The sequence below is a fragment of the Diceros bicornis genome, chromosome 38 (assembly GCF_020826845.1).
Source record: "Diceros bicornis minor isolate mBicDic1 chromosome 38, mDicBic1.mat.cur, whole genome shotgun sequence".
Classification (NCBI taxonomy): domain Eukaryota; kingdom Metazoa; phylum Chordata; class Mammalia; order Perissodactyla; family Rhinocerotidae; genus Diceros; species Diceros bicornis.
The window spans coordinates 31,147,762-31,215,989 of NC_080777.1; the positions used below are offsets into that span (position 1 = coordinate 31,147,762).

A 68,228-nucleotide genomic window follows, 5' to 3' on the forward strand; every position below is an offset into this window, starting at 1 on the left:
GGGTCCGCAGGGAGGGCTTCCCTCCTTGGGCAGGCCCCTTCCTGACTCGGGGTGTTTGGTCCAGTTGGGGGAACTCTAGGAAGGAGGAAGTGCAGGGCTGCCCCTCAGTGCTCCACTCAGCCTTCCCTCTCCCCGACATACCCCTGCCCACAGTGGAGAGTGCAGGTGTGAGCCCCCACCCCAATAAACCCAGGACAGGGACTTTGGGAGGATGGAAGGGGGGAGGGTCAGGCCCTGGGGGTCTTTAGACTTCATTGTGCCCCCAGAGCCACATGCCAAATAGGAGATTTTCCCTGTGTACCCTTAGAGGCATCCAGACCTGGTACACGTGGGATTTGGTGCTGACTTTAGCATGACTGGCTGCACAGAGCAGATTCTGCAATTTCGCGCTCCTTGCCCCTTCCACCGCCACCTGTCCCCCGCCCGGTGCTGCCACTTGTCTTGCGGATGAAACATCTGCTAGACACTCCTGAAGGCAGCTCAGGAAGCCCTCTGTGAGGAGACCAAAGCTCAGCTCTTTGAGGAGGGGGGAAGCAAGCAGGGTTCCGTGTCTGTGGAGCACGAGTGGATACTCGTGTGGGGAGGATCATCTAGTCAGGGGTCCTGGACATGCTGCTGAAGCCAAAGAGTTTTTGGCTCAGTGTAAATTCAGGATACCTTGGTCCCAGCCGTCTGCCTGCTCCTTCCCATGCTGTCCTCTTGCCCCCACAGACCTCTGACCCTCCTCTACTTCCCCCTCCACACACTGACCCTCCTCTTGGCCCTGGAATCTGCCCTAGACCAGGCAGCCAGGGCCTAGAAGGTTTTTAGGTGGAAAGGCCTGGCTCCCGTGGTCTCCGTCTTGGCTATCTTTCCCACCTCGGAATGGACTTAGTGTTGTCAGTGCAGGACAGGACAATAGATGTTGACTACGTCGACTGATGGGTAAACTGAGGCCAGGGGAGAAAAAGTGAATTGCCTGGGGCGACACAGCTAGTGAGTGGTAGAGCAGGGCCTGGAAGCCAGCTTCCAGCTCTTCTGACTTTCAATCAAGCGCTCTTTCTACCGCAGGAAACGGCCTTGCTGCCCAGGAGCGCTGTGTTCACCTCTGACACTCCCCCTCCCGCCCAGAAAACCGAGGAGACGTTCTTCCCAGAGCAGCTCTGGGCCAGCTCTGCTCTCAAAGGTCGGTGTAACCCCGAGGCCTGGGCCTGGCGCTGGGACCGCAGGGTGGAGGGGGGAGGGGAGGGAAGGAGAGGAGAGGGTGAGGAGGAGAGAAGGAAAGAGTGGTTTATTCTACCCAGAACTCAGAAACAAAAAAATTACCTTCAGGTTTTATGCAAATGTGTCCACTACACATCAACAACCCACGTAGAAGAATTGGGGGTGGGATCATGGGGAGGGGGCGCTCAGGTGCCCTCCATGGCTGGAGAGGCTACTGAAGGTTAGACAGGGTGACCCAGTCACCCACCCCCTGCCCCAGTCTGGGCCTGCTGGGTCTTTGCAGGTCTTTCTGCCAACTAGGTGAGCAAAAATTAGAAAGCTGAGTGAAAATCAAGAGAAATCCTTGATCCCAAAAGGACTTGAGCCAAGGAAGGGCTGAGTGGCTGGGAGATGGAGGGGACACTTGCCTGTCCCTGGCCTGGGGAGGAGCCTGGGTGTGCTGAGAAGCTGCAGGGGAGGGAAGGCGAAGGAGGGCAAGGCCTCCTGGTCCTCCAGAGGCTCTGGGGAAGGATGGCCCCGATTCCACGCCCCCTGAAGGCAGAAGCGGCAGTTGCCTTTCCCAGTGGGCTTCCTCACCCCCAGGAAGATTCAGCCCCCTCACCCCCTCCTCCTGGCTCCTCAGGTTCCAGCCCCACCCGATCCTTACGGTGATTCGGTGCAGATCCCCAGCAGAAGCCATGTGCTCACCCTCCTCTGGGCGGAACTCCTGTCTTGGCATCCTGAGATCCAACAAGCGGGCAGAGCCTCAGGGCTGGGGTGTGGCCAGGTGGCATTGGGGTCCCCCAGCCCAACTCTCTTTGCTCTCTCAGGGCTCTTTCCCAATATCTATGAGCAAGGATTTCTCAGGTCGGGATCTCTGCAAGGCACCTGTTCCGGGCGAGGGTCTGCCCCTGGGGGGTCTTTATTGGGTACAAGTGGGCCACCTAATCTGAACTGCAGCAGGAGGCAGCCCAGAGAGGGATTGGGATGGGGCACAGGGGGGACAGCACTGTGCAGGGAGTCAGGAGCCTGGTTTCTTACTCTGGTCCATTAGGATTTGCTGTGTGACCTTGCAGAAGGCCCTTCTTCCCCTGAGTCTGCTCTTCACCTATACGCTGAGGGGAATGGGCTGGAGACCTTGTGGCTTAGGTCCTGTGCTATGAAGAGGGAGAAGGAGGACAGAGAAGAAGGAGAGAGGGGGACACTGGTGGGGACCGTCTTGGGAAGTAGGTCACATCTGCCAGCCTCAGGGCCCTCATCTGTAAGATGGAAATTGCTAATAGACTAAAAGGCACTTCTGGAAGGTAGAGGAGAAAGGAACATCATGACTCAGGACCGAACCTGCAGAGCAACGCCTGGAAGGACTTAGCTCCTGAGAACACGCAGGGGCTGGTTTCACGGGACAGCAGTGTCTCAGGACTGAGGGTGGGGACTGTGCCAGGGCGTCCGATCTCTCCGGGGGAAGCGTGTGTGTGTGTGTGTGTGTGTGTGTGTGTGTGTGTGTGAGAGAGAGATCGTGTGTGTGTGTGTGTGTGTGTGTGTGTGTGTGATCCCGGAGCCCAGCAGGCGGGCCAGATGCCGAGGCGGGTGGAGGGTCTCCCGAGGCACCCCGCATTGAGAAGGGAGGGAGTGAGAACAGAGAGGCCGGATTCACACACGGGTCCCAGCTTTTCTCACCCAGAATCACTTCCTCTGTTTGGAGGAGGGGTGGAGAGGAGGCGGAGGGCGAGGAGGGAGGGACCCGCGGTGCCGCCGCCGCCGCCCCCGCCCCTCGGGTGCGCGGAGCCGATAGTCACCAGCTCCCGCGCCGGGGGCGACCGAGGCGCCGTTGCCGAGTCAGTCCCCGCCAGCCACATCACCCCCAGACCTGACGGGCTGGCCCCGGGCTCTCCAGGCATCCCCGGAGCCAGCGGCCGCTGGCGGCGTCGAGCTGGGAGGGCGCTTGGACAGCATCGTGCAGGCGCTGGGAGCTCTGCCAGCTCTGGTGACCTTGGGTAGGTCTGTGCCTCAGTGCCCGGGGCTCCCCAGCAGGTATGCAGGAGAGGGTTGACAAAGGCCACGAGAATGCCTTTGGGGCAAGGGTGGGCGAGGGTCCCTGGCAGAGCCGAGCAGACCGGGCACTACTGGGAGGCAGGCGCAGCAGGGGCTCCGGTGGGTGTGGGGGTGGGGCGCTCGCTAGGGGAGGGCTCAGTCCCCCAGACCCACGTCTGCGGCCCAGCCCCAGGTGCAGAACAGGCGCTACCTCTTTAAAAGCGTCCGGGGCTGAGCCTCCACCGCACCATGTGATTGCTGGAAAGGCCGGGCTGGGAGCCTGCGGCGGGAGGCCGGAGCTCCACCAGCGGCCGTGGCGGAGCCCAGCCCTGCCCGGCGTGGCCGCGGAGCTCTGGGCGGCACCAGGTGCCCACAACTTTGGACGCTGCCTTGGGGACCCCCTGGCGGCCAGCAGGCAGGATGGTGAGCTCCCTGCGCCCTGCTCTGTGGGCATGGGTGGGCAGAGCCCGGCCTGGGGGACTCCTGTGGGGTGTGTGTACTGGGAGCTGCCTCACACCTGATAAAAAAGCCAGTGGAGGAGTGAGCGCTGCTATTTTAAGTTGCTGAATGGAACCTCTGGGGATGATAAGGGGAGGGGACAAAGATTAGGCAGTGAAAGGGCCAGGTACCCCGCCAGCCTGGGCAGGCACCACGTGTGCCAAGTGGGGCATGTCCCCACAGGGCGCGGGGGCTGCAGAGCTGCCTGGGCTCCCCACCCCACCCCAGGCTTCCGTGACCACAGGTGCCTGCCTTGTGCCCCTCGCTGCCTGTCTGCTGATGTGCCTGGCCTGTGCCCGCCATGCCGCCCTCCATCTCAGCCTTCCAGGCCGCCTACATTGGCATCGAGGTGCTCATCGCCCTGGTCTCCGTGCCTGGGAACGTGCTGGTGATCTGGGCAGTGAAGGTGAACCAGGCGCTCCGGGACGCCACCTTCTCCTTCATTGTGTCACTGGCGGTGGCTGATGTGGCAGTGGGCGCTCTGGTCATCCCACTCGCCATCCTCATCAACGTTGGGCCACAGACCTACTTCCACACCTGCCTCATGGTGGCCTGCCCCGTCCTCATCCTCACCCAGAGCTCCATTCTGGCCTTGCTGGCGATTGCCGTGGACCGCTACCTCCGCGTCAAGATCCCACTCCGGTGAGTCCAGAGCAGCTGAAGGGACCCGCTGTGCCCCACACTGGGGGGCTTGATGGCCATCTAGCAAGGATAACAGGTAGAGTGTGAGACCCCACGTCAGCCAGATGCTCTCTGGGCCACTGCGCCCCAGCCCGCACTCTGCCTGCCTGTCCTCTGCTCTGAGCGCCAGGCTGAGCTGCAGCTGAGGCAGGAGGGGCTGGTGGCTGGAGGAAGGGGAACCTGGCAGAGCCCAGGGCCCTGGAGCTGAAGCTGCTGCTGTTCTCCTGACATGGCCAGGGAACCTGAGGCTGCCTGTCCAGCCTGGAGTCGGGGTTTGGAGCGTTGGCCACCCTTGAGGTTTGCCACCAAGACAGTCACAGTGAGCCCTGGGGGGGAAGGAGCTGTGCTCCCGCAGCCCAGGGACGTGGAAGGGCAGAGCAGACTGCAGGGTGCAGTGAGGCTGTGCCGAGGGTGGCACAGCGGGGCCAGGAGTGCTGTCTCTCCAGCGAGGCCTGGCCAGGCTTCCTGAAGACACTCATCGTCTTGTTTTCTGGATATCTCTGTGCCAGCCAGCTCCAGCCTCCAGGGCTGTCCTGGTGACCCCAAGCTGTCTGATTATCTCTGCCCAACTTCCACTTATGGGATCTCTGCTGCAGAGGGAGGGAGAAATGTGGGCGCCTGCTCTCTGCCTCCTGTTCTGTGCAAACCGTGTGTCAGCACCACGTGGGTGCTCGTGCACGTCCAGGCAGCACCAGGGTGGGCGGCCTGATGGCGGCAGTCCTCATGCAGTGTCCAGTCCATGTTGGGGCTCCTTGCCCGGGCCCTCCAGGCTGTAATCTCATCGCCAGGCAGTGCTGGGGCCACCAAGTGCCAGCGAATGCCTGGGCGCACGGCCAGGGCCGGCCCTGCCGGGAGACTTCTGTGCAACGTTCTTGCCCCTCCTTAAGTCTTGTCAGCAGTAGATTCCCTTTCTCCCAGCGGTTGTGGCCATCTCTGGCACCTGCCGTCCCAGAGTAGCTTCCACACCTGGGACATGGGGCCTCTGGCCTCACTTGGCATCTTGCCTGGGCAGGCCTAGACACCCATGTTTCTCCCATTTGCATTACATTTGTGCATGTTTAACTTTTCAAAGCTTTCTCATGCAGCATTTTTCCCAATTCCCACCATGATCCTGTAAGGGAGGTGGGGTGGGAGGTGGTAAAGTGGCAGTTAAGACCCAGAGGGTCTCCTGAAGCTGGTTGGAAGCAGACCTTGATCCCACTCCCCACCTTCCTTTCTGACTCCCCCATGGTCCAGCACCTCGATGACAGGCTCCCTGCTGTCTACCTCCCTTACAACTTTCAGTTTCCAGGGGAGGTGGGCTGAAGACTGCTGCTCAGGGGAGAAGGAGGCATGGAAGGCAGCACAGAAGCCCCATGAGCTCAGCGGCTGAGGGGCCTTCCTGCTGCTGTTACTCCCAGGTGGTGGCTGGGCTGTGCAGATGGGTTTCAACCCATTAGAGTGGGCGGGGCCTCGGCCATATCACAAAATGTTGCCACATTAGGAAACTCACCAGATATGCAGATGAAGGAAGGCTGCTCAAGAAATTCAGTCTGCTGAGTGGCTGCCAAGGTGAGCCACGGCCTGGGCCTCACGTGACAGAGGTCATGGGCTGCAGAATGTGCCCTTCCTGCCCTGTGGGGATGGGCTGGCTGTGCTGGCAGGAACAGGAGGCCCATTCCTCCAGGAGGCGGCTTCTGTTGCTCCCTGCTCCAGCCTTGAGGAGCTGGGGGCTCTTGAGGAGCTGTGCTCTGAGGGCTGAGGGGCCCTGGAGGGGCGCGTACATAGAGGCTAAGAATACAGACTTGGGTTCATGTCCTTGCTGTGACCTTGGGAAAGTCAACCTCTTTAAGTTTCAATTTCCTCATCTATAAAAGGGGACATTAATAATAGTACCTTCTTCCTAGGATGATTGGAAAAATATGATGAACTCCTCCATATAAAGCACTTAGTGCCGTCTGGCTTGTTTTGTGCATGCTGTACATGGTGGGTTCATCATTGTTAACACATGGCTCACGGTGGGGCTGGGTAGGCAAGCCCTGCCCCCTGACTCATGTTCTTAAACAGCAACACACATGCTCCCATGCACACGCACTCCCCCCATGCACACACACGCACACACATGCGCATGCACACATGTCCTCACGTTTCCAGGGAGGTGTCCAATCACTGTGAAGTTCTCTCCGTAGGTGCTCTTTCCCCCCGGGGGACTGTCCGTGCCTCCAGGGCAGTGACCGGGGCAGCATTTTGTCTGTTTCTGCAAGTTCTCCAGAAAGCCCGACACGGGGTCTGGGACACGGCAGACACTCAGGAAATGTGGTGAATTGGGTGAGTTTTCGGGGCTCACGCAGCCGAGCCTCAGGCGGCTCTTCAGGTGTCAGTCCACTGCAGGGCCCTGACCACACTGCCCCACGGCTCCAGCCGGCTCCTTAGAGCCACACGCCAGCAGTGCTGGAGGTGCCCTGCCCCCCGGAGAGGAGCCTTTCTCCTGGGTTAGAGAAAGGCTGCTGGGATTCTGGAGACGGGGCTGAGGAGATGGGCCCTTCCAGGCCTTGCCTGTCACTGCCCAGGTCCCCCTGCAGGAGGGAGGGCATGCGCTGCTCCCCTCTGGGCAGCTGGAGTCAGCCGGCTGCTGGACTGGGAGAATGCCTCTCAGCCAGAGGTCCCCAGGCGCCAGGCTCCCTGCCCTGATGAGCAGTCAGATGTGGATGTGGCCCTGGGCACCAGGGCGTGGTACTGACATGACACCTTGCTGGAGAGGCAGGTATAGGGCATCTGGGTGACAGGAGTCAGCCAGGCCTCCTGTCAGGGGAGGCATGGTTTGGTCAGTCAACTGCAGATTTTAGTTCCTTCCACTTGGCAGAAAGCCAAGAGAGAGAAACGGTTCATATCATGTCACGTGACCCAGTTACCAAAAACCAGCTCAAATTGTTGCTTCATCAATAACCTGAGGTCATTTACGAGTATTTTGTGTGTGTTTGCATAGCACCACCACGTGCTTGGTAGTTGATATCCTCTTCCCTCAGCTCCTACTGCTGGGGGATCTCCAGCATTCACCCCTCCACTCCCTCACCCCAGTTTCTGGGTGGTGATCTGTGCTTACACCAGGGGGCCGGTTACGGGGCGGAGTGCCCACAGGGGATCCCTGACCAAAGCCCTGTCTGTGGAAGGAGGCCTGAGCACGGCCGTCTGTGGCCAGATGCGGTGCGTTGGGATGGAGGGGTGGGGGTTGTGTAGGAGTCAGAAAGACCGGAGTTGGAACCTTGCTCTGTTACTAACTAGTTGTGCAACCTTGGATAAGTTAGTCAGCTTCTCTGAGCCTTTTCCTCTCATCTGTTAAACCATTCGAGGTCTCCGGGCTCCTTTCAGCTCTCTCCACGGCCCGTCCTTGTCATGATTCCTGCCAATGCCGTACTGAGATCTTGGGAAGGTTGTGTTGTGCTGTGTTTTTCAGCTCCTAGTGATTATGAGCTGGGCACAATGCTGTGTTTTTTTCTTTTATGTTTCTCTCATTAATGCTCCTAGCCTCTCACTAATGGAGGTTATTGCTGTAGACCCTTCTATAGATAAACTGAGGTCTGAGGCTCAGGGAGGTTCACTAATTTGCTCAAGCGTATTGTCAGGAGCAGAGACAGGGCTTGAATCCAGATCTTACAGATGCCTCTAACCAGTGAGCCCCTGCGTGTCTTGAGTCAGCCCCAAGAAGCTGTAGGAGTCGTGGGGGAGTTTCCTCAAGGCTGTCAGTGGGGTGATTTTCCTCCTCCTATCTTTGCCAATGGCCTCTGCGATCTGCTCAGCCCATGCCCGGTGCCGCTCCTCCCCCCTCACCTTCACTCCAGTGGCCCTGAGCCCCTGGCAGCCCTGCCTCTGCCCACAGCTGGAGGCCTGCCCAGCTGGGCTGCTGACCGGGAAGCGCAGCAGGGAGTGGGGGATGCTGGCTGCAGGACCAGCGCTGGGCAGGGAGAGAAATCTGGTAGATGAGAGCATGGGTTGCTTTTGCATCGATTTAGCCCTCCCCACCCTGGCCAGCCTGGGCTTTCCTGACAGCTCAAGTGCCTCCTGTGCTTGTGCCCCACCACCGTCTGTGGCCTCAGGGTTCCAGAACAGTTGCTCTCCAGTGGTGCCATCTGCTTGGATGGATGGATGAGTTGTGGGCCCAGAGTGTTGGAGACAGAGAGCAGAGCAGCCAGCCCTGAGGCCCGACTCTGTCCTCGAAGAAGAGGAAACAGAGGCCAGGGGTCCAATGTGCTCAAGGTCACTCAGCCAGGAGCTCTTTCCTCCTCCCAATCCTGGCCCTTGACCCCGGCCTCTGATCCTCTGACGTACAAGGCTGGGGCAGGAGGAGCTGTTAACTCTCACCCCTCCTCAAGGAACAGAGCAGAGGAATGCGGCCTCCACAGGATGTCAGCAAATTACTGGTGGGCCTAGAGGGGAAGTGATGGGAGGATGTCACTTTGTGATTGAAGAGGTCATTTCTTTGCTGGAATTAGGAGCAGCCTTCAGGTGGGTTATGCTGAAGATGCGCTGAGCAAGGGGCCAGACCTCTAGTAGAGAGCGGTCGGGATTAGTTTCAGGGTGGATGCTTCCCCGGCTGGCCCTGGAATGGCTTCCAGGGAGCCTCCTGCCCAGGTGTGAGCGCTGCTGGGGTCAGGGGGGTGGCCAAGGTGCCTTCCAGAGACCCCTCTACCCTGGGGGTTGTGGGTGGGGCCCTGGAGCCGCACCCTGACGTTTGGTATTTACTTCTGAGCATAAAAACAATCCATGTTTATTGTTAAAAATTTGGGAAAAGTAGGAAAGAATAATGATGATATAATTACCAGTAATTCTACCACCTACAGATAACTACTGTTAACATTTTGGTGTCCAGAGAATGTTTCCATGCGTATCTATCTATCTATCTATCTATCTATCTGTGGATTTATTATTTTTACATTGTTGAGAGCATCTGTGGTTTTATATCCCATTTTATTCACTTAATGTTATATTATAAGCATTTCCCCATGTCAATAAAATTAATTTGTAAGGACATTTATGATGGTATAACGTTGGATTGTCTTTTAATCATCTTCTAGGTCTCAGTTAAAACCGCCTCTCCGAGGGAGGCCTTCTCGGACCGCTCCCCACCCGGACCAGCTAATTTCCTCTGTTAGGTATTCAGGTTGCTTCTACTTCTGCTTCCCCACCCCTCAGGGTCTGGGTAGTTTTCCGGGCTTGGCAAGCACTGTAAGGGCCAGGACTGCATCTGTATACAGACCCGTGGATCCCCCATGCCTGGCACACAGTAGGCAGGCTGTGAACAGTTCTTTAGTAAATGATTATCATATTTTATTTACTCATATTTTTGGCTATTTGGATTATTACTACAAATAACACTGCACTGATATCCACAATTCACATTGTTTGTAGGGTCAGGGCCCAGCCTGGAGCCCTGGGTGGTGCCTCGTGGTGTATGTACAGCTTCTATCTGCAGGAATTTTCTCATGAGGTTAAATATCTCCCAGCTCTCTCCCCTCCTCCTGCCCAATTTCAACAAAGCTGCAGGTCCCTGGAGGTGCCTTCCGGGCCAGGTAGGGCAGGGCTGTCTGCGCTGGGTCTGGTCCAGGTTGCTTGTCTCTCTTCCCTGAGGCCTGGGCGTCCTGTTTTTTGCCTTTTGGTGAGGAAGGCAGTCCCTAGGTCAAGAGCTTGGCCCCATCTGGCAGAGTGGGTGCAGAGGAGAGAGGATTGAGGACACACCGCTCGTTGGGCTGCATGGATCCCCACTTCAGCTGCTTAAACTCAAACCCAGAGGAGGCTGCACCTGCTGCAGAACAGAGAAAGGTGGTGGGATGGGCGAGGAAGGGTGCAGGCGGGCGGGCCTTCGCGTTCATGTCCCCTTGGAAGCACTGGCTTGGGGCGGGGGGCAGGGAGATGGGGCAGCCAGCAGGGGGCCTTCCTGACCCAAAAGGACCGGAGATCAGGCCCCTTTTCCTGCACTGCTCCTCACCCTGGAGATTTTTTCCCCAGCAGGATTAGAGGTATGGGGTTAGGGAGCTGGACATGCATTTATCTATGTCGTAAACGCACTTTGAGCACCTGTGGTGTACCAGGCACTTTGCTGGGCCTGCGGGTACAGAGATGGGCAGGTTGCTCTGTCTCCACCTCTGTCTGGGGCTCGTAGCCGCTGCTGGGACTGTGGATTCCTACAGACCAAGGTGGCCCACCTGCCTGTAGTAGGCGTGGTGCTGGCATCTGCCACCTTGCCTTGCTTGGGCAGCTGGACCCGACTCCACACCCTCACTTTGTGGCCCAGGGCACATGGACAGGCCCTTTGGGACTGTCTCCCCACCGCCTGCCTCCAGAACTTCTCTGCCCTGTGGGAGAGAAGGGCAACTGGTCACTAGTCCCAGTACAGATAAATCTGTCCATTCCTTCATTCAGCAATACTTGCCGAGTCCCTCACACATGTTGGGCGTTATTCCCGGTACTTGGGACACATTTCATTAACAAACGAAGAAGGTGACTCTGCGTTCTAATGGGTGGAGGACAGACGCCAAAGAATAAACACAACACCTGGTCTGTAGTGTGTTAGAAGGTAAAGTGTGCTATTGAGGAAAGAAAAAAGAGCAGGAGGATGGGACTGGGAATGACCGGAGGGGTGGCGAGAAAGGGCTGCACCTTTAAATGAGGTGGTCAACGAGGCTCCATGGAGAAGGTGTCATTTCAGCAAAATCTTGGAGGTGAGGAACTACGCCCGCAGATGTTGGAGAACATTCCACATAGAGGAAGCAAACAGAGCGAAGGTCCTAGGGAAGGAATGTACCTGCTGTGTTTGGGGACTAGCAAGAAGGTCTGTGCTGCCAGGATGGAGAGACGAGGGGGAGCAGGGCTGGAAAGATAAGGAGCTGCCGCTTGGAGGCCACTGGAAGGACATTGGCTTTTACTCTGAGGGAAATGGGGAGCCATTGCAGGGTGTAGAGCAAAGAAGTGACATGGTCTGATGGGGGTTTTCAGGGCTCAATCTGGCTGCTGCATCGAGAATGCACTGTGGGGACAACGGTAGAGCAGGGGACTGGTTGGGAGCTATGCAGGAATTCAGGTGAGAGGAGAGGGAGGTGGTGAGAACTGATTAATTCTGGATGTGCATTTTCAAATTTTAACTTTTCATTTTCTTTTTATTGAGGTAAAATGTTCATACAGTAAAGTGCATATCTTAAATGTATAGCTCAATAAATTTTTACATATGGATATACCTATGTAACCACCACCCAGATCAAGAGTTCACACATTCCCAGGTGGCCCCCTGTGTCCCTCCTGGTCAGTACCCTCTGAAAGGAACCACTGTGCTTACTGATTAGATTCCGCCTGTTCTTGAACTTTTATAAAGGGAATCAAGTAGTATATACTCTTTGTATCTGGCTTCTGAAGTTTAAAATTATGTCTGAGATTCATCAGTGTTATTGAGTGAAGCAGTAGGTTTTGTTTGTTTTTGTTTCTTCCTCATGGCTGTTAGAATTCCATTGTACCATGATTTGTTTAAATTCTGGATGCATTTTGAAGAAGGAGCCAAAGAATTTGCTTACAGATTGGAAGTGGGATGTGAGAGAAAGAAGAGTTAAGTATGACCAAACTTTTAGTCTTAAGCAAATGGGGGGATGGAGCTGGCGTTATCGGAGGTGGGCAAGGCTGCAGGGGGTGCAGGTTTGGGGAGCAATGAAAGGAGCTCAGATCTAGACGCGTTGGGTTTGGGCTGTTGAGCAGGCAGTTGGACGGACATACGAGGATGGAGTTCAGGAGAGAGGTCTGGGCTGCGGGCATACATGTGAAAGCCATCAGATGTAGATCCACGTGGCTGGATGAGATGCCCCAAAAGGAAAGTGCTGGTAAAGAAGAGGAGAGGACAAGGACTGAGCATTGAGAGGTTGGGGAGGAGATGAGCCACCAGCAGAAGAGACTGGAGGAGAACCACAGATGTAGGAAGAAGACCCAGAGCCCCAAGGGTGGTGTCCTGGAGGCCAAGTGTAGAGAGTATATCAAGGAGAAGCAAGAGATTGGCTATTTCAAGTGCTGTCGATGGGTCAAGTGAGATGAGGACTGAGAATTACCGTTGGATGTAGTGAGAGTGATGTGGACGGAGTGGTGGGAGCAGAAAGCCTGAGCCTGGGTTAAGAGAGAAGAGGAATGGAATGGAAGGTGGCTGGTGTAGATTACTCTCTTGAGGCATTTTGTTGCAGAGCAAAGTAATGGGCGGTAGCTGTCAGAAGTGGGAACAAGGCATTTGTTTTGTGTCTTTTTCTAAGACGAGGGACATTACTGTGCTTGTGTCCTGACTGAAATGATCCAGTGGTGGGTGCAAAACTGATGATGGGGTGAAGGAGAGAATTTCTCGAGTGGCATTCTTGTTTAGGTAAGCAGAATTGGGACCTAGGAGGGACACTGAGGGATTGGCGTTAGGGAGCGTGGAGGTCGTCTGACAGGCAGGAAGGCAGAGTGTGTGGGAGAGGAGCTGGCGGGGAAGTTCTCGTCCCAGTGCTTCAGTCTTCTCAGTGCAGTGGGAAGCAAGGCCATGAGCTGAGAGGGAGGCTGTGGGAGGAGGACCTGGGGAGAGTAGCGAGTGTGAGGTAATTCTCTAGAAAGTGCAGAGTGACTGGGCTCAGGAAGTCTCCTGTAACTGGGGGCAGCATGAAGGGCTCGCCTCCAGTTCACAGTGGGGAGCTGAAGTGAGACTGGGCAGCGTGGTGGTATGTTTATCGCCAGCCGTGTCCACTGTGGAGGCAGAGAGCTCGTTCCTTCATTAATTCAGAAGTGCCCGATTCGATGGCAGGCGTCAGGTATCAAGGTCAAGAAGTTGCCCTGGTCCCTGCCCTTGTGGGACTGGGAGACTAGCAGGGAGAGAGCCAGTACACAGATCAACAGGCAGATAATGACAGCTTGAGAAGGATTCAGGGAGGAAGCCAGATCCTGATGTTCTCTGAGGCTGGCTCTCTTGGGCTTCTCCAAACACCACGTCAGGGTCCACAGAGACCCGCCGAGGACTAAGGAGGGCCTGGCAGGACTTGTTCACGGTCAGGAGTTTGGATTTTATTCCAAGTGCACTGTGGAGCCTCTGAGTGCTGTAAGCAGGGAATGACATAATCCAAATTACATTTTTTAAAGGTCAAACATCTTTAACAAAATATTAGCAAATCAAATCCAGGGATATATAAAAATGATAATATATCACAACCAAATAGAGTTTATTCCATGTGTGCAAGGGTGGTTTAACTTTTGAAAAAATCAGTGTATTCATCACATTAACATCAGGTCGCCCTGCCTGCTGTGGAGGGTGGATTGGAGTGGGTGGGAAGACCGCAGGAGCGCATGGCGGTGGTGGGGTGGGGGCAGGTGGGAGCAGAGGAGGCGGTGGAGGTGGACAGAACTGGAAAGATTTCAGGTGTGTTAGAGTCAGAACCAACGGTAATGGTTGGCTGTGAAAATGGGAGAAGGAATCAGGTGTGACTCCCCAGGTGTGCGGCTGAAGCCACAGGGTGGGTGGTGGCGCCATTTCTGGAGACAGGGAAGGGGAAGAAGGAAGGAAGGATTCAGGTCCTAAGAGATGCTCAAGTGGAGTGATGTGCTGGCAGGGCCTCGGTGGTCCCTCTGTTGCTCCTTCCCTGGCTTCCCTCCCTTCATGTGGTCGGGCTGATGAGACCTTCATGTCTCACACAGCCGCACAGAAGGGGTCCCTCGAGTACCCAGCAGGCTTTCTGGGCGCTTCCAGCTGCTCCATCTGCTGTCTTCTCACCTCGCTTCTCAGGAGGCTGTTGACTTTCTTAGGCTGGGACCACAGCAATAAGGATATGTGGTTTGGGCTCCCTAAAGCTTCCAGAAGGATACAGCAGAGTTGGAGGCTCTTTCTTCCTGCCAGGCTCCATTCAGAATGAGACACAGTGGCTTCTGGGATAGCTAAGGCCCCCAGGTCTCTGTCTATCCTCAGTCACCCTCGGGCGGGTCTTGTCCTGGGACACGCCATATGCCTCCACAGCCTCATCTCTCACCCCATCACAGGAGCCCACTGGTGGCCTGGCACTGTAGGTTGTTAATCCCCCGCACAGAGGCTGTTCCTCCCTGTTCCACAGCAGGGTCTTCTCATAGCCAGCATCGGGCATGGAGTGGCCCAGTGTCAGCTAATGCATCAGAGAGGATGGTTGATCAATGAGCAGGCAGTTATGGGGTACTGGCTCTGGCCCAGCCCTGATGGGCAGAGCAGGCAGGATGGGGGAGCCCTGGGGCTGGCATGGGGGCACGCTGGGTCTCTGTTGCCCTGGCCTGCTTGGAGAAGCACCGTCAGCTCTTCCAGGCAGAAACAATCTCCTTGTGCCTCCTGTAGTCGAAGACGCTTTGCAGTGTGGTCGGCAGGCTGGCATGGGCTCTCACGTACAGCCTGCTCTCCGAGGCTGCAGTCTCCACTTCTCAGCTCCCCACCTGGGAGAGGGTGCTGAGGCTACTGCTCGGGTTCTCAGCTCTTTCTTCCATCCCAGCAGAACCGAGGGTGCTCGTGCACATGCACCCAGCTGGAGTGGTAACTCACAGGCGGCGATTCTCTTGGGAACGTGGTGGGGAAGGTCTGTCTGGAAAATCCCCTCTTCCTTAGATAATTGTAACGACCCCCTTTTCAGAGAGCCATCTCTCTCCCCCTGATTTACCACGATCTGCAGTGGGACGGAGCGTGAGAACCGTCTCCCCAGGCAGGCAGTTCAGACATATAGAGCTGTGTCAGCTTGGAGAGGTTACTTAACCTTTCTGAGCTTCTGTCTCTTCTGCAAAACAGGCTTCTGAATACTTCCTTCCAAGGTTGTCGAGGCTTAGAGATGAGAGATGTGGTAGGCATCAGTGAACCAGGCTGCTACAGCGTCGCCTCATCAGAGCTGGTTTTCATTTACTGCTTGATGTTATGTGGCCGCTGTCATCCCACCGGGTTTAGGCCTGAGTCAGAAGGAGTTGCAAGCACTGTGAGGTGGGGTGTATCTGTCCTGCTTGTTGTATTCCAGTCCCCAGCACGAGCCTGGCTGGCCTTTAGTAGGTGGCTGAATGTCTGTGGGGGAAGGAACGAGACGATGCTCCTGCAGAGGAAGGAGACCTTCGTGGGGGAGACTTGGGAAGAAGTCAATTGGGTCCTTCATATTCACCCACAAGGGCAAAGGCAGGCACTGAGAAACGAAGGGTTATTTCATTAAAACATTCCCGACAGATGAGGGGTGCACAGAGGGGTGGAGGGTCTCACCCAAGCTTACGTGGCAAGTTAGGGGGAGTATCCTGGTCTCCTGATCGTCAGCTCGGCTCCCTCTGGTCCCCACGCTCCTGCTTCTATGAGGGAATGGTGTGGACAGCCCCTCCCGATCCCCCTTGTTCTCCCCAGGGCCTCATCCTGTGAAGCTCCTGGGGGCCTGGTGTCCGAGGGAGTGAAGCATGGGCTCCCCTGAGGGCTGGTGGCTCCGTGACCATCTCTGGGGAGGAAACGCTCAGTGTATTTGGGGACTCGCTGTGCTCAGCAGACACACCTGCTGTGGTGGCCGTCCTCTACATGGTAAACAGAACTCCCACCCCCACATTCTGGGCTCCTGGGGCTGCCCTGATGACAGCGGCCCAGGAGGGCTGGGAGAGACACAGACACCACTCAGAGCGGCTGTCAGGCCCCGGGGCAGATGTTCTGGGCACGAGCCAGCAAGCCAGCTTGACAGGAGGCCATGGTGGCTCAGGCCCTCAGTGTGGTGAGTATATTCACACATGCACACCTGTGTGTGTGTGTGTGTGTGTGTGTGTGTGTGTGTGTGTGTGTGTGTAGGGGTTACGGCTTTTTATTTTTATGTTTACAAGTCAAAGAATAACATCCTGGGCTTTCATTCAACTCTGCCTGCTCACGCTGACCCCTCCTGCCCCGTCCCTGCTCTGTGAGTCCCAGACCAGAGTCCCCACCAAGCTAATGTCTTTCCTGTTTGTGCCCCACCCCCACCCTGAATCCTCCTTGACGCAGGAACACAGTTTACATGTTCCAGTCAGTAGTGTTTCTGATGACACAGTCCTGGCCTCAAGGGCACAGACCCACAGTCTGGCGGGCGAGACAGACAGTTTCCCCGCTGCACTGCGGCGGGAGGCCGGAGCAGGCTCACTGTGTCCAGGCACACAAGGCCGGGGTCACTCCCCTCCCGTACTTAGCCCCACAGGTCCTTCTACCTGTGCTCAGAACTCACTTTCCCTGCCTCCTGGCCAGTCACTTCTTAACCTGTGCAGGCCTTGGGGTTGAAGAGAAGAATAAAAGAAGGGGATTTGATATCTAAGGCCATGTCTTTATTTATTTATTTATTTATCTATTTTTCCCCACAAAGCCCCAGTAGATAGTTGTATGTCATAGCCGCACATCCTTCCAGTTGCTGCATGTGGGCCGCAGCCACAGCATGGCCGGAGAAGTGGTGCGTCCGTGTGCACCCGGGATCCGAACCTGGGCCGCCAACAGCAGAGCGCACGCACTTAACCGCTAAGCCACGGGGCCGGCCCTAGGCCATGTCTTAAACACATGCGCACACCTACAGCACACACACACACAGCCCCAGAAAGCTGCTCCCTTCTTTTGTGTGTCCAATTCTCACTCATTCTTTAATACTCAGCTCAGAGGACACCTCCTCTGGGAAGCCTTTCTTGTTTTGCCTTCACGTTCCCACAGTTCCCCATGCCCCTCTTTAACACAGCCCTTGTCAGATTGCACTGAGGTGACTCCTTCACTGGCCGGTAGAAACCTGAGGGTGGGGTCCAAGCATATCCATTTCTATCTCCAAGTGCCCAGCATAGTTTCTGCCCGTTTTTGGTATCCAGTGACTGACCCAGTGAACCACTGAATGGACGGTAATAATAGCAGTGACTCTTGAGGCCCTGCGCTAAAGACTTTATCTGGATTCTCTTATTTAAATCCTCGCACAATTCTGTGAAGAGGCACTAATAGTATTGTGAATTACTAGTATAGTATATTCCCATCTTCCCTGTCTTCTGAGGAAGCTGAGGTGCAGAGAAGTTAAACCACTTGCTGACAGTCACACAGCTGCTAAGTGTAGCTGGAATTGTTGAACGATTGATTGAATGGATGAAGGAAAGGCCTGTATTTGAGCCTTGACTCCAACACTTACTGCTCGGTGATGTTGGGTAAATCACTTATATAGAATTTTCACGTCTATAATGTGGGCATAACTCCAGTCCCTTGCTGCCAAAGGCTGTCTGTAAGGCAGTGCTCTCGGCACGGGAGGGGATAATGGGGTGAGTGGCTCTGGGTTTGTATGTGGGGGAGGGGTACCCTGACCCCCTATCTGGTCTGTGGCCTGCGTTTCAGAGCACTGCCCAAGGGCTGGCCTGACTGCCGGCGTTGAGGCAGCAGAAGGAGCTGAGGCTGGCCGCAGGGCTGGGGTGCGTGAGTGGAGCAGAGACCCAAGAGACTGATGGGGCTGCTGCACGGGGAGGTGAGGAGGCTCAGAGGCTGGTTCTGCCACCTGCCTGGGGAGGGGCCGAGTTTGCTTCTGGAGGTGGTGTTTGAGCGCAAGCCTCTGGCCTCTGCGTGTCCCGCCGCGCAGTCTACCACCTGCTGGAGCTGTGGACGGCTCCTGGCTGCTGGGGGTGAGCTGTGTGGCTCCAGCGTGACCAGCGGGCAGTGGTGCCAGCAGAATGGAGGCTCCAGCCGACAAGAGCTCCCTGACCACAGGCGGTGGGGAGGCGGCCTGGGGGTTGGCGGGAGGGAACGAACTGATCCACAGTATGCGGCTGGCCCTGAGCTTTTAACTCCTCAATGACGGGGCAGCTCTGGGCCTCCAGGGCTGTCTCCTCCCACTGCTGGGGTCCCCACAGGCAGGGAGGGGACTTTCTCCAGGCCCCATTGCCTGTCAGAACGGGGCCGAGTCTGAACTCAGTCTGCAGTCAAGACTTGAGGAAAAAGTGTTCCAGGAAAACGCTTGTGCAGAGAATCAAGGACAGGAAGGCTGGGGGACAGGTGGTTCCCCATCTGCCCAGCTCACAGGGAGACTTGGGGCTGGGAACCAGATGGCGGAATTTGGGGGCCTGGTTTGCCACTGTGCCCACTTGGACAAGCCACCTGGTCCCTCTGGGTGGTAAAGGGGACTCACGGCCCCCGCCCGACTTCTCAGGGTTGCTGCGAGGACCCAGGGAGCTGCGTGTGTGCTGAGTTTGATGGAGGATGGGATGCTGAGGGGCACAGAATCCCGATGCGTTGGGACTCAGGCCAGCTACGCTGGTCTCAGCCCCGGCTCTGCTCCTTACTTGTTCTGGGATGTTGGCCAACTCTCTGAGCCTCAGTGTCTGCATCTGTAAGATGGAAATAACAGTATCTACCTCATGGGACTGTAGAGAGGATTGTACGTGAAAACAGTAGATAAACCCCCCTTCTCGCTCCAGTATCATGGGGTTTGTTCTTCTCCCTTCCTGCTGTTTGTGGGAGGGAGGATGAGGGATGGATGATGGCATCTGTCTGTCTGTGTTGTGGTTGGAGTGGACAGATGACGTGCCCATCCACCAGTGTGTCTGGAGTCGCTCCTTTACACCCGTACCGAGGCCCAGCATTGTGAGCTCAGCCCTGGGGAAGCGGCTGGGAGGCACAGGAAGCCTTCGCATAGGTGAGGTGTGTCCTGTACTGTTCAGGGTACGGTGCCTGGGGCACCTCCCTTCCTGCCTCAAGCTCCTCTGTGAGCCATGGAGGCTGCCCGAGGGGTTCTGAGGAGGGAGACATGCAGCCTCGTGGGGGAGCGTGTCCACAAGCTGAGTCCCCTCAATGTCACGAGCAGCGCTGGTGCCTTCTTCGGTAGTGTATGTAATTTTATTTAGTCCTGCCAGGCTGGCGTCCACAGCATTTTACAAATAAAGAAACAGAGAACCAGGGAGGTGAAGGAAATTGAAATTGCTTCCCATTGAGTAAGGAGCAAAACCAGGATTTGAACACCTACCTGCCAGCTACCAAAGTGAGTGCTGTTTGTGATCTGCCCCACCGCCTGGCCACATCCTCAGGAGTTTCCAGACTGTGGGGAACCACAGCCCCTGCCCTCGGGGAGCTTCCAGACAAAGATGCAGACAGAACGTAAGATTTTGCAGAGAGCAAGAGAAATCAGTACAGGCTGAGCTAAGAGAGCTGACTTCTGGGGCAGAGGCTACTGTGGACACAGGCCTGGCCTGCTGCCTGGTTTCCTTTAGGCCCCGCCTGCTTTCTCTCAGGCCCCAGGGCCTGACTTGTGCTCATTTGCACGGCTCCCTCAATCACACGTGCAGGGAGCCAAATCAGGCGGGGTTGCCGGCATCACAGCAGCAGAAATGATCCCACGAGGGCCACAGAGGGGAAAGTGGTGCAGGTGGGCTGGAGAGGCAGCCCATAGGCCTTGGGCTGGGCCCTGTGAGGGGCTCAGGGGATCCCCTCTGCCTCCCACAGTAGAGGGCACCCTGCAAAGAGCACTGGGCCAGAGTCAGATGACCTGGGTTCAGTGTCAGTTCAAATACTAACCAGCCAAGCTGTGGCCTTCCTGGCCCTCAGTTTTCCCAGCTGTACAACAGCAGCAACAAAATCTGCTCTTTTTACCCCACAAGCCAATGGGTGCACCACGTGGGCTCCTTGGTCTGGAGGCGCTCGGCGAGTGGTGCTGTGTGGTGCTGCTGTCCTTCACTGTGGTGGGTTGCCTCTGGCTCCCTCTCTTCTCTCGTCCTGGCCCCTGGCCCTTCCTCTCTCTGGAGGGTGGAGGTGGCTCTCCATTAAGAGAAGCAGGTCACACAGGTGGATTTGTGATGGATCTGGCAGAGATTTGCATTCGTATTTCCTGCATGATCCAAGACAGTGCCTTTCCTTTTTCTGGGGGCCTCCGTCAGCCTCCTCCCCAAACGAGTCACCCCGTCTCCTCATCTGTGAGGATGCTTCCTCCTCTAGGATGGCTGTGAAAAGAGGAGTGGAGACTGTACCTGAAGTGGTAACTATGGAAACACGGGGAGGAGGTTAGCAGATATCAGCTCTGTTTTACAGATGAGGAAACTGAGATTCTGAGAGGCGATGTGCTGTGCTAACACAGGGAGTTCGAGTCTGATTCACACCCAGGTCCTTTCGTGCCTGTGCGATGCTGCCAGGGTTCTGTTACTCTGAGCCTCTTGCTCCCCTGGCCGCCCAGTAACTCTGCTAGAGACAATGGGTCCAGCTCTGGAGGTCAGGGAGGGAGTGGTGTGGTGGTCGGGCTGCGTGGACGTGAAATGGCCCAGATTGTCGGTATTGCATAAGCTGGAGAGGGAAGGCACCTTGGTGCCCCCACAGCTCAGCGCGTGTTCTGCCTGATTCTTGCCTGGTTGAGTCCTCAAGGCCCATCTGCCAGCGATCTGCTTTTCTTTTTCCAGCTCTGAGCACGGCCCTTTGAAGTTTTTGTGAGTGGTGGATGGAAAAAAGGCTTTGATTTAATAAGCTTCCTCCTCCTTCACACACATCACAGTCCAGGATTGAGGCAGATCAGAGTGATTTGTAGGGCTTTGCTGAGGTGGGAGAAGCAACTGAAGATGAGTTTATTGATCAACCCTCAGAGACGCCGCCTCTCCAGGCCCCTGCTCTGGGGCGCTGCTCGTGGCTCCATGTGGGTCCTTTCTCCTGGTGCAAAGGACGGGGTGCAGGCAGCTCCCCAGCTCCCCGAGGGTGAGAACAGGCTGCCTGTGCCCCCCGCCCCCCTTACCCAAGGCCGTGGTGAGAAGGGCTGGTCCTGCAGTGGAGGATGTGTGGTTAGACTTGTGCTAGAACCACCTAATTAAGTGGCTTCATGCACTGGCGCTGGATGCCTGAGGCAGGAGCTCAGAAAGGAAGTCGTGAGGACTCTACAGAAGGTGCCTTATCCATGTGGGCAGGAGGGCCATGAGGAGAGGAGCAAGAAGCCCCAGACTGGCTTCCTCTTACCCCTCTACCAACTCTCATTTAAAGTGATGTTGGTGTCGTTGGGTTAAAATCTACCACGTCTGTGCCTGTTTCTAGTGGCTGTGTTAGTTCTTGTTTCATCCCCTGCCCTCTCTTCCTGCTTTCTCTGGCTTTAACTGAGCATTTCATATGAATTTGTTTTTCTTCCCCAAATATTCCTGGGTGCCTGCTGTGTGCCGGGTACTGTGGTGGGTGCCGGGGATCCGACATGGAACTAGACCCAGTTCCTGCCCTTGGTCCCTGCAGTTACACCTTCAGGGAAGAACACAGAGAGTTTTTCTGCTTGTCCCACATGGGGAGGAGGAGGGCATCAGCGCACCTGGATCCAGGAGGCCCTGCAGCCTGCTGTCCTGGGGAGGGCATCTGTGCCCCACCTGCAGCCACCCGGGCCACCTGGCTGCCCCCCACCTCCCACTGCACAGGGCCCCTCCTGTCCCATCCGACTCTGAGACGGGAAATCCTGGAGGGGCAGGGGGGCTGGAGGGGCGGGGGTGGCAGGGCTCAGGGCCGCAGCTGTCCCTAAACTCTTCTGTGCGCTGCCTGGGTGGCTGCTGGCCGGGAAGGGCTGGTTCCTGGATGGGGCCTGGCCTCGACTTCCTGTAAAAGCCCCTGCAGGCTGTGGGGCTCTGGGCTCCGCGAATTGCATGTGGTAGGACACAGGCAAAGACAGTGTCAGGACACACCGAGGAGAGACCGTGGGAAACTGCTGAGTGCTGGGGTTCTCACTGCTGTTATTGGCGCTCCAAACCCCACTGACCTGGATGTGAGGCGGGACAGAGGAGAATACGACTGCAGCTCCTTCCAGGTTCCAAGAGCAGTACTCCCTTGGGTTGTGATGCAGCAGGAGGGACTGAAGTGAGACCCTGGGAAGGACTTTCTGGTATAAAAGGACAAGCTGTAGAATGGAGGCCTGAGGGTGGGAGTGTGTTCTTTCTTTGGGAAGATTTCCACAGTGGAGGACTCTCCCTGCCCTCTCTGTCCTCCTCCCACATCCTGCCGTCTCCTGCAACTTTTCTGGAGAAAAGGGCTAGGTGCTGTGACCTCAGGGAGCCCTGAAGGCACAGGCAGTGGAAACAGAGAAAGAACCTGAGCCCATGAGAGCAGTTGCCTCCTCAGGGCGAGGATCGCTGTCTCCCAGGCACCACCAGTGACTCTAGGCTCGGGGCATGAGGGCATCAGGCCTACCTCCTGGTCTCTGTGGGCTCCTGCCTTTGGGTTGCTCTGGAGTCTGCACTGGGTCCCTCTGGTGTGGTTCAACTACGGTCCCTTGATGGTAACAGGCCTTCAAGCAGGTGCTGAACACCCCGTGGTTCCAGATAGTTCAGGAAATGCTCAGAGGGAGGTGGGAGAAAGGGCATGGGCCCCCCTGAGTCTGCCTCCCCATCCCTGGTCTCCACACTGGCCACTTACCCGGGAGAGTCCTATGGGACTCAGCCAGGGAGTCTGGCTTCCCCAGGCCCCATGTGGGGTTTCGTGCTGGGCTGAGTGAGCTCCCACCCCCTGCCCACTCCCCACCCCAGCTCACACTAGGCAGGCTGATCAGGGAGTACAGACTAATTCGGTACCGAGGCTGAGTTAGGTGGGAGAGCTGGCTGCAGCATAGATGCTAAGGCCCTGTGACCAGCCCCCACAGAGAGACAAGTGACTGTTTTGTGTCTCTTCAGGAGCTGACTTTACTTGCCAGTGGACTCAATTGCTCCTATTCACTGAGGGCCTAGATAAGTTCACGCACCAGCCTTGTGGTCACAGTGAACTGGCCAAGCAAGTCTTCTCGTCCTCTTGTGCCAAGGGCAAAACCAAGGCGCAAGAAATTGTTACTTGCTCAGCCATAAGCTGTAACTGGGGGAGCCGCAGTGTGAACTTGGATCTGACCCCACAGCACATTTCATTCACTCACTCACTCAACAAACACATTTCTCTTTCCATTCCAAGTTGTACCCGACGTTCCTCTCTGTGGAGCACGTAACTAGAGCGTGAAATCCTTAGATGAGGGACTCCCTTCTTGGGGGCTGTACTGCCTCTGGGCTCCTCCTTCCCAAACAGGAGGAGGAGTTTGGTTCTTTTCCTTCTGCTGGTGCCAAGCCCAGCTCTCCATCTAGGATGATTGGACACCTTCCAGAGAGGGGAACCATGACCTGCCAGAGCTTGGGAAACATCTCATCAGTCCCACAGCATCCAGATGGACACCGATGCCCCAAAGGGGAGGGACTCACCCAAGGCCAGCTCGCTCCCTCCTGGCAGAGCCTGGACCAGAGCCAGGTCTCCTGACTCCCACTATAAGGAGGTATTCTGAGGGAGGACTGCCCCTCTTTACAGGCAGGCACACCTGGATGGGTGGCCCGGGCCCTGCCCCCTGTGCTCTCTAGAGCCTGGCAAGTTCTGCACATTTCTAGTCCCGTCCTGCCTGGGCCCTCCTGATGGGCCAGCCAGGCTGTAGGATTCTCTGTCGCCTCTTGTAAGTGGCCACTGTCTGCAAAGCCAGAGGCCCGTGGGGAATGATCCAGTCAGCCTCCTCCCCCAGAGCACCAGGTCTTTCCACTTAGTAGGAAAAGGAATTTGACCCCCTTCACCACCGTGGTCGTCCCAGTGGGGCCTCACTGCACCAGCCACTTGCAGGTCATTAGATCTGCACGCAGACGGGATGGTTTTTTTCCGTCCCACCGGATGAGTCAGAAAGTCACCATAGCAGGTGGGGTCATCCTGGCTTTTCCCCCAGAGTGGAGAGAACCAAATCTCAGAGCAGGAAATGGCCCAAATGCTGAGGTCTGGGTCCAGTTTCTAGAATTTACTGCTCAGGTCAGACACCGTCTTCCTCCAGGATCACCCTGTCATGGGGATGTGGGGGCTGCACCTGGCCTTGGGGTCAGAGAGCTGGGAGTGGGGAGGAGGCATTGTTTCAAATCACAGGACTATTTAGGCACGTTCTGAAACCTGGGACTCGGGGAAAGGGTTGGGGATTGCAGGCAAATATACTCTGAGAATGTGCCTCCTCCGTATCTGAGAACCTGCCTCCTACACCCCACACCCTGCAGCCTCCTCTGGGTCAGAATTGCTGAGCAAACCCAAACCCCTCTTTGTAAGGATGGGGGAACACAGGGAGAGAAGGCCCACAGGCCTGGGGCAGAACTGTGCCGTCGGGAGCTTTGGCCAGTGTTTTAGCTGCTTTCTCAGCAGACTGGATGCTCCCTTTGCTCGGGGCTGTGCCTCCCCCATCAGCCGGAGTCTTCCAGGGCAGGAGCTGTGTTCCTTCTGCCCACTCCCAGGTTCGAGAAAGGGGCCCTGCCTCTGAGCAGGGAGGGTGGGGAGGTTGTTCAGAATGGGGAGTGTTACTGGATCACATACACGGACTTAATTGTCTTTTCTACCAGGGTCTGGAGTCATTTGTCCTCAGCAAGTGACCAGGAGCTTTTTCCAAGGCCCATTACACTAATAACCCAATCAATTTATCCAGCTCTCTTCTTTCCAGGAGCTCAGAGTGTCTGCCCTCCTCTCTAGCCCTGTGGGCCGGCCCTGGGGTGTCAGATGGATCCCCCTTTTGGCAATTTGTGACACTTATATTCAGAGATGGTGGGTGATGCCACAGGGCCTGGAGCGAGCAAGATTCAAGGCAGGATTATTAGGACTCAGACATCCTGGCCCCTCCTCGGGGCCCTTGATCCAGACTCCCTTGGGCAAAGTTACTCTTAAATGTCTGGCCCCTGGAGCGCGCCCAGCGCCTTTGATGGTATCTGGTTTCCTGTTCTCCTTCGGGAGGAGAATTTCTCTGCAGGAAGTAGTTTAGTAGTCTGAAAGTCTCACTGCCTGGTCTTGAGATGCAAGTTTCCAGTTACGAGTGGCTGAGATCCTTGATAAGGGGCGAGGCCGGAAGGAGGGGCCCAGAGCTATAAAATATCGCTCCTGCTCAGACACCATGCAAGAGGGAAGGAAGATGGAGGATCCAGTCCCTGTGATCCAAACCGCAGGATTGCGGAAAGATACCCCTCCCAGCCCTGACCCAGCCCTCATGCCCAGGGCCTCGGCAAGGAGCAAGTGGTCGGAAACGGATGGCCAGGCCTGAGGACCCTGCCCAGGTCTGGGGATGCAGTGATGAATCTGCCAAATAACGGCTCTGTCCTGGAGGAGCTTACCCTCTCCTGGAGAGAAATGGATAGTTACTTGTGTAGATACACAGGGAGAGACAGAAGCAGGAAGGGATGGGCTCTGTCGAAAGCATTAAATGTGGCGGGAGGCTGCAGAGTGGTGGGGGCTGTTCTGCAGGGTGGTCAGGACTGCTCTCTGAGGATGTGACCTCTGAGCTGAGATTTGAATGAGGGGGAAGGAGCCTTCCCAGAGGTCTCGGGGAGACAAGCAAGAAGCACCAAGGCCCTGAGCGGGGAGGCGCCCAGATATGCACACAAAGGAGTGTCGGGCAGTTAGGTGTGGACTTCAGAGGCCCGGGGAGGGGGGTCAGAGTCAGGGGAGGCCCCTTGGGAGATAGGGGAGTGACTGCCCCCTGCTCCACTCCAGTGGCAGGATCGACACCTGAGTGTCCTCTTGATGACTCTCTCTCTCCTGGACATCCAAACAGCAGCAGGTCCTGTTCTCTCTGTTCCCAAATGCGTCTCAAAGCCACGCGCTTCTCCCACCTCCCCTGCTGCCATCTCACTCCCGCCTGGACTGCGCAACAGCCTCCCTGTGGGTTCTTTTTTCCCTGCCACACACGACACATTGCCCGCACGGCGGCCCAGTTATCTTTTCAAAACAGAAATTGGATTATATGACTCCTTTGCTTACGTGGCTTTCCCCTAAACCCTAACCCTAGAATCAACCTGGAACCTTCTGTGGCCCTACCAGCCATAGGAGGCTGGCCTGACTGCATCTCTGACAGGCCCCGGCCCTCTCCCGGGCCCCTCACTAGCTGCTCCGTCCTTTGAGCCCACTCCGGCCTCAGGGCCTTCACCTGCGGCACCTTCTGCCAAGGAGGCTCTGCCCCATTCTTGGTCTTTGCCTGGCTGGCTCTTGGTGATCACGTGGCCCTCAGCTCAGCATCTCCCCCCAGAGAGGCCATCTGCCCACCACTGGGCTCAGTCAGCAGCACTCGGCGCCCAGCACTTGCTCTCAGGCATCCTGTTGTTTGACTGGGTCGGTCTTCACTCTGAGTGGTCTGTGGACTGCTCTGTGGTTCTGTGCCCTGTCCCTGCCTCCAGCACGGGACTTTCCTGAGAGCCTGTTCCAGTCGATGTTCCTGAAGCTACCACTTGGTCCCTGTGAATACCTGTCTAAGGAATGAGAGAGTGAGAGCCTTGTCTGCCCAGTTGCCCCAGCATCAATGACTGAACCACCCGGCGGCCAGTGACCAGGCCAGTCTGAGGGCGATGAAGAGGTCAGGGGTGGAGGGAGGAGGGAGGCTCCCGGGCAGGTATGACAGCATCCTCAGGACCTCTCAGTCCAGGGGGGCTCCTGGAGCAGGTGAGGCCACCAGGGCACCCTCTTCCGCGCTGGGCCTCCACCCTCAGAGCCCCTCGTCCTCCGTCTGCCCGGAGTGGCAGAGCTGGGTCCAGCATGGGCTATGGACTTGGACAGATCTCAGTCTTAGAAATTCTGTCTCTGCGTCTTAGTAGCTGAGTGATCTTGGACATGTTTCATAACCTCTCTGGGTCTCAGTTTCTGCAATTAGAAAATGAGGAGATAATACCTAACCACCCAGAGGCTGTCTGTAGTCTGTGCCTGCACGTGGACAGCATCAAACGATGTCAGCTCCCTGCTCTCCTGTGGCAGCCCCAACGGGGTCGGCGGGGGGCAGGGGCAGCCAGGGCCTCCTCTGTCCTGTCGGGACGCAGGGTCTGTAGGCCTTCCTCCCCCCACCCCCCAGGTCTCCACCCTGACCCATGTCCTTTGGCAGCAGCTGTGATGTGAAATGCTTTTCCATTCAGCCAGGCTGGCTCTCTTCTGCCTATTCCTCAAGCTCTCCTCTCCCTTGTGGAGCCCCTGCACTCCACTGCTCCAGGGACCTGTCTTTTCATGTTATCACCGCCAATCAGGAGATACAGACTATTAACTAATTCATGCTATGGAGTTAATGTTACCTTGGCTTTTAAACATAACAGGCAGGGAGGGCAATTCTTAGCCCAAAGGAGTGTCTCACGAAGGTGAGATTTTATGTATTGCGAGGGAAATACTGGAGGTGGTGGGCTCTCTCTGGCTCCTTCAATGACATCTTTAAAGAACAGCCTGCCCCGCGTGCAAGGGTCAGGGCCTCCGTGGGCTTCAGTGCCTCCTCCTGCTGCTCCCCCCATCGGTCTGAGACTGCGCAGTCCCACGGGCGGCCATCTCTCGGGCTAGTTCCCAGCACAGCCGGGGTGGGGAGGTCTTGGACCGTGACCTGGGAGCCACATTTACCAACCCCCAGCCCATGTGCATGCCAGGACTTGCAGCCTCTGCTTCTCTCCCACGTGGAGGGAGAGGTGAGTTTCCCCCTGGCCCCGGGAGGCAGCCCTTCCCGTGAGAACGTGCCCCACCTCAGCCAAGGTCCTGGGTCCAGCCCTTTCCCACCACGGAGAAAATAGCAAGAAAAACAGATGAGAACTGATACCACCGCTGCAGGGTCTGCTGGGACCTGGCCCTGGAGGAGCCCCAGGAAAGCTTTAACCCCGACTCCAGCCAGTCGGGAGGGCGAGGGGAGTGGGAGGTGACCTCTCTGGCTAGAAGTTGCTTCCTCTCGCTCTCCCACCTGGGACGCTGTCAGTATCCACCTGCTCTCGCCATGGGTCGTCACTGCCCAGAGGTGGGTCCTGGGCCAGACCCCCCAGTCCTCAGGCTGGACGGCAGCACCAGAGGTCACCTTGTCCACCCCCCATCTCTGGGTGGTACCCTCTTTGAATGGGTCCAGACGTTCCCATTTTAAAGCTCCTAGGAAAGGGACATTCCCAATCTGCCGATCATCCGCGTACGAAGGACCCCCAGTGAGTCAGATGCCCTGAAGGAGAGCCGGTCTTAGAGTCAGGAGACCTGGCGAGTTATTGGCCATTTCTGGGCCTCGAGTTTATAATCTGTGAAATGGGGGTTCTGTTACATGGTGTGCTTCCTCACAGGGTGGTGACAGGGCCCACCTGAGACATGAGCGTGAAGGGGCCGTGGTGGGGGCCCGGCCCCTCCTCCCTCCTGCAGCTGCTGCCGTACTTGGTCTTGCCGAGGCCTGCCCGGGGGTCGCCTCCCCTCCGCCTCGTGATGGCGTGTCCCTCAGCTTCCTTCTCTCCCGACAGAATGATCTGTGCTCCTGTGGTCTTGCCCCGGGGCCTCATGGCTTCTCTCACCACAGGACGTGGAGACACTTGGAGATTATCAGGCACAAGCCCTGAGCCAGGTGTTTGCAGAGCCCTCTGGCTGTTTGCTGAGCACCTAGAGACACCAGAGGTTCTCAAGTGTGGTGCTTCTAGGGGCTTCAAGGGGCAGGAGCTCAGGCACAGGGTTATTGGTGGGCGTTTGCAGAGCACTTCCCATGTTATCTCATCTAGTCCTCACCCTCTGAAGTGGGTCCCACTTTCTCACTTTACAGAGGAAGAACTGATCTTGTAGATCACACTCCTGGGGCCCAAATTTGGGTCTCTGACATCCAGTGGGTGCACCAGGCTGGCTCTCCTGCAGGGGATCCAAGAGGAGGCAGTGGGCTTCAGTCACAGCAAGAGAGCAAGGACTGGATCTAAGAAAAGTTCAGGGAGCACCAGTGATCTGGGCCGCTTTCAGGCCCCTGTGGTCACAGAGAAGGAGGGGCCCCCACACCAGAGGAGTTGGAGTCATCAGGGTCCTCAGTTTCCCCAGCAGAATAATAAGGAGATTGGAAAAGAAGGTCCAAAGGTCCCTCCTAGTGCTCGCTTTCCAGATGGGGTGGGGGTCTGGTTTCTCTTAGCCCCCAAACTGCTCAGGAACAGTGGGTTCTGATGGATGGAGAGGCGTCCAGGGTGAGAGGGACCTTAAGTGTCCCCGCTGTGAGGGAGAAAGCTCAGATTCTGAGGAAGAGAGTCAGAGGGAGGCCTCTCCTTCACACTCGGGGCTCAGTAGCTGTTTACATGCTCAAGGAGGGTACTCCATCCGTGCGGGAGCTGTGCTGGAAAATAACAACTGGGCAAGCTGATGCACTGAGCCAGCTCCTTGGCCAGAGCAAGGCGGGCCCCAGTCCTTGGCACTTGCTCCGGGGCCGCTGTGTGGGCAGAGGCCATGCTGGCTGCTGGCCGCGTTGGTTTAGGGAAGAGGGGAGCCCCCAGGACGTCGGACCCTCAGCCCTGGGTGGGGTGGGGGGCAGTCACTGCCCGTGGGCAGCCTGGTCATTTTCCATGGCATCCAAACGTTTTTATCTTCTGTGTGTGTCATGATGTGAAAAAGGTTGGAAGCTCTGTCCCTTGACGTCGTCCTGTTTATTTCCTTCGAAGGACATATCACAACCTGTAGTTGTCTTGTTGATTTATTTTTTTACTTTTGTGCTATCTGTCTCTTCACCCAAAACGTGGGCTGTGTAGAGGTGAGGATCCTTTATCTTATTCCAGCACAGAGAGCAATGCCTGGCACAGAAGGCACTCAAAAATGTTTGCTGAATGAATGCATCTACGCACACGTGCATGAATGCAAGTACCTCGCCTGTAGTAAATGCTCAGTGAACATCAGTTTTCTTTCCTGAGAATAATTCCCAGTTAGCTTGGGAGTGCAGAGCTGTTCTTGAGATCAACCTCTCTGGAGGTAAGCACTGTACAGTGACTGGAAGGGGAAGGGAAAGGATGGAGGGGGAGAGGGGGCAGAGCCAGGAGGAGGTTGCGACAATTGTGTCAGCCAGCCCAAGGGGAGGGGTGGTTTGTTAATTACCTGGCTGTTTTGGTCAGTGTAGACATGTGTTAGGAAGCAAGGGACAGTGCTGCCACCTTCCATGTGGCCGTGGGCAGATCACATGACTGCATTGCATTTGTTTCCTCATCAGTCAAATGGGCACTCATTCTGCCTGTGCTTTCCTGCCCGACGAGGGCGTCACGAAGCAATGTCAAGGTGACCAGAGGGGATGTGCCAGCACATGTGAGCGTTTTTACTTTGGTAATTTTATTAAAACTCCTAAAGGGAGTTCTTTGTTTTCTGCTATGATTTTTACCATTAACCAGGTTTCCCACCCTCTGCAGGAGAAACGAGCCGGTGCATCGCAAGCTCTGGCCTAAATCTTAGATCCCGAAGACTCAGCCCTCTAGCCAAAGACACACACCTCCCCATTCCTTGGGCCCTGGGAGACCCCCAGGGGTTGAGTGAACCGCAGAGGGTCCTCATACTCTGCCCTCCTCTCCCCCAGGTACAAGACGGTGGTGACTCCCCGGAGGGCTGCAGTGGCCATCGCCGGCTGCTGGATTCTCTCCTTCTTGGTGGGCCTGACCCCTCTGTTTGGCTGGAACAACCTGAGTGAGGTAGAGCGGGCCTGGGCGGCCAACGGCAGCGTGGGTGAGCCCGTGGTCAAGTGCGAGTTTGAGAAGGTCATCAGCATGGAGTACATGGTCTACTTCAACTTCTTCGTCTGGGTACTGCCCCCACTGCTGCTCATGGTCCTCATCTACCTAGAGGTCTTCTACCTGATCCGCAAGCAGCTCAGCAAGAAGGTGTCGGCCTCCTCTGGCGACCCGCAGAAGTACTATGGGAAGGAGTTGAGGATCGCCAAGTCGCTGGCCCTCATCCTCTTCCTCTTCGCCCTCAGCTGGCTGCCCCTGCACATCCTCAACTGCATCACCCTCTTCTGCCCTTCCTGCCACAAGCCCAGCATCCTCATCTACATCGCCATCTTCCTCACGCATGGCAACTCGGCCATGAACCCCATTGTCTACGCCTTCCGCATCCAGAAGTTCCAGGTCACCTTTCTTAAGATTTGGAACGACCATTTCCGCTGCCAGCCCGCACCCCCCATCAACGAGGACCCCCCAGAAGTGAGGCCCGATGACTAGACTCCACCTTCTCTCCCACCTGCCATGTCTGGGCATCAGCCAAGTCCTCACCTGCCCCTGTCCCTCTTGTCTCCCTGAGCCTTCCCCGGCTGGGCTGTGGGGTGTGGGTGCCCTGTACCTCTGGGTCCTGGAGGAGGTTTGGGGGGCAGCCCATGGGAAAGGAACCAGGTAATCTGAGGGGAGGAGGAAAGTGGCTGGAGCCTCCCCCTGCCTGACCATCCCACGGGCAGCCAGTGCTTCAGGCCACAAAGGGGCCGTGTGGGCTGGGAGGGCTGCTGGGGCTCCCCCAGCGGGCAGGCGAGTCTGCTTGTCTTAGGTGGTAGTGGTGCAGCCCTGGGACCAAGCTAAAGGAAGAGAGAGGATGGAGATGGAGAGAAGGAAGGAACCAGATGTCTTGGCCTTGCTTTCGCTCCTGCTCTGTAGGAGAAGGTGGCCAGAGCTGCTGAGGGACGAGAATCAAGGAGCCTCAGTCCCCACCTCCAGGACCCTGCGCTCCAGCCACACTGGGTGCAAGGTGCCTGCTCCCCTCGCCCTGGGAGCCCAGGATTATGCTTGGGAGAGGCAGAAAGAGCAGGTCCAGAAATCGTGTGTAACATCGGCTTTATTCTCCATCAGCCCTTGACCCTGGGTGGGGGCTCCTAGTGCCCTGGAGCCAATGTGGAGTGGTAGGTACAGGCCTCAAACAGCCACTAGGTAACAGCAGCAGGCCCTCATTCTTGCCCTGAGCATCCCAAGGAGGAGCCTGGTATGTAACTACCTGTCATCTGGGCCACCAGCTCCACCAGTGATGACAGGCCTGGACTTTCCCAGGTGACACCCATCTCTGCTGCTCTGGGCCAGATGGAGAGGAGAGCCCCAGACGTGCCAACTCTTGGGAGCATTTCCCTGCCTGGGGAGGAGGTGGACGAGGGAAAGTGTACTCGAGGTCCTGGGGGCTGACTCCTAGAATGAGGTGTGACAGGCCAGAGGAGACCACCCTCCTGAGAGTGCAGGCAGGAAGGTCTTGCTGGCATTTAAATACCCTCAGGGCCCCTGGCTTTTCCCGCTGTTTTCGGGGGCTTTGGGCTCTGTGACAGAGTCTAGGCTTTGAGGGCATCTGGGGAGGGGTCCACCCTGCAAGCCGGGAGCCTGTGTGCAGAGGGGGCAGGGATCTCAGTGTGAACAGCCACTCCAGCCTTGATTGCAGGCCCTTCCCTCTCTCTGAGGTGGGGGTCCCCTGGCTTCCCAGGAAGGGCCACCCGACTAATAAAAGACTGAACCCTGACGGCAAGTACACTGCTGGCTGCCCACCCCCGGGGGCAACAGACAAGCTCAGCAGAGAAGAAGCAGTGGTAGGGGCGGGGGAGAAGCGGGGAGAGGGGGATGTGGAGGCGTTTGGTGCAAGGAGGGCTCCAGGGAAGGGTGTCTGTTCCTATTGTTACAGTCTTGGGGTAGCAAACCCTGAATGTGAAAGTAAAATCCTGAAAAATCTCGTGTCTGGAAAACCCCCAGGGCAGCTCGAGTCCTGTCCCACTGGCCCTTCCTCAAGGTGTCGTGTGTGGAGACCCCTCCCGGTGACACATTCAACACCCCCTCACCGTGACACAGCGCCGCCTCATGACGATGGTGCTCACTGTCATGGAGGCCCCGTACGGGAACACCACACACCTTTATTTGAGCGCCTCTTGCCCAGTGCACAGCTCTCTGGGGGGCACCCCAGTCTCTGCACCTGCCAGGCTCCCTTGTGCCCAGGAAGCCTGGCCTGGGGCCTGCCACCCACTCCTGGGCTCTAGACTCCAGCTTCAGGGGAGGGAGGCCAGGCAGGAACCAGGGAGCAGAACCATCAGGAGTCGCTGTGGAAATGGGGGTCTGGCTTCCATGGAGCTTAGTTCTGGGCCTGGCGGCCCTGAGCCCTCAGGCCTGCAGCACCTGGCAGAGAACACGCTTCCTGAGCCCCTGGAGTTGGGCAGAGCTGGGCTGCATGTGCCCACTGAGGAGGTGAGGCGGGGCAGGAGAGCAGCCCTCTGCCCTTCCCAGGCTGCCCTCCCTGAGGGCCCGTGCCAGGTCCGAGCCCTGCACTGTGCCTCTGGATGCTGCTTCACTTGTCCAGACCCTCCAGCCACCGGGGAGGGAAGGCTGGCATAGGATGTTGCCCCCACTTTTCTGACGAGGAAGCAGGTCCAAAGGAATACTCTGGCCTGCGGTCACTCAGAGCCAGGACTAGACCCAGTCCTGTGCCCTTCCAGGCCCTGCACTATACCCATCTCTGGAACACCTCCAGGATGGTGTGGTTGCCTGTGATGGCAGATTCGTACGCAGAGCTGCCTCCCACCTTCCTTTATCACCCCACCCCTGCTTCCGGCCTTCCCCCCAGAGGCAGCAGGGGGCATGGGTCCAGCCACTTACCTTTCTCCTCATCACAGCCTCTTCCAGACGCTCTTCAGTGTGTGGCTGAGGCTGGAAGAGATCCTGAAGGTTAGGGCTGGGGAGGGGGACAGAGCGGCTCCAGGCTCCACAGCCTCACCCAGGCAGTCCATCTGTCTGCTACCTCCTTTCCTCACACTGGGCCTTCCTCCCAGTGGAAAGTCCTTCTGACAGCCTGACCTCGATCTTTACTTGATTATCAGTGCTCAGCCTCATCTGGTCCAGCAGGAGCACATTTCCTGTTCTCCCATCCATGGGAGGGTCCCTAAGGAGTGGCCCTCCTCAAACCCTCACCTTTAACCTCTAGCTGGCAGTCCACAGATGCCTCGCCCAGCACATTGACGGCCTTGCAGGTGTAGACTCCAGAATCAAAGGGGCTGGGTTTCCGGATCTCCAGGGTGCAGACGCCTTGTTCGGAGAGGGCGCGGTATTTGGGATCGCCGTGGATGTCCATCTTGTTTTTCATCCAGATGATCTTGGGCTGAGGGAGTGTGGGCGGAGGAGGGCTGTGCTGGGGCTCTTGAAGGCCATCTTCAGGCTCAGGGGAGAAGCCTGGGAAGATTCCTCCACCCACCGGCCCGCTGCCCAGCACAGCAAGGCCCTGTGCCTCACCTTGGGCGATGCTCGGACACTGCAGAAGAGCTGGGTGCTGTAGCCGGGGGTGGAGGTATGGTCAGCCAGGGGTTGGGTGAACGAGGGGGCTTCTGAGAAGTCTCGCTCAACAAACCCTTTAGGTTTGGCAACAATATCTGGGTTCAGGGGAGAAAATGGGGTAAATTTGAGGTTATAGGAGGAAACCTCTTAGGACTGACATCATCCATGTTCGTAAAAGAATCACCCTAGCTTACACCTGGGATCTCTTTAATCTGCACAGCGTTCCTCTGCCAGGGCACATTTGTCATCTGCATCGACAGATGGGAACATGAGGCCCTTAGTGGGTGAGTGACTAAGGGGGCGGATGGTCACACGACAACTCTGGCTCTCTGGGTAGAGAGCCTGGGGCCTGAGGAAGATCTTCGCCTCGCGAGGGCAGGAGACAACTCACTTCATCCTGCCCCCTCCTCTGGAGCTCCGTGTCAGGACCTCAGGGTCCTGGGATCTTTGGGAAGCCAGGGAACTTGGAGATGGGAAGTCTCTGAAGCAGAGGAAAGTTGAGACCATGCCTGGGTGGGTCTGGGAGGGGAGCAGAGAACTGAGTGGGCAGGGAAACCAGAGAGAGGAGATGGTCTTGGCCGAGGGTGGAGACCAGCAGCTGGAGACACCACATTTCATTTCTGTTTGTCTTTGGAGACCTGACTGGCTCTCCTTTTTTAAACAAAAATTTCTACCTAATTCTGTGCAGCTCCAGCTGGTGTGAAAAAGAGTGTGCCTTCCGGAGCCCACACAGACTCTGTGTGGGGGAGGGCCTCGGAGCACGCGGGGTGACAGGGAGAAAGGGCTTGGAATGTCACATTTGACGCAAGAGGGTCATGTGCTGGGTGGAGACAGTAAACACCCGTATCTCTCATCCATCTTTGTGGTGTTATGTTAGGGTTGGGAGGTTTGTGCTTTTAGCCAGAGTCCACCTATGTATGCACATTGCCCTTCCAAGTGGCTCCCTTGGGACACTGTACGTGAGACCCAATGACCACTGTGATGCTGGCAGCCATACAGCATCTTTAGCAAGTGCACAGCCTCCCACGGGGCGCTTCTCATTCCCATGGTGTGCGCTGATGTGTTTGTTAAAGTCAATCAACTGTATCCATTTCTTTACAGTCGCTCCGTGGGGATGTGTGTGTGTGCGCGTAGCTGTGGGGTGGGCACCCCCCCACAGGGGCGGGTGCTGGGACGCCAAGGAAGAGGCGGAGACCGGGAGAGAGCCCCGGGCCAGACCCACCTGCCTTCTGGATGTGAGCAAGCTCCTTGGTGACAGCGGCCGAGGCGCTGAGTCCACATAGGTTTTCCGAGAAGACCCGGAAGGAGTACGAGTTGCCCACGATGAGGTCGGAGATGGTGCAGGTGGTCGGGTGGTAGCGCTCCAGCACCGTGAACCATTGCTGCGGGGACCCTCCTGTCACCCTCACCTCCCTGCTACCTGCCACCCCTTCCTCAGAGGGGCTCATTCCAGGCCCTGTCCCTGGGCTGTGGAACCATCCAGCTTTGGGCCCGAGGGATTTTGAATTGGGAGAAGGGGCCCCTGAGTCACTCAGGTGACCTCTCTGGGGTCCTCAGAGAGTTCTAGAGCCTTACTACTCAAGGTGTAGCCCAAGGACCTGCAAACTCAGAATCACCTGGGAGCTTCTTCCTGAGGGCAGGATCTCAGCCCCCGCTGGGGCCTACTGAATTACACTCTGCATTTTAGCAAGATCCCCAGGTTGATTCACATGCACACTACATTTCCAGAAGCCCTGCCCAGAGCCAGAAGGGCCTCAGAGAGCCCCCCCCCCCCGCAGTCTTCAGGAGGAAACTGAGGCCCACAGGGAAAGGGATCTTGCCAAACGCTGCACAGGGAGTCTGGTTAGCGGGAGGTAGATTCAAACTTGGTCCCTGGGCTCTTGATGGGCTGGGCCTTCCCCATCACCTCGTCCTGTGCCTCCACCAGCCTCCCACCCTGCTCCAGCAGGCCTCACCCCTGTCTTTTTGTCTGCCTTCTGCACTGTGTAGCCCAGGAGGTCTGTGTTGCCTGTGTCCTGGGGTGCTGTCCACTCAAGGGCAGCGTTGCAGCCCCAGACATCCAGTAGCCTGATGCTTCTGGGGGGTCCAGGTTTCTCTGCAGGACCGGAGTGTGAGAGGGGTGAGTGGGAGGTCTGGGCTTGCCACAAACTCCCCACACCAGAGATCTGACTTCCATCATGCTCCCCTGGCCTGACTCCATCGATGTCGGCTCTGGGGTAGGAGGTGGGGTCCCTGGGCCCCCAGCAAGGCAGCCCTGCCTCCCCTGGCCCAATACCGATCACAAGGATGTCAATGGCTGCCTTGGCCTCCAGGCCTTCCAGCCGCACTGTGAGCTCATAGCAGCCTGAGTCGGAGCGCTGGGCTGAGCGGATGAAGAGGATGGAGTCCTGGTCCCCAGTGCGGATGCTCACCCGCTGGCTGTCCAGGGTGTGGCCGTTGTGGGTCCACGAGGCCTGAGGCTTGGGATTCCCCTGGGAGAGAGGAGCCCTTAGAGGGGGTGCAGGACACCCCCTGCACCCACTCAACTCTAGGGCCTTTGAAGCTGTGCCCAGGGGAGCTGGCCCATTGGCCCTTCCCAGGAGGGGCAGCAGAGGCTGGAGCCACGGGTGCTACCCAGAGCCTCATTCTCCAGGTGTCCAGCCAGCCCTGGGACCACCTGCCCTGTCCACAGGCTGGAGAATCACAACAGAGTCATGTGCACAACAGAGGGAGGGTGAGGCCACCTCGGTGGGTCCAGGCAGACCTCCACGGGGACCCTGACATTTCCTGGGCTCCCTGACACACCTCTGATGGGGGCCCTGGTTCCAACCAGGCTCTTACCCTGGGCACCGGGCATACCCACCTGGAAGGGGATTTGCAGGTTGACTGCCTCTCCCACCTGGCGGATGTAGGTCTGACGAAGGTGGCGGGGGACACGGATCTTGGGGGCCTCTGCATCAAAGTGAGAGTCTAGGCTTAGTACAGCAGTGGGGGTGCTGATGGGAGGCTTCTGTGGCAGGGGTAGGGGACAGCTGGTGAGGCTTCTGCTGGGCAGGAGGGCTCCTGGGTGTGTCCTGGGGCTGCCTCCTTGTGGGATCTCCCTCCTGAGATCCAGGGACCCAATTCCCCTAAGGCCCTTGGGGAATGAGAGCTGGGAGGTTCCAGGAGGGCGGGACCTCCACGGTGTGAACTGGTAAGCGTCCCGGTCACTCCCTTGGCGCCCCGACCCTGCCAGGTTGGATTTGCAGCCTGGGCATTCCTGGGCTCTAGATGGGCCCCGGCTGGCTCCCTGGCTCCCCCTGGTGGGAGCAGGTGTGGCACCTGTGGGCCTGCATTCCCAGGAGGGGCAATGCCATCTTCGTCCTAATCCAGCCCCTCCATCTGCACCAGCCCAGGACCTTCAGGAGGCCTCTGTGAGAACCATTTGCCCATTGCTCTGTCTCCAGGCTGTATGGGAGGATTAGGATCTTTCCCTTCCTAAATGAGGCCAGAGCAGACGTACCCCTTCTTTCTCTGTCGCCCTCCCACTACCTTTCAGTCTCACAGTGGGGAAGTCCTGCCTGAAATCGTACTTCAGCCCCGTGCTGACCATCACCCACACAGCTGCAGCACAGGAGCCATCGGGCATTCCAAGGGAAGCCTGTAGCAGCCCCCGCCACTGCCCCCTGGGTGGGGCGGGGTGGTGGCGGTGGCTGAGGCTCCTCAGTGGCAAACAGGTGGCAGCAGTTGGTCGGTGGCATGCAGGGCGGAGGGGGAGGAGACAGTGAGAAGGAACACTGTGTCTCCGAGGATTAGCTGTGCAGGCACTTGGCTCTGTGATCATTAGGCGTGGAATGCTCCAGGGGCAGCTGCAGGGGGCCAGGAATGCTTGGCAGCTCCAGGTGGCCGAGGAGGCACAGCTGAGCAGCCAGGACCTGGATGGGGCCCCCAGCCTGCCCTGCCCATGAGGAGAGCCTTGCTGGTCTCTGTCTATTCACAGCCTCTCCCGCCTCTTCTCTCCAGGAAATCCCCTTTTCTCCAGCCAGAGGAATTTTAATGGAGTGGTGGGTGCTGAGTCTGGCTGGCTCCTTCAGTGTTGGGCCTCAGAGTAGAGGGCCCTGGCTCCTGCAGCCTCTCAGGGAGCCTCTGAGCTCCCTGGGGCCCCTCCAGAAGGTCCAGGACCTTCCTGACCAGGAGGCTTCCTGGCCCCTCCAGGCCGGAGTCAGTGTGTCCATGCTGCAGCTGCCAGGTGGGCCCATGGCTCACTCAGACTCCAGGGACAGGAATGCCCTCAGTTTTGGAAACCACCAGAGAAGACCCCCTGTCCCCTGGGGGGCCATGAGCGGTCCTGTGTGGGAGTCAGGCTCTGAGACTGCTGCTAATTGGGTGGGGGACCTCGAGGGAGTCCCTGGGCCCCTTGGGACCTGCTTGGCTTGGAGGGACCAGCCGTGAGTCTGTGACTCTAAGCTTCCTAGCTCCATGGTTCCCACATCTCTCAGGTCTTGGAGTTGGGAAGTATTTCCTGGAACCCAAACTTGACCCCTCCTGTGGCCATGGAACCCCCTCCTTCTGTAGGCCTTTTCCAGAAGTGTGGGGTCCCCCTCTTGGGAGGTCAGGTAGGGGGGACAAAGGGGAAGTGGAGAAGACCTCAGGCCACCTGCTGGCCTGTGTCTCTCTTCACCCTGGGGCCCTGGGTTGTCCCCAGAGACCTTGGATCAGACCAAATGACTCACTGCCATTAACAGACTGAAACTCGATCGCCTCTGGGAGGGGAACAAGGGTAGGCTTGAGGCTAATGCACCCCACAAATAGAAATCTTAGCAAGGGGACAGCAGCTGGCCCAGGTCCCCAGCACGGCGCTGCACTCTGGGGATGGAGAAATCTTCACTGGTCTTTAGCAGGCCCTCATCTTCCCCCTACTAGGGATGTGTGGAACAAGAGGCAAGCAAAGACTTCTCTTGATTCAAAACCTTTGGGAGAATCTGGAACCCAGGCCATATGAAATGAGCAGAAAGTGAGTTTGCATGGCCGCTGGAGGTATTAAGCTCAGAGAGGAGGAAGAACGGAATGACTCTTAGGGTTGGGACCCTGAGGCAGGTGACCTGGGGAGCTTGTGCTTTCATTTCTGGGGGTCAGGAAGCCCTTCCCCCAGTGCTTGGGGCTGGGCCACTCAGGGAAAGGCCTCTTTGACCTCCAGAGGACCCTTGCTGCTGAGGAACCTGGAAGTTTCTTAAGGCAAGATGGCGATAGCATGTGGCTTGTACATGTGAGTGTGGGATGGGGGAAGTGACTCCCTGTTCCCTCTGCCCATTGGCCTCAGTTTCTCCACCCATCAGATAAGGTGCCTGGGGAGGGCTGGGGAGCAGGAGATGAAAGGGTGGGCTTTACCGATGGTCTTTTGGATGTGGACAGGCTGGTCCAGCACAGTGGGCGGGCCGGCCCCTGCAGAGCTCACCGCAGCCACACGCAGGAAGAACTTGTCTCCCAGAGCCAGGTTCCGCATGGTCTGCTGTGTCACCATCACGGGACGGGCATTCACAGGCACCCACGCCGAGGCTGGGGGAAATGGAGAGAATGCAAGGCCCTGGCTCCATGGCTGTGGGCACGTTTCTCCGCTGGCCTCCCTTCTCGCTGGTGATCTGGGGAAGCTGACCTCCCTCTCTGGGCCTTATCTCCTCCCCTTGCTCTTCTTCCCTGACTTCTCATTTTCAAATGGCATCAAAGACACCCAACATTAGAGCCCTGGAATGGTGGCCAGAGAGGGGTTGCTGAAGCCCAGAGAGGGTTGGACACATTTGCCAAGTCACACAGCAAGGGTAGCGGCGCAGGGAGAGGCCAGGCTGAACTTGGCTGCCATGGAGGTGGACAGCAGGACAGTGGCTACAGGAACTTGGCCAGAGCCCCTGCCCCCTATTTCTCTTCACTGTCCTTACTCTAACTGCCCCCCAGCTTTTCTGCTCTCCACCACCTGCTTGCCCTCCCCACTCAGGGTCCCCTGAGACTTGGCACCTCCTTCACTTGTCCTGGGAGCAGTGCCCTGGCTTCCCCTACCCTCTCTCTGTTGCTCAGAGGCTCCCTGCAGCTGGAGGATGGGGGCCTCCTGAGGTCATCCGGACATACCCCTGCCTTCAGAGGTGCGTTGCTGGAGCAAGAAGCGGTGGGCGAGTGGATTGAGGAGCTACCTGCACTCCTCTGTGTCTCCCTGGACTGACCTGGCTGCAGGGTCTGGGGGCTGGTCCCCGCTGCCCCCAAGCCCACCTCCCCTCGGTGTGTGTGGGGCTGAGCCCCCAGCTCACCTCCCTCTCTGCGGAGCTCCAGCACGTAGCCCTGCAGCCCCAGCCGCCCCAGCCTCTCCGGGGGCTCCCAGCTCACAGTCACTGAGCTGTCGCTCACATCCTCCACGGCCAGCAGCAGCGGGGCACTGGGGAGATCTGAGTGAAAAGAGGAGAGACGAGAGCTCTCCTCCCACACTCCCTGCCCGCCGCCTCCCTTCTCCGCCTGCCCCACCTCTTGTCACCTTCACTTGCAGGTGCGGGTTTAGTGGCTGTGGGGGCAGGTGCCTGAGGGGCAGGCTCCTGGGGCGTGGGAGCCTGCTCTTCCCTGGCCGACTCCAATGCTGCCACTTCTCCCGAGGGCTCTGTGGTGGGCACCTTGGCAGACTCAGAAGCGGTCTCCTCCGGACCACAGGCGGGGGCCTCCGAGGTGGCTATTTCTGTCATTGCTGGACTGGCTGGGGATCAGGCTGGAGTGTGCAGGGGTCAGCAGTGGAGGGTCAGGGCCTCCAACGTGCCTGGGACACCTAGGTCCAGGCTTATATAGTCAGGGGCCGCCCCACCCCCAGCAAAATTATTCCCAGCTGTGGGGTCAGGTCAGGCGGGGGGGTGGGGAGGCGCCTGGGCCAGGAATAGCTCTGGGGGAGGAACTGTAAGGGTCCCTTGAGGAGCGCACTACCTCGTCCATCACCCCGATTGGATCTCAGAAGCCAGGGTGCTGGTGCCCAGATGGGAGGAGGGCGCAGATGGGTGAGATGGGACATTGCCGGGAGCCCGTGCCAGGGGTCAGAGCAGTGGGAACGAGAGCTTCCATCTGGAGAATGAACCCAGATCAGGCTCTGTGTATTTGGCCTTTCTGGGGCCACCTGTGACCAGGGCTTCTCAGCCTGGTGCTGGGGCCCAGTCAGCCTGAAATAGCCTCCCTGAGAGCACCCCAGCTCTGCTCCTGGGTCCCACACTCCCCTGGTTCTCACATTCCTGGAGACTCTGGCTTGTGCTGTATGAGGTTGAGGGCCCCAGAGAGGGAGGGAAATGGGAAGCCCCAGGTGGGGCTGAGGAAGGCCTTCAAGAAACAGGACTCCAGGAAGGGGGTCTAAGGCCCCTGGTCACTGCCTCTGTTGGGGAGGCAAGGACTCGGCCCCCTCAGTCCCTGCTCTGGGCCTCAGTTTCCCATACATTACAAAGAGCCCTGTCACAGTCCCCTCGCCCTTGGAGGGGAATAAAGTCATGCGGCAGATCTGGAAGAGACCCTGGAGGAGGACAGCACTCTGAAATTTCTAGACTCCTGGAAGCAGGGCGTGGGCATGGGTAGTGGAGCAAACGAGGCAGGTGCAGCCAAATTTCTAGCTGTTGATCCATTTATCCAATAAAACATTAGGATTGGTAATAATTTAATAAGCCTGAAAATACCATGTGTCAGGGAGCTCTCACTGCTGGTGGAGAGTCGGTCGGAGGAACACCTCTGGAGAAAGGGAGACGGTATCTAGTCAAGTTGAATACGTGCATCCTCCGTGCCCCGGTAGTTACACCCCAGACACTCTCAAAGTGCGCCCGGGAGACACAATGAAAACCTTCACAGCAGTGTCGTTTGTAGTAGCCCAAATCTGGAGACATTACCTGTCCCTCCACGGTGGAACAAGTAAATACCTGGAGAGTGAGCACACTCATGAAGCCAGAAATGCTGTGATCCCACCCACGCTCAGTCAAATGCGGGCGGCGCCAGGATCTCTTCTCCAGGCCTCTCTAGGTGCTGAGACCACAGAGGGAAGCAGCGAGAGTCGGGGTGGCGGTTGCCTGTGGGTGGAGGGACAGGGATGGATGTGACTATGGATTTCAGGGGCACTAACGAGGTCATCTTTCCTGTCCTGGGTGGTGAGCACACAAGTTTTCACTATACGGTAATTCTTTAAATTAAACAAATACATTTTATGCACTCTTTATCATGTATTATATATCCCACAAGTTAAAAATAAATACACGTGTAATTTATTTAGGGTGCTTAGCCACAAGCACGCTCTCCCCCTTCCCCGTGCTGGGGGCACAGGAGGGTGGCTGCCTATCTCCTCTGGCTGTTCTTGCTGGGGAGGGGCGGGGGAGGGCCTGGGGAGCTTTCTGCTCTGCCTGCCTGGGCGCCCGTGCCCTCTGTCAGGTGACTCAGTGTCCTGCAGGGCAAGGGCAGGCCCTGGAGACTGATCCCCTTCCCTGGCCTCTGACTCTGCAGCTATAAGTGAGAGTGACTAACTCTGCAGGACCCTGAGTCAGCCCTGCAGGGCCTGTCCCAGGCTGGGGGAGGGCGGCCCTGGAGGCGGGGAGCAGGGGTTGGCTGCCCTGGAGGGCTCACAGCACGTGGGGTTTCAAAGACCCTTGTGTGTCGGGTGGGCAGTGGGCAGGGATCAGGGAATGCTGGGCCCACTGGCCAGCGGTGAAATGCTGGGTACCCCGAGGCTCTGGCCAAGTTCTCACTTTCTTTGCCTCCAGCAGCGCTGTGACCTTGGGATCAGTTGCATCGGCCCAGCTCCAGCTGGTTCAGATTTCAGGGCAGCCAATAGATACTTCCTTCCCTATACCTCAAACTGCTGTCACAAACTACTAGGCCAAGTCACAGATAATCCAAACATCGGGAATCCACAAATACATCTTCTTTGGTTTTGGAGTGCACGTCTGGACTCTCTTTGGATACAAGGCATGCTGGGGCCCAGGAATTCATAGGAACTTGGTGACAGCATCTTCACCTCATAACGGCTGGAAGGCAGGCTGGTCTTCTGAGCCCATCCTGTCCCGTCCCATCCCATCCCATCCTGTCCGCCCCCACCTCATGTCTCAGGCCAGCCTGGTTGAGGGCTGAGTGTGTCCCGAAAGGGGACAGATGAACAGGACAGAGGGCTGAGTGGCAGCCCTAGGACGTCTGACAGATTTCAGCCCCGCAATAGGAAGGGCTCCTCCAAGGCACTGAGCTGTGAGTGTCAGGAGAGGCTGAAGGCCATTTCTCACGCACGCTCAGATTCCAGACCTGGAACAGAGGGAGGGTGCATGGGGTGACACTGGTGTCTCCTTCTAGCCCTGAGAGGCCAGGTCAGGGTCTGGCCCTGTGTTGGCTCCCTGCACCTCCCGGGGGTCAGAGGAGATGAAGAATTGGGATTAAAGGGCTTCCTTGTTAGTGCCTGCTAGCCTTCGGGAAACAGAAAAGGCTTCTTTCAACAAGGAACTGCACAAAGAGGCCTGGACGACAATGACCTTAATATCTGGAAGGCTGTCAGCCCTCTTGGGCTAAGTCCATGGCAGAGGGATCTGAGGATGCTGGCCTCCTTTTGGGACTCCCTGGGGCCCAGCAGAGGCCAGGGTGGCCTCAGCCTCTGCAAACTCAGGGCCCCCAAGCCTGAGAAAGGAGTCCAGAAGAGATGGGGGAGGTGAGCCCAGCGGGTGTGGTGGGGCCACAAAGACAGATGAAGCAGGCACCAACACTCTGTTAGGCTCAGGTTCTTTATTGAGCAGTTGCAGAATCAGGAAGGGGATGTGGGGCGGGAGACACTACTGTGTTCCCTGGTGAAGTTTTCAAGCTGGGCTTTGCAGAGGGTATAATTAATGTGACTGTTGTTTCTCCTAAGATGTTTGCTACTTGGTGGTAGAGCTCACAAAACAGTGTCCCTTGTCAGGGAGGCCTGGGGGTAAGGGAGCTGAAGAAATCCCATTGTGTGAGGCTGAGCAGGTTCATCCATCAGCAGTGTGTGCTGACTCTGTCTTAGGCTGTGCTAGTCTCCAGGCCCTAACTGCCCACAGCCCCACCCCAGCCTGCCTGTCAGCAGAGCCGAGCTCAGATCCCAGCGCTGTGGCCCTCTGCAGGGAGTCCCTCTGCACAGGGTCCGAGGGAGGGAGACTGAGGCTCAGCGGTGCAGCTGATCAGGCTCCTGACGGCGGGAGCTAAGGGCTGAGGGCCGCCCCACCATGTGCAGCAGGACAGAGGGCTAAGCGGCCACGAGAGCATCCTTGATGGCGCTGGTGAGAGGGAAACGCAGGTTCTGGCCGCAGAAGGTGCCCCGGAAGTCATCCAAGTCCAGAGCCCACACCATGGCGCCTGCCAGCTGCCTGTTCCTCAGGTACTGCACCTGGCAGGGGCCCAGAGGCAGAGGCTGGGTTCCAGGGCCAGGGTAGGTACTGGGGGACAGGTTATCTGGGTTCCTCCCCAGGGGAGGGACCAGCAGGCACAGGAGACCCAACCGGTAACCGAGCCCCACTCTCAGTGCAGGGCACCCTCCCTCCTCATCCTCGGGCATGGCCTCGGGAACCTACCTTGCTCTTGACACTCTCCTGGTCCTCGTACCCCACCCACTGGTTGCCCTTGGTGGCATAGGGTACCAGCTGGCCAAGGAGTCTGTGCACAGTGGCTCCCCCGCGGAGGAAGTCACAGATCTGAGCAGAGAACAGGCAGGGTGGTGTGGGGAGCAGTACTGAGATTTTGCAGGTCCCTGGGGGACACCACTCCTCAAATATCTTTCAGCCCCTTGCTGCCTCCTGCAGGCTTCATGCAAATTATGTAAAACAGATGCAAGTATCCCAGAGTTCTGTGGCTGCTGTAGCCTGAGGGCTTTAAGGGGGCTCTGATTTGCTTCCTGCACCTTCAACAGGGGTGTGGGAAATGGTGGGGATGGTGAGGACTGGCCTGAGGCTGCACAGAGCAGCAGAGGCTGGGCGGAAACAACAGAACCTGCCTCTGGGCCATTGCTCTTTCCTGACCTAGAAGGAAGGCCCCAGCTCGGTGGCCAGAGGGGTATCTGGGAGCTTGGTGGTGCAGACCCAGTGTGCCTGGGAGACTTAGTAGTCAAAGATCTGACACCCCCGCCCCACCTCAGGTGCTAGGTCCACTGGAACATTTTTTTATTCCCAAAGTAGCAATAGTGGGGGTGGAGTGAGACGCTCGCCTTCCCCGGGGCTGCTGGTGGTGTAGGGTTCTCAACTCTTCCCCACTTTATACCTCATAGTAGGCGAGGATCCCTTCCTCCTTGGTGAACCGGCCTGGTATTCCAGGCCCCAAGGTCGGGGCTCCCACATCCGTCTTGGAAGAGGCCAGAGTGAAGCTCCTCCCAAAGGTGGGGATGCCCATCACCAGCTTATCGGCTGGGGCCCCCAGCCTCAGCATGTAGCCCACAGCATAGTCCTGGGGGGGGGTGGTGGGCAGAGCGGAGGCAATGTGAGTGGTTGGCTGGGCAGGATGGCGCAGGCTGTGCCCTGAAAGGTGGAGTTCCAGGTCTACGTGCATCTGGGACTCCCGTTCCTTCTGGGAACCGACAACGTCAGTCTGAGATGCATTTTATACTCTCATTCTTGAACAAATCCTCTTAGGTCTCAGAAGGGATTATTACTATTTGATGGTGATTGGCTAGAGTTACACAGCAAGCGAATGGCAGGTCTAGACTAGACTCTGGCTTCCTTAGCCCCCACCCCCGTGTGTGCTCTCTCCAGTCAGCCCTGAGATGTCCTGAGTCTTCACAGAGGTATGGCCTCCTCTGTTCCTGAGGCCGTGGAGAATGCATAGTCTTTGGGCCTCAGTTTCCTCATCTGTGAAGTGGGCCCTATAACCCCTCCCCTGCAGGATCCCTGAGGAGTGGAGGGTGGTGTGTGAGCACTGGCAGGTAGCAGGTATTTGTGGCCCCCCCGCCCTCCCCGTTCAAGGCACTCACAGCATTGCTGAATCTGTCAGAACTTGCATTCTCCTGGCCCCGGAACAGGGGGCTGTGATGCCCTGTGGTCTGGTGCCAGGATCCATGAAAGTCATAGGTCAAAATATTGATGAAGTCCAGGTGTCTGTGGAAGAGGGGTTGGAGGGTGAGGTGAAAAATTAGAAAAGCTCTTGGCCTCACATCCACCACCCAGCAGGTTGTGAACAGCCGAGAGGCCGTTAACCCAGAGCCTAGTAGAACCCGGTGGCGCACTGTCCGGGCTGCTGGACCTCCCCGCTGTGCCACAGCAGGGAGTGGGCTCAGGGCCCCACGAGTGCATTTAGAGCAAGAATGGGGTTCTTCTGTTACGCCCCCAGCACACAGTTGGGAGCTGGCCTCCATCTCGCCTTACCCCCTCCACTCCCACCATGTTCATCTTGGGGAAAGAAGATTAAAAGTGGCAACAACAGAGAGCACTGTGGGGACAGAGCAGGACCAAACGATGGCCTGAACCTGCGCTCCACTGGGGAGGGGAGGAAGGTTCCTACACACACAGGCAGGGGGACTGTGTGAATATGACCTTCGGATGTTTGGGGTAAATGGTTGAGAGCCACCTGGTTCCCACCCTCTAAATGATCACGCCGAGTCTACACCTCCCTAAGATCCCAAAGAAGATTCTAAAGTCATAGTGAAGAGCCCTTATTCTTTATCCTGCGTTTCCTAGGACCTGGGCCTTTGTCCCACTGAGGGATCAGGCCGCTTGGCTGTAGACGTGCATGAGGGCAAGTGAGGAGGGCGGGCGACAGCCAGGGGTGCCCGTGTGTGTGTGTGTGTGTGAGCACCGAAGGCTCCCCGGCATTCCGGAGAGGAAGGTACGGTGACTGCGGCTTTGACTCTCCAGAGACTCGCACTCCACTCAGTCTGGCTTGGAGAAAATGCCGGTTAGGAGCTGGTTTGTGCAGCTTTTCTTACTTCTTGTTCCACAAATACGTGCACAGAAACTCTCTCTATGGTTCAGCACTATAGCTCAAGAGAAAGATGGAGGACAGGGAGTCTATGCCCCATTTGACAGATGGGGTGACTGAGGCACAGAGAGGGGAAGTGACTTGCTCAAGGTCACACATCAAGGTTTTGGAAGCATTGGGACTGGAGGGCCAGTCTTCTGACTTCCTGGAGTGCTAGGACAGGATGGGCAGGGGACCCACCGGGATATGCGGGCGATGTCATAGCCACTGTCGATGGTGACCTTCCCTGCAGACATGGCTGCGCTGAGCAGGAGCTGCTCTGCCCCGCCCTGGGCTTCCTTTGCAAACTCAGCCTTCATTTCCTGGTTGGGAGAGAGGCAGGCGAATGACAGGGGCCAAGGTGTGTGAGCACATTCCCGTCTGCCCCATCCCCAACCTGGTGGGGCCCAGTGGAATGATAAAGTGCGCCAGCAGTGGTCCCTTCATCGGGCTCATCCATTCTTTTCTTAAGAAACCGTTTGGACCAATCTCGTCCCCAAACCCCAGGTACACCATCAGCACTCAATTACTCCTGTCAGGAGGGACCAGGAAACCTGCTGGCCTGTAGACAATGTCGGAAGAAATCAGCCTTTTGGTCTGTGCTTTGTTTGAGCTGCTACATGAGACTGCAAAACTGAAGTGACTTAGGTTGGTACGTGGACAATTTGTTTACATGTCCGCTCTGCCCTGGGGTGAGTGGGGGTGCCTAGGCTGCCCCCTGGGGCTGAGTGTCCCCGATGCAGTGCGTGCTAGGGGGGCGTGCAGCTTCAGTTAGGGGCTGAAGAGTGGACGATGACGCTCCACCCAGTGGGCAGTGACGAGTGAGTGCTCTCTGAGTGACCTTCTGCCTCTTGGGACCCCAGCCTACCTCCTACTATGGTCACAAGATGTCTTCCTTGCTATGCAAGGTCTCAGGGCGCAGGCTGGCTGGTCCTATCCCTGGTGCAGGTCCCAGGACCCTGCCGCACGGAGGCCTCCGTGCCTCTGCCTGCCCTCAGGAGGCCATGGGCTGAAGACAGCTTCTACCCACGCCACTCCCAGTGCCCACGCACCTCCACCCCCCGACCAGCACCTTGGCCAGAGTGGTGAGATGCCGCTTGTCTCTCCGTCCAGGGTAGAGCCAGGCTAAGTCCAGCCCGTCAAAGCCATGGGTCCGCAGAAATGGCGGCACCGACTTGATGAAAGTCCTGCGACTCTGAGTGTTGGAGGCTATTTTGGAAAATCTAGGACCAAAATCACCCCAGCAGAGTGCTCAGCACTGATAGGCTGGGGGATCCGGCCCTCTGGGGGGGTTTCTGAGGCATGTGGAGCAGGAGCCTGAACCTACAGCTTTAGGAGGGCGTGGTCGGACAGGATCTACCTCCAGGCGTCTTAGAAAGAGCGTTGGAGCCAGACATTCCTGGTGTCCGTACCTAGCTGTCTCACCTACCAGCCAAGCCACTCTGGGCAGGTCGTAACCTGAGTGTCAGTTCCCTCATCTGTAACATGGGGATAAATCCTTGTCTCACGTCATATCTGCTGTGAGGATCACCTGTGATGACGGCTAGAAACGTGCCTGACATGCAGGAATTGCTCAATACGTGGGAGCTGTTATGGCCATTCCTTGCCCCTTTTTAAGCCCTCCTCCAGCTCTCCCCATTCCAGGAAGTCCTTGCAGGGGCTCGACTCGCAACTGTTCCCATTCTTCCCATCTGTCTCCTTCCAGCCCTTAGGGCAGTGACCCCCAGAATCTCTTTGTTTTCAGGTCTGAGAAGTAATGAAAAGAGCATTGGCAAGGAGTCAGAAGACCCACTGTCAACTTGCTGTGTGAATCTCAGCAAGTCTCTCTCCCTCTCTGGCCTCTGGTTTCTTGGTTGTACATGAGGCGAGCCCCTGACAACCATCTTGGTCCCTATGCCTAACCAGTCTGGGGCCACTGTGACCCCCATACAGTGGGTGAGGGGAGACCTATGCCTCTATTCCATCATCCTCTGGGGAATGGGTCCTACCTTTGAGAACCAAAGTTCCATCCTCCAACAGACAGGAGAGTCTTCAGGTTGGGGTTCCTGTGGGGCACAGGGAGGCAAGAAGGCAGGGTGGAGTAGAGTTGTTGTGACACTGGGGGCCCAGTGTTTGGGAGGCTGTAGCAGGCTTCTAGCTTTGAGTGGGAGGCTGAGTTCCGCCTCTGAGGGCTTTCTAACCCTGAGATTCATAGACTTTGTGGCAGTTATTCTGAGGCATGCTCATTTTTGTCCCCCCATGGGGAAGCCAGGATATGGCAGAATAGAGTCGTGAGCACTTTCTCTGCTCCCTGGAGAGGCGCCTCAGGGGAAGGAGAGGGCTGCCTTTCCCAGGGTGCCTCAGCTGTGTCTTCTTCTACTGTCTGCCTCCATCATTGCCCCAAATACTGCCAACCCCTGCCCTCATCACCTCCTCCCACTTAAGCCAAGGTCCTCCAATTCTCCACCCAGAGGCGGGGAGGGGGGCCTTGCCCATCCCCTGGAGCAGAGGTGCCCTGCCCTGGGACCCTCCATCTTCCTCCTGTCCTGGCCAACCAGTGGCCCAACCTGCTCTTGAGTGCGTTCAGTGTGTCATAGAGCGTCACATCGTTCCACTCCCAGGTATCGATCTCATTGTGGCTTATATTGGCAAAGCTGTAGATGACGTGGGTGCAGAGGAAGGGGTCGATGGCATCTGGAAAGCAGCTCCCATCACCCTCACGGTACTGGGACCAGCTGGTGTAGTAGCAGACCAGTTTGTATGCAGTGCCTGAAGGAGAAGTCTGGGTGGGGCCTGGGCCAGGGTTGAGCCAGGGACCCTCCGGCCGAGCCCTGAGCTGAGAATGAATGGGGTGTTGGGGGGTGGGCAGAGTTGTGGGCAAAGGTAGAATTCTAAATGAAAGGTGCTGGCTCAGGTCCCTCTGCCACTGGGGAGTTCCCCGTCTGATGAATATAAGGCCCATTCTGAAAATGCTTAGGAAAGATCAAACACAGTGGATGAATATGCTGCAGACTAAGAACAGGGCACTGTGCGTGGTGAGCATGGGGCTGATGAATAAGGATGAAATGGGACTTGTGCAAGTAAAGAAGGCTTCCTGGAGGCAGTGGCTTTGAAGGAAAGGAGGGACCCAGCCCAGGACAGCCCGTGTCAGAAGACCCTGGCCTTCGGGGGAACCCTTGCAGGACCTGCAGTGGGGTCGTTGATCTGGGAGGCTCTGGCCTGTCTCTTCTCTGCCTTCTTGTGGGACCAACCCCAACTCGTAACCCACCCAGAACGGCAGTCCCCAGGCCCCTCAGCCCATTCCCTGAGGTGGGGCACGATCATAGGGACCAGGAAGTTCTTCCTCTCCTCTCATCCTAATTCCTCCTGCTGCAAAGCAAGCCTTCTCTGCCCTCCTGTGATGGAGCAAGAACATGCTGCTGCTGGGCTCCTGTCAGTGGTTCCCGCCAGGCCCCCAGTTGAAGTCTGCCTTGAATCTGGGCCTTTGAAAGTTTTTTATTTTGAAAATTTTCAAATATACAGAAAAGTCGAGAATAGTATAATAAACCTCTGTATACGCATCATCTTAGTATAACAAATGTTAATATTTCTGAGCCATTTGAATCCCAGAAGAAACTGGGAAAGTGCTCCCCTAGTGCCAAGACCTTCTCCACAGCCCTCACCACACCCGCCTCTGTGACTTAAAAGGGGGCTACTTACAGCTCTGGAGCAGCACCAGGACGGCGAAGCCTGCAGGAAACCCAGGGTGAGACCCCCTGCTCTCCCCACCAGAGAGCCTTTTAGCAATTGACAAGTACATCCCACCCTTCCTCCTGCTCCTCCATCAAGGAATCAGGGGGCAACACCAGCCTCCCCCTCCCTGCCCTACTCCCCTGCCCCTCCCCCAGCAGGTGGGAGGCCAGCCCTTTGTGCAGCGGCTCTGTGACCAGCCAGAGACCTGTCTGAGCAGCCTTCAGACCCATCCTGGCTGCAGCAGAGGAGGCGTGGTGTAGCCTCTTCCGGTGCCCTCCGTGCCCTCTGCTCCTGGTGCCCAGCTGCCTAGCTGGAGCCTCTTCTCCAGGCACGCGCTTCCTTTTATACCTGCCCCACTCTGCTCCCCCGTACCCCAAACCATCCCATTTACAGGAACTGAGCTGTGTGTCAATAAAGGAACTACCAGGCTGGGAGGTGTCAGGGGAGGAGCCCCATCGGCGCCAGAGGAGGGTTGAGAAACCCTGGAGAGTTGTGAAAATATGGGCCAGGCCTTCACTTGCCCGCAGAGGAGCCATCAGCATGCTGACCTGGGCTCCCGGGTGAGGCACGTGGCCTCACTCCCAAAGGTCTTCCTCCCACGCCTGCTGCACCCCCACCACCCACTTCTCCAGCCAGCAGTTTCCCAGCTTTTCTGGCAGCTTGTACCTTCACCTCGCCAGCCCTCAGTCCAGGCCCTTGGCCAGGTTGACACGGGGCACAATGGAGTTCAGCACCTCAAACAAGGCTGTTACTCAACCCCCACCCCCCACCCCCAGCCCAGCAGCCATCCTGCCTGACCTACTCTCCCCTCAGACTTTCTCTCCAAGCTGTTTCCCACAGCCTGGCCTGAGAGGCAGGTGAGAACCAGAGAGCCTTTTAGCAATCGACATGCTGATTATTGAAAGGAAAAGCCGGGAGGAGTGGGAAATTCCAAGATTGCTCTGAGGCCTGGGGCTGTTGTGCTTCCTTTTTGAAATGCCATTAAAATGAGTGAGAAAGGTTCTGTTGCAAGTCTGCTGCTGCAGTGAAGTTCTGAGGAGTAAACACCAGTGACTTTTGATTTCCTGCAGGAGCAGGTCGTCTCAGCAGATGAGAATCTCCATCTCTGCTCCTCTCTCTTGAAACCCAAGCCTCATGATGTCACCCCTCTCTAAATCCTTCAGTGATTTCTCATCATTCTCAGGATAGGAACAAAACTTCTTAACAAGGCATGGTTTGGCTACTGTCTGTGGATATGTTTTTAGGCCAAAGATCCAGGACAACTCCATTCTTTGCAGGCTGGAAATTAATTACTCGGCAGTGAGTGAAAAGTTCAGAACTCTGAGAGCCAGAATGGGTCAGGGGGCTTTTCAACAAAGTCCCTTTATTTTTACAACAACATTTTAATAAACTGATGCTGGCCACACTGGTTTCACAGCCCTCTCTTGGTGAGGTCTCTCCCTCTGTCCCTTCCTCTCTTTGTCAAACTGGAATGACTCCTTCTGTGTATTGTAAGAGAAGTGGACTGTCCAGAATTGTGTCTGTGAATACTAGAAGGTCACTGCTTCCCCTTTTAAGGCAACCGCCTCCCTTTGTACCTAGATGGTTGACAGCAATGACAGACAGTGATAACTCCTCCTTGTTCGTTGGGCCACTGAAACGTGGACTCCCCTAATCTCTAACAGAGGTATTACAAAGCAGCATGCATACAAACATTTTCATAACAGGGTGCAGGATGTTAAGAAAATACCTCCTATTTTCACTCTTTTCCATTGTTAAAAATTATCTCATAGGCTCGGATTGGCCCAAGCCTTGTTGTCCTGTGCTCCCCCAAACTCAGTTTATTAATTCCACATGTTCTGCATGAAGGTGGCATTGTCACAACCAATGGCGGAGACACCCCCTGGGCCTTCCTCAGCAAGATTGGCCAAAAGTTCTCTAGCTCACTGCCTCCCAGCCTCATCTCGTGCCATGCCCCCTTCACCTCCTGCACTCCACCCATGCGTGCCTTCTTTCACATCCTTATATTTGCTCTACTCTCTCCCTTGGGCCTTTGTATACACCATCTACTTACCTGTCAGTAACTAGGAAGGGCCTGGGATTTTGTGCTACTTGCAAGCTAATGAGCTAGACAGCCACAGTTTCATGGATTCTGGCAGAAGACACGAGATCATAGGTCAGAGACAAAGGACTTGTTCACGGCACAGCAGGCAGCATGAACTTCATGTTTGCGTCACTTCCTATGATGAGAAAACAGCTTCTGAGTTGCTGTCTAGCCATTTTACAGGAGCCTGCTGGTAGACAGGACCACCTCTCAGGGCACAAGTTCCTGGACTGCTGGGGTGGCCCCTCCACATAACTGATTTGAGGCTCCCTTCTTTCTGTGTGGGGCATCAGGGCAAACGAAGGTGGTGTTAACTTCCCACCAAATGTTTGAGGGAGAAGTTCTATTTTTGCAGGCAAGTCTCTTCCTCCAGATAGTGACCTTCTGCCAGGCAAAGGTTCAAATTCATTTCCAAATCCTCAGCCCCGGCCTGGTGTTGGTGTCGGGACACAGTTGATGCTGCCAGAGAGTCAGAGACAGAAACATTTAGACAAGAAAACAGCAACAAGTGAAAGGGAGTCAGACTTCAGAAAGAAAGATCGGCTTGCCAAATAAAATTAGCATTCAAAGGGAAAAAAGATGACAAGGCTCCCACGCTCATGGTGAAAATCGGCAGCTTTCACACATGTTCATCATACTCAAGTTATCTTCACTCATTAGCCTAGTGAAAATCAGGGATAAAATTGTTTTTGTCAGAGAGTCCGTGTTTGTGAGAAATAGTCAAGGCTTATTGCTTCGGAGCCCTGAACCAGTCAGGATAACCTGTTCTTTTTGGTTTATCTCCAGATGCAAAATGTCCTCTCCCCCACCACCCTCCGTGATACTGTAGGGGAAGAGGGAGAATCCCCCTCTGCTCTTTCCCTTAAGGTTCTTTTGGCTGGCCAAATAATTAACAAGACAGGTTAGCAGAGAAAATAATACAAAGTTTAATAACATGTATACATGGGAGAAACCAGGGACACTGTGTTTCTCAACACAATAGCAGAAATTCTCGTCTTAAATACCATGTTCAGCTAAAGACAAAGGAGGATGTTGGGGGTGGGGGGAGTCAGTTACAGGAGATTACCACTAGAGCACAGTAAACAAGAGTAAGGTTATTATGCAGATTTAAGGCTTCACTTTCCACATTGATAGGTTCTAGAAATGAGGTCATTCCCTCTCTTCCCAATACAGAGAGGGAGCTACCTTTACAAATGGAGATTTCCCTTATAAATGTAAATGTTTGTCTGGCAACTCCTTGCAGGGCCATCCAGAGAATGTGGCCAGAGAGACAGAACTTCCAATAAGAGGGGCTTGTTGGTGCCTTTCCTATTGTAACATCTATTTTACGTTACATTACAGCCATCAGATAGAAGATCTGTTCCAGGAAGGAGTTACTATGTCAAATTCTTTAGGCAGTTAGCGGGGGAGGTCAAATGTCCATCAGAGAAAACAATCAAGGTAAAGAGATATATTTCAGGGTGGCTAAATCTTGATCTCCCACAGTACTTAGTCATGAATGGAGCAGTGTCCCTTTCTCCTTCTATAGTTTTTGTTTCCTGGCGGGCAAGTTCTTGCTATTGAGAAAAGTTAAGTTGATTAACAATTTTCTGACTCAGTGTCATTAAATGGATATTTTGTTTTATTTGACTGAAGTTTATTTTCATAGGCACAACAAGAGGCGTGATTAATACACAAACACTTCCTTTTTGAATGGCTAACAAAGCTGGAGGCACGTGACCTTGAGACCTTCCAGTGGACTTCCGTCTGGAGCTTTGTAAAGCTCCTAAAGTTGGGAGTTACTTTTACATTCGAGAAGAATTTTTACCATCCTTATTTGCACATTTTCTCTAAGATTCCCGTATTTGTTAACGTTTCTGACCTGCCAGAAAATGAAATGTTCTACTACCCGTAAGCTGGAATTTCATAAGTCATAATGCCGTCCCAGAGAAGCTTTCCTGGGAGGACGTCATGGATGTCATTCTCACATGTAAAATGTCGTCTTTGTTACTTAATAATGGGCTTATCACACCTAATGAAGTGAATTTTAGTCAATAGTCAATTATATCTGGTAAGAAAAAGGACAGATTCTTATTGAACCTATATAAACAATCCACATGATCATAAGTATTAATTCCTCTAGAGGTAGATAAGGTAAATCAATTTGTTTGATTACATTTTCCCCTTAAATTTATAAAATAGGAAATTTGGTCATAAAAAGTAAAGGAACTTAGGAATGACACTTTCCATATTAGCTGACCTTTGTTATCAATATTTTGTAGACAAGGCCAATCAGCACGTGTTATTATGATCTATTAGTTTATAATCTATGCTAAGATCTCTCACAGAATTTTTTTTCTTTTGAAATTTGAAAGTTCAATTGGGACAAAATGACATTTAAAGAGTGATTCAAAGGTTTGTAAGTAGAAAAAGAGACCCTGGATTTGAAGACACAGAATGAAAAAACATAAAATATCTCATTAATATTTTTTAGATTGATTATCTGTTGAAATGTTAATATTGTGGATATATTGGGCTAAATAAAATACATTATTAAAATCTCTAAAAAAGAGTGCTTCATCCAAGTTTGCATAGGTATAACCTCCTAAGATGAGGGTAAGTAACAGATTAAAAAGAAAGGCTATTTCCTTATGTCAATTAATATAAATATTAATCATAATGAAATCAGTTCATTTAGTCCTAGGTAATTAATTTTTATTTTGTGGGTTAGGTAGTCTACTTCTACAAAATTGTTTGCTTTTAGATCAGTTGCATACTTGGTATGCAACCACTCAACTCTGCTGCTGTCGTGAGAAAGCAACCACACATAATAGTAACCCAATGAGCGTGGCTGTGTCCCTATAAAACTTTATTTACAAAAACAGATAGCTAGTTGGATTTGTCCCAAGGACTGTAGTTTGCTGACCCCTATTTCAATCTACACCAAACCACTCTAGAAGTTCTGACTCAATCACTTGGCTCAGTCTAACAGGCCCACGGTAATGATGTCAGTTTACACAGGGAAGGCTGAACTCATGGGTGTAGTATCAAAAGTCAAGAGTACTAGGTTCAGTTCTTTATTGATGTTCTTTTGTTATTTCTTCCAGAAGACAGAATTCCTGATCTTTAGCTTGTAGCAGAAGCCTTTAGGAGATGTAAGGAAAAAGGAAATACCATCTGTAATTGTAAGATTACTTATGATCTGTAATAATAAGATTAAGTGTTCTGGTTAATGAACAAGAATGAAGGAATGTGGAGTCTTTTATTAAGCTATAATATGCTTAATATAATATAATGCTTAATATAATCAATTTGTGTGAGAGAGTCAGGACCTTAGCAAATCTCCAGGGCCTTTATTTTATGCCATAAAGTAAGAATGTTACCAACTGACAAGGATGTTTAAACTTAGGGACAAAATTTAAAATAAATGAATGTGTTGACAATTATTGTGTCAGTCTTTGTACATGAACATCAGAATGTTTCTTTTCATAGTGAAATGTGAGTGTGATCGTTTTCAATAGAATCATTGAAATGTTTAAATTAATACATATTACTTACAAATACTTACCCTAGAAAGCTAAATGTTACTTTTTGATAAACAAGAATAAATAGAATGGCTCTAACAGTTGTGTTGATCTAATTAATCATCTGGAGAATGGAATATATAACTGTCTTTCATATCTCTCCTTTGATAAGGTGAAAAAATAAATCCGTGTGCTACCCATGGCCATCTGAAAAATCTATAAACAGTTTGGTGTAAAAGACATCTTAATGTTTTTACTATTCTGAGTATGGGGACTGAATTTGGGCAAGGTAAAATTTGAAAGAGTTGTCAGAGGATGCAAGATATGAACTTACATCATAGGCATTTAAAGGGAAGAAATAATTGCAAATAATGTTTTTAAAAAACACATAGCAATAGGTAGTAGTAATTATCAGAAACATTAATTTTTTCAAAAAGAAGAAATTTTTGTTAAAATTTAAAAACATGCCAAAAGAACGGAGAATTAACAGATTATTTTGAACATAAAAAGGGACTTCTGTTGTGTGGGAATAGGTTAAATTGGGCGTATAAACAGACAGAAAATCTCAATTGTAGTTTTTTTCTGTATATATCATTTGTGTAACAATTTATAGTAAAGAATATAATACTAATAAGTAAATTAATTAACACTGAGCCAACTTTATTAAGAAATTTAACACATCACTGCTTTTTTCAAACTCATTATTTGTGGCTGTTTTAAACACAAGAAAATAAAGTTTACTTCGCTTTAGACCATCTAAGCTTATGGCACAATCTCAAATTCGTCTCATTATTTTCTTTTATATTTTGGCACAGGAAGAACATTTTTGGTTTGAGATAAATTTTTTTTTCTTTTTTTCCCTTGATAAACGAAAATACATCCATTATCTTGCATACACGCCTTCCTATTGTCACAGACAGTTTTTAATCTTTCTTAAAAAATCAATATGTATGTTGATATAACCCAAAGTCAGTTACACAAGCTTTCAACTTGTTGCTGCTGGCTATGCTATGTTATTGTGTTAAATAACAGTAGGGGTATTCTAAAATTATGTTGTTCAAGTATCCAAAGATTGTTTATTAGTAACTCAAATTGATATTAGTTGAAGGTGATAAAGGTAACTCAGGGCCTGGAAGTTACATTTTAAGTTGACACCAGCAAGTCTTTGTGATCTCTTAGCCTTATACAAAATAATCTCTTTTTGTAAAAATATTCCTTATTATCACTAATTTAGCTGAACTCTTTATTTGCAATTTTGTAATCTTAAATAAATTGATGTTAGTTTATATGACCAGAAAAAAACAGTAAGGAAATTTAAGTAATTCAAAATAATTGAGCTTTTCACGACAAAATGAACCCAAGAGTTGTACAAACTAGAATATTGTGTTCACACTGTTGTTATAATGGTGCAAAATCAGGGAGAAGGACTTAGAGCTATTTTTCAACCAGTTTAAATTTTCCAAAGAATCGTCTTGATTAGAATATTATACAAATTTTTCTTCTTGTACAATTACAGATTAGATATTAAAACTTTTAAGTTGTTTAACAGTAGTGCTTTTACTTCTTACTTTGTGACCTAGTAACCAAGGTCATTAATTAAACCTAGGGTCAAAACCCTTTGTTTTTCCTTTTACCCTCTAAATTACAGTTTTAGCAAGAAAACAGTTCTGACACACTCAACAGATTTAAAGCATGAGAACAGAAAAATATTTTAGAAATCTTCGGATTCTTTACATTAAAGTAAGTGCTTGGTATAGTAACATTGCTTTTAGATAAAAGTCGTTTGGAAGAGGAGCTCACTGCACTAGATTTTAAAAGCTCTTACACTCTGATTTAGTAACTCCCTCCAAAAGTGGATAAACTATATCAATTTGTTTGCACAAAATTTTTTCATATTTACAAAATAGATAATTTTATCAACTCCTATACAAGTTGAAGGAACTAACAGAATCTAAGGTAGAAATAGGCACTACCAGTATCTTTTAGGAAAGTTGATCAGTTAAGACATATAATTAAGCACCATTAGGTCTTTTGTGGGGAAGCATCATTGTTGAAAATCTGAGGAGTTGGGGAATTTTCTTCTAAATTTAGCAGGCCAAGCTCCTTCTCTTTTAATGTCCACATCCCTTACAATATAATAACCTTCTTTTTAACCTTTTATACAAATTTCTGAAGAGACATTCGTTTTTGAATCATTTAATTATCTAGAGAAATTAAAGAAGCTGATTTGTTTCACTTTAGGTAAAGGAATTTCACCTTTGCAGCTACTGGGGCACAATGAGTACACATTAAAAGCCAGAACTTTGGGATGAGGAAGGAGCTCTGAGCTTAGAATTTACAGAACCCCACTGGCACCAACATGAAACACATGAACATAGAGAATTCTATCAATAGTCATAGAAACACCAAAAAAAAACCCATTTTGCAACCCTGTATTTCCAAATGCCAGGAAATGTCATAATCATCAGACAAACACGTTGTCCCAAAAAAGATGACCAGGGAATGAGTCTCCAGAAACCCCCTCTGCTGCCCCTAACAGCAATCACTTAGTGATCGGGCGTATTCCACTCCTGCTGTCACCGTGTGCACACCGGTGGCCCTGTCCCATCAGAGCCTGATACAGCCTTGGCCAGGAATCAGACTGAGCATCGTCCCCGATTCCCCGGGGAGCCAGGGGAGAGTCAGCCAGGGACTCAGTGGTCCAGGTCTGGACAAGGTGCTCTGTGGGCTCCCCAGGGCGGTGGGTGTGATTGGTGGAACCTCTGGAATAACCTGTCAAAGGAGGACCTGAGACCATGAATTTAGAAAAGGGAAGGAAATGTTCACCTGCGAAGAGTGTGAGTGAGTTGGCCTTCAGACGACTGGCTGGCCAGATATGAAGCATGAGCATGTAAAGGAAAAAATTGAAAACGGCCAAGATCACCATGTTTACATTAGTCTATTCATGGTGGAAAACAGCAACTGTCTCACATCATCATCATATTTACAACATATCCTCAGATTTCAGCATAGCAAAACTCAGGGATTTAATTGTTTTTTTAGGGAGTCCAAATTTCTGGGAAGTATTCAAGGCTTACTACTTGAGGGTCTAGAACCAGTCTGGACAGCCCTGTTGGTTTGTTTTTTCCTGACTGTGGTCTGTGAGTGCTTAGTCATACTGGAAACAGGGCAAAGGGTCAGCTTTTGTTTCACACACGTTTGTTAACTGAACTGAAGTTGATGGTCCCTCATAGGATCATGACAACCATGGTCTCTCTAGAGAAGCTACATGAAGATAATGGACAAGTGATTGTACAAGGTCCCCTTGGCTGACCTGAAATCGATTTCTTGATAAGCAGACAGCACGGCAAGTGACCAGGCACCATTTCTGTCTGGACGGTAGGTTGGCCGTGTCAGGGGGCCTCCTCTGTAAGGGAGCAGTGGCACCCTGTGGTCTGTGCTCTCTGGGCAGTGGACAGGGAAGAGAAAGCTGGGTGAGGAGCCACTTGAGAACTTGGGGCCAGCAGTCTTCACCCATGTGAGGGCACCTAGGTTGGCAACGTGTGTGTCTATTTTCCTATAGGACCCCTGACTTTGGCGCATCTTATTAAAGAAGTGATGACCACTTGAGCTGATCCAGGTGATTCTTGTCCGAGGCCTCAGTTGGCTTGCTCCCACCTCTCTCACCTTCACAGACATAGACTGGGAGCTCCTCTCCCTCCTCCCGCACTCTGATGCCAACTCTCCACTTCAGTTTTCTTTCTCCTGCTTCCACCCATGTCCTACTGGAACCTTCCATCTTCACCAAGCTCACATCTAATGGCTCTTCCCTCTGACTCTGGCTTTACAACCATTGAATTGTGTGGATTTGGGAACCCCTGCCTCTGTGGTGGTGTGCTATATGTTTCCTCCTAGACTGGGGACTCCCTGAGTGCAGGGGCTGTCTCTCTTCCATCTGCCACACATGGATCTTCCTGAAGGTAGGGGCTCTCTCCTCTTGTCCTTGTCGGATCTGGTGCCTCCTGAGGGCAGGGGTTGTGTCTCCTTCCACTGGACTTCTCCCCCACCGTATGTGTGCAGAGGTCTGACTCTCTCAACAGCTCTCTTCAGCCCAAGGTCTCCGACAAATGTCTGGGTGATGGTGATGGTAATTTCAAGTCATTGTTTGGAGGGATGTCTTGCACCCATCCACAGTGAATACGGGGGTGTTTCTAGTGACCCTTCATTGGGCCTCTCCTTCTGTCCAGGTGACAATCTTAAACTCCCATCTAGTAGGACATTCTGCCCCTTCTCTCCATTTGGATGTCTAGAGGTAAGTAGGAGTTAATGAATCTCTCTCTGTAAGCTCTGAATCTCATCTGCAAATCCGAAGCTCTCATTTGTCTGAATAGCCCTTCTCACCATAAACAATGGACGTCTCATTGGGATTTTTTTTTTTTTTTGGTGAGGAAGATTGGCCCTGAGTTAACATCCATGCCTATCTTCCTCTATTTTGTATGTGGAACGCCACCACAGCATGGCTTGATGAGTGGTGTGTAGGTCCGCACCTGGGATCCAAACCTGCAAACCCTGGGCTGCCAAAGCAGAGCCCATGAACTTAACCACTACACCGTCAGGCCGGCTGCGCCCTGGGATTGTTTTTAATGCCAGGAGAAAAGAAATGTAGGGAATATACAAAGCCAGACCCCAACCCCATACTGTGCTGTGTTGGGCTCAGAAAGAGCCCCCTCACTGCCATTCAACAACACCACTTGCTGACCTTGGGAATGTTATTGTGTCCTTTTGAGCCTCAGTTTCTCCCCAGGATTGTTGTAAGGATTAAATGAGATATTGTATGTGAGGGTCTGGCCCATAGCAGATGCTCAGCAGATGCCGATTCCCTTTCTTTTTCTCACACCACCTTAATTTCTGGCTCTTCCACTGTTGAGATATTTCTGTGGCTCCCCGGCTAAGTACTGAATTTGTGGAACATGTAGAGCAGAGCTACATGGATCTCTTGTGCTCTAGCCAGGAGATGCTTCAGAGAACAGTAAGAACTTCCTTTAAGGGCCTTCAACACTAAAACAGGCAACTACAGGCATCTACAAACCCCTAATCTTAGGTATTTTAAGCACAGGCCCTCTGGCCTGAAATGAGATAAAAAGGTCCCTTCTGGAGACTGGGAAATGGGTGAGGTTAGAAGAGAACAATTTATGTAGTAGGAAAATTACAGGAGACAAAATAATGGTTCCCCAAAGATGTCCATGTCCTAATCTCCAGAACCTGGGACTACATTACCTTACATGGCAAAAGGGCCTTTGAAGATGTATCTAAATTAAGGATCTTGAGATGGGGAGATTATCTTGGATTATCCGAGTGGGCCCAATGTAATCCCATGAGTCCTTTGGACACAGAAAAGGGGATGTGATGATGGAATCAGAGGTTAGAGTGATGTGCTTTGAAGGTGGAGGAAGGGGCCACGAGCCAAGGAATGCAGGCAGCTGCTTGAAGTGAAAAGGCAGGAAAATGGATTTTATCCTGGAGTCTCCAGAAGGAATGTGGCCTGCTGACACCTTCATTTTAGCCCCATAAAACTTATTGTGGATTTCTGACTTCCAGAACTGTAAGATAATGAATATGTGTAGTTTTCCGCCACTAAAGTTTGTGGTAATTTGTGTAATTTTCCAGCAGCCCCAGGAAACTCATACAGCTTGTTTTCTCCATCTGGCAACAAGGAAGCTGAGAGCAGAGATCCTTCCTGGTCGCTTGGCACTGGTGTCAGAGTCCGCCCTGGAGCCCGTCTCCAGCTCTTTCACCAGGCCTGGCCCAAAGCAGATCTGAGTGTAGGGGTGGGAGGACATGCCCAAAAGTGACCTTTCTCCTGCTAAGCAGGGGCCTCGGCGGGGTAAGACCCACGTGGTGTGGAATGAATACCCTTGAATTGTTGAAATGAAGTACCAGCTCCCTTAACAAACTCCAGGCAGGACTGCCCAGGTTGCACTGGAAGAATCCCCACGTGGGAGGGGCAGCTGGACCACATGATCCCTACTCTGCCCCAGGTTCACCAAGATGCACCTCCCCCTGAGAGGCTGTCACCAACGTGGCATTGGGGACACTGGTTGTCCCTTAACATTCTGACCCAGGAGTGGCACACCCTCCTTCTGCAGAGCTGAGTCTGAGCCAGGTATTCAAGTAAGACTTCAGGGAGCTCCAGGGCACCCAAGGAAGTGCACACTGAGATGGATGCCTGGTGACAGACCTCCAAGCTCTGCTTCCCCTGATTCCACAGAGTGGGCACCAGGTCACAACTCCTGTCAGGGACACACCCCTGCTCCCAAGCCTGGGCCCAAGAGAACCAGACCCAAGGGATGGGATGCCCTCTCCTGTCTGCCTGAGGCCAGTCTTCTGAGCTCCGGTTTCCAGTGAGGATTTGCCCTTTCCCTGGTGGTGCAACTGGGCACCTCTCTCTTCAGGGAGACCGAGCTCCTTGCCTACAGACGTGACCTGGCTCACCATCTGGGCCACAAGAGAACAGAGAGAATGTGCCAGTCACCCAAGAGGATATCACTTACATGCGTACACTGTTGGGGTAAAGAGCTAAATTGTTCACTAGAGCCCAGGAGTCTTTTGGCTGAAAAACTTTACACCATTCATCCATCCTGCGGGGGAAGGGGAGAATTTTTATGGGTGTCAAAACTCAACGCATATTATGCCAGTCACCCCCTGCCAAATCTGGGGTGGGGTATTGTTCTTCTTCCTATTTTACACACAAGCAAACTGAGGCTTGATCCAGACGATGGTTTCAACTACTTTCAACTACTGAGCATGGGGGCTGAGAAAGGCTCCTCACTGGAGGAGAGCAGAATGGTGGAGGGACCACACTGAAAGAAAAGCCAGAATACATAGTCAGACAATAGAACAGAAGGGTTGAAATTGGGGCCATCCTGGACGACTGGTGAGATCTTGCCAAGAAAGGGAGTCAGGAGCCAACCGTGAGCATGACCGTGATGAGGCGCTCAGGGTCTCTGGACTCTGCCACTGCTCCCCGCTGGTGATTTCTCATCTCCTCTCTGTTCCCCACAGTCACTGGCTTTAAACCCTGAAACTGAAGCGACAGCCAGGAAGCGGGTGGCCAAGGAGTCTTTGTCCAGTTCTGTAGCCAATTTCGGAGGAGAAGGAAACTCCACAGCATGGTGTTTGTGTGGGCAGTTTTGTGAGAGAGTACAAATAGGGGGAGGGGGTGCTGGGTCCCTGGCAGCGTAGGAGGCGTAAGAAGAGAGCTCACAGGAGTCGCAGGACTAAGGGCTGCAGCTCCTCATTCTTTCAGGACGCAGTTACTGTGCCAAGGTTAGGTGCCAAGTCCTGGGATAAGCTGGGTGGGGTGAGGAGTGGGATTTAGTCTGGATGGTCAGGGAGACCTCTCAGAGGAGGTGGCCTTACACTGAAATCTGAGGGGTGAGGGGGAGTTAGCCTCGTCAGGAGGGTGGTCCTCTAGGGAGAGTGCGCCATGTACCAAGGCCCAGAGGTGAGAACACCTGTGGGTGTAAAAACAGTGGAGAACTGCTGAGGCTGGGGTTGGGGGGTGGGGCTGGCAAGAGCACAGTGGACAGAGGAGGGTCTAGCTCAGGGACTTGTGAACAAGGAGGGGATTTGCTCTGGGTGCAGTCAGGTGCCACTGAGTGTTTAACCAGAGGGTGCATGATGGATTTATGTTTGGAAAACCCACTCTTGCTGCTCTGTGGAGGACAGATTTGGAGAGGGACTAGCGTGGAAGAGGGGAGAGCATAAACAGCTATTAAGGAGGTCCAGGGGAGAGAGGTTATGGCCTGGACAAGCTGGTGGGGATGGAGCTGGAGAGAAACAGGCAGATTCTAGACATTAACTGGAGGGAAAATCAAAACTTTTCTGATGAGTTGGCTCTAAGGGGCTGAGGGAAAAGGAGGAAGCTCTCCCTTTAGCACTGTGGAGAGGATCATGGTAACTCTCTAAAGTGGAGAGCACTGCGGGCAGGGACAGGTTTTAGAGTAAGGGATTCTATTTCAGGCAGAGTGAAGATGAGCTGTTTATGCCTCATCCAAGTGGAGAGAGCAAGTAGGCCAGTGGATATATGCATCTGGAGCTCAGAGGGCAGTCTGGGCAGGAGATATGTAAGTGCGGGAGTCATTAGCATAAAGATGCTATTAACAGCCATGGGAAAGGATGAGATCATCCAGGGAGGGAAGGGCAGAAGGCCCCTGTCCAAGTCTGAGGCATTTGGACACTTAGAGATCAGGTGAGGTGGAGGAGACCAGGAAGCTGCAGCTGCAACGGTTTCATTCAACCATACGTTTCTGGAGCCCACAGGCCTGGCTGCACATGCTGCAGATGCTGGGGACACCAGTGGAGCAGGGCAAGGCTCAAGGGCCCACAGTCTATGCAGGAGCAGTTGTAGGAGACGGTAATTACAGTACAATGTGGTCCAATATTTAGAGATGGGCCCAGGAGGAGGGGCTGGAAGACGTGTCTGTGGTCTCAGCTCCCTGAAACTGGGGGTATGGCAGAGTCTATGGGAGAGGCCACGGGCATCAGGAAGACGGAGAGAAAGGATGCGCAGGCTGGGAACTATTCCAGATCTGGTATCCTTCCTCAAGACTCCCTGAGACCCTGAGTCCCCTTGAACCCAGCTTTACGTCTCCCTTGCCCTCCACAGCCCGGTCTTCTTCCACCAGAACCCCCGCTGTCCGTGACCAACACCACGGAGCCCTGCTCATTTCTCATTTCCATTCCCATCTCCAGGCCCCCAGCTCCCACACCTTCCCTGAAAGGCTAGCATTCTTAGGAGGAGAACTGTTTTCTAAAAACAGTATTAACTTGACAGCAAAATGACCATAGCCTGGAGCTTTGCTCCCCATCAAGGCAGGGGGTTGTCTCAAAAACTGTTTATTCATTTCCTGTAGGGAAATCATACATGTTGACCAGCTTGTATTTCACACTGCTTGAAGAAAAGAGAGAACTCTGTCTTACTGAGCTTCTCAGAGAGGAACGAGGTCAGCCCCCTCGAGACTGCGGCAAGGGCCCTTCACCAACCACTGTCCTTCTCCAGTCAGTGCTGAGCACAGTGGGCTGGGCCACGCTTGCTCACTTTGCTGCCTGGGTCACAGTGCCCACGTGGCTCATTCTCCCATGGCTATGTTCAGTCCATGAACCTGCACAATTTGGCCCCAACCTCTCCCTCCATCCTTACCTCCTGCTGTCTCCTTCTGTGCCCCAAGTCTGGTCCAGTCTGGATGTGCCCTGAGATGCTGGCTCTCAGTCCTTGCCTGCATACGCTCTGCCTCTGAGAGTGAGGAAGGTTTGAACCTGCATTCGAGGCTCTGTCTCAGTGCGGGAGCCTCTGTCTTTTAAAGCCCTCACCCACCAGCCAACCAGGGAGGATTCCTCCTCCTTTGAACGTGCTTAGCTTGTTCCTTTTTCATTGCTTATGGCTCATTTAATCTTGAATTATAATGCTTTGTGGACATGCCTTATTGCCCCTTCTAGACACTATAAGACACTCCAGAAGATCAAGCCTTGAGTCTGGGGTCAAATCTCACTTATCTCCACACACAGTCTCAGCAAAGAGCTCAGACATGCCTCTGGAACAGATGAATTTTGATTAAAGTTGTAGGGGTACTCGAGCTGATGTGGGACATGCAGCCTAGGGCTTGCTCTTATTGGTTCTCTGGGAAAATGCAGCTCTCTGAGAACAGCAGAGTCTATAAAGGGAGAGAGATCAGTGTGTTCATTCATTCATCCTTCCATTCATTCAACAAACACTTATCAGGCATCCACCATGTGCCAGAAATAGTGTTAAATGCTGGAGATACGGTAATAAGACTGGTAAGTTCTTGCTCACATGGAGATTCTGTTCTATCCCAGGGGGGTAGATAATAAACAGGGAAAACATCACGTAGCGGCCAGTGCCATGATAAAAATAAGTCCAAGTGATGTGATAGTGTGACTGGGAAGTGTCTGAAAGAGCTCCCTGGAGCAGCGACACTTCAGAGAGACCCAAGGAGGAGCTGAGGTGGCCGTGGGGAGATCTGGGCGTGAGCAGTTGGGGGGTGGAACAGATGGCACAAAGCTTTGAGGTCAGGGAAGTGTGGGAGAGATGGGACAAGCTTAACGGGTGCAAGCAACAGAAGTTAGGAAAGAGTTACTGAATCATGGAGAACAAGGAGCTGATGAGCAAAGAGAATCAGTGTTCAACAGGAAGATAAGGGTGAGAGACCAGCAAGAGATGGCGCAGGGTGTAGAGCTTTAGACCAAGCTAGGGATCTGAGCCCTGATTAACAGCTTTTTGGAGTCTCAGTTTCTTCATTTGTAAAATATCTAATTTTTAGAGTTCTTGTGAAGATTAAATGATGTAACAGAAATAAGCACCTACCGTTTTGACTCTGTAAATGGTAACCTGTAATCCAGGTAATACTCTAAAGCCAGTGGTACAAGGTCAGGATGCCCAGGAGCATGGAGTAGAGAGACAAAGGAGTGAGCAGTGGTCCTAATGGCTCCCTTGTTCCCTCCTAACTCCTTCCTTTTTCACTTCTTCATCTCCTTCTTATCTTTTTACCTTTCCTTTTTTTACCCACCACAATTTCTTACTCTTGCTTTCCTTCACATTATTTCAAGTCACATCATCTCAACTGTCCAAAATTGGGAATAAAGACATTTTAAAATATTGATTATTATGATTTTGTCTTCCTTTAAAAATCAGTTTAGTGCTTTATACATCTTTCATAATTAAAAAGAAGCAGCAGCAGCATCAACACCTAAATTAAGTAATTTTCTATGATTGTATGGTCCTCAGATGATTATTTTTTTCCACAGAGGTCACTGTCCCTTAATAGAAAATGGCTCCCACCACTGGACTAAAGGATTAGAAAGAGATTGTCTCAAGGCATTTGGGGCCTGCTGTGCCAAGAGAAGATCTCTCCACTGGCTGGGGAGTGGAGATCTGGACACCCTACCAAGGCCAGTGGCCTCCAAGCCACTCCAGGGATGCTCGGGAGCACAGCCTGGGCATCACGCTGAGCCACTGGCTGGCTGTGGCTCTGTGGCTGCCCCTGCAGATGTGGATCAGGGCAGACAGGAGGGCAAGGAAGGCCGGCCAGCGTCGGCTAGTGGAGACGGAGGCTCTGAGTAATGTGCAAAGACAGCCTCTGACATGAAGGGTAACGTAAGATGCCCCGTCCCCATTGTTGCAGGTCTCTGTGCTTGGCCAAGGAAGGACAAGTTTTCTGTGTGTGTGTGCATGGGTGTGAGTGTGTGTGTGTGTCAAGTGGAGGAGAGAGCCTTGGAGCTCTTCCCACATCCAGCTCAGGCTTATATTGAAAGGGGCCTTGTGGTTGGGAGAGCAGGATGAGGGGCAATACTTAAGGCAAGTGGAAGCTCTGGCTCTCTCTTGTTTCCCTGTTTTCTGGGAAGGAGCATCCAGTGGCTGGTGGTGCTGGCTGTGCAATAGGTCATCTAGACCACCCCACCCACTACACAGTGGGTCACTGAGGACTCAGGATGAGAAGTGACTTGCCCAAGGCCACACAGGGAGGCAGAGGTAAAGGCCTGGTATACTTTCCTCCATTCCAAGTCACCTTTGAGTTTTGGTGATGGTGGGAGGAATACAGGAGTGATGTTCTTTTGTACTCTGATTCTAGGGGTCCTGGAGGTGTAGCTTTAAGTCCTTCCCTGGCTCATGTTACAAAGTCTGAGCCCCTCATACTCAAAGGCTGCCTTCTAGTGGGCAGGGCTGAGAGAAGGAGCCCTGGGTT

General features: G+C 54.2%; 3 protein-coding genes across 6 annotated transcripts; 1 reads left to right on the forward strand and 2 right to left on the reverse strand.

The window, feature by feature from the left end:
• The first annotated feature begins 3,929 nt into the window (after positions 1–3,929).
• ADORA1 (adenosine A1 receptor) lies at positions 3,930–32,536 on the forward strand. Its single transcript, XM_058533866.1, has 2 exons — positions 3,930–4,353; positions 30,606–32,536. Exons 1-2 carry the CDS (start codon positions 4,013–4,015, stop codon positions 31,243–31,245), a joined length of 981 nt encoding a protein of 326 aa, XP_058389849.1. The 5' UTR covers positions 3,930–4,012; the 3' UTR covers positions 31,246–32,536.
• A 389-nt stretch (positions 32,537–32,925) lies between these two features.
• MYBPH (myosin binding protein H) lies at positions 32,926–41,135 on the reverse strand. The gene is made up of 10 exons (XM_058533867.1): positions 40,778–41,135; positions 40,557–40,691; positions 39,649–39,816; positions 37,145–37,233; positions 36,258–36,773; positions 35,525–35,684; positions 34,261–34,397; positions 33,943–34,129; positions 33,631–33,681; positions 32,926–33,153 (listed from the first exon to the last, which is right to left on the reverse strand). Exons 1-9 carry the CDS (start codon positions 40,977–40,979, stop codon positions 33,665–33,667), a joined length of 1,611 nt encoding a protein of 536 aa, XP_058389850.1. The 5' UTR covers positions 40,980–41,135; the 3' UTR covers positions 32,926–33,153; positions 33,631–33,664.
• A 2,222-nt stretch (positions 41,136–43,357) lies between these two features.
• CHI3L1 (chitinase 3 like 1) lies at positions 43,358–51,428 on the reverse strand. Of its 4 annotated transcripts, none has more exons than XM_058533869.1 (10): positions 51,107–51,428; positions 50,869–50,898; positions 49,737–49,938; positions 49,179–49,235; positions 48,263–48,413; positions 47,392–47,513; positions 46,208–46,331; positions 45,502–45,684; positions 44,820–44,939; positions 43,358–43,542 (listed from the first exon to the last, which is right to left on the reverse strand). In XM_058533869.1, exons 1-10 carry the CDS (start codon positions 51,129–51,131, stop codon positions 43,429–43,431), a joined length of 1,128 nt encoding a protein of 375 aa, XP_058389852.1. In that variant the 5' UTR covers positions 51,132–51,428; the 3' UTR covers positions 43,358–43,428. The 4 variants fall into 4 exon arrangements, with proteins under 4 accessions (XP_058389852.1, XP_058389851.1, XP_058389854.1 ...); XM_058533868.1 differs by lacking the exon at positions 43,358–43,542 and adding an exon at positions 44,000–44,635 and having other exon boundaries at positions 51,107–51,424; XM_058533871.1 differs by lacking the exons at positions 43,358–43,542; positions 50,869–50,898 and adding an exon at positions 44,000–44,635 and having other exon boundaries at positions 51,107–51,424.
• Between the last annotated feature and the right edge of the window lie 16,800 nt (positions 51,429–68,228).

Excerpts from the sequence above, each read along its gene's own strand:
- ADORA1 (XM_058533866.1), top strand. The coding sequence starts at position 4,013 with ATGCCGCCCTCCATCTCAGCCTTCCAGGCCGCCTACATTGGCATCGAG. Across the intron at positions 4,354-30,605 it reads CGCGTCAAGATCCCACTCCG|GTACAAGACGGTGGTGACTC; the intron begins GTGAGTCCAGAG and ends CCTCTCCCCCAG.
- MYBPH (XM_058533867.1), bottom strand. The coding sequence starts at position 40,979 with ATGACAGAAATAGCCACCTCGGAGGCCCCCGCCTGTGGTCCGGAGGAG. Across the intron at positions 40,692-40,777 it reads ACCCGCACCTGCAAGTGAAG|ATCTCCCCAGTGCCCCGCTG; the intron begins GTGACAAGAGGT and ends CTTTTCACTCAG. Across the intron at positions 39,817-40,556 it reads GGAGCTCCGCAGAGAGGGAG|CCTCGGCGTGGGTGCCTGTG; the intron begins GTGAGCTGGGGG and ends CATTTCCCCCAG.
- CHI3L1 (XM_058533872.1), bottom strand. The coding sequence starts at position 50,968 with ATGTACTTGTCAATTGCTAAAAGGCTCTCTGGTGGGGAGAGCAGGGGG. Across the intron at positions 47,514-48,262 it reads ATCTCACCACTCTGGCCAAG|GAAATGAAGGCTGAGTTTGC; the intron begins GTGCTGGTCGGG and ends TCTCCCAACCAG. Across the intron at positions 44,940-45,501 it reads GGATCCTCGCCTACTATGAG|ATCTGTGACTTCCTCCGCGG; the intron begins GTATAAAGTGGG and ends TTCTCTGCTCAG.